The sequence below is a fragment of the Gorilla gorilla genome, chromosome 18 (genome assembly GCF_029281585.2).
Source record: "Gorilla gorilla gorilla isolate KB3781 chromosome 18, NHGRI_mGorGor1-v2.1_pri, whole genome shotgun sequence".
Lineage (NCBI taxonomy): Eukaryota > Metazoa > Chordata > Mammalia > Primates > Hominidae > Gorilla > Gorilla gorilla.
The window spans coordinates 104,046,731-104,118,819 of record NC_073242.2 but is presented as its reverse complement, the minus strand read 5'-3'; the positions used below and the strand labels follow the sequence as shown (position 1 = coordinate 104,118,819).

The 72,089-nt window shown below is 49.3% G+C and overlaps 1 long non-coding RNA gene across 2 annotated transcripts; it reads left to right on the top strand.

Annotated features, from left to right (window-relative positions):
- The first annotated feature begins 38,819 nt into the window (after positions 1-38,819).
- LOC129527730 (uncharacterized) lies at positions 38,820-63,498 on the top strand. Of its 2 annotated transcripts, XR_008672785.2 has the most exons (5): positions 38,820-38,937; positions 39,759-39,953; positions 54,014-54,155; positions 54,447-58,560; positions 63,186-63,498. It is a non-coding gene; the product is annotated as an uncharacterized lncRNA (long non-coding RNA). The 2 variants fall into 2 exon arrangements; XR_008672784.2 differs by lacking the exon at positions 38,820-38,937 and having other exon boundaries at positions 39,662-39,953.
- The last annotated feature ends 8,591 nt before the right edge of the window (positions 63,499-72,089 follow it).

Sequence of the window (72,089 nt, the reverse complement as noted above, 5' to 3'; positions counted from 1 at the left end):
TCTCTCTCTCTCTGTCTCTTTCTCTCGATCCCCCACCATAGAATGACACAGCAAGAAGGTTGCCGTCTGCAAGCCAGGAAGGGAGTCCTCACCAGGAGCTGAGATGTTGCCACTTTGATCTTGGACCTCCAGTCTTCATGTGTGTGAGAAATCAATGTCTGTTGTTTAAGCCCTGTGGTTTGTGGTACTTTGCTGTAGATTTTCTTTCTTTCTTTCTTTCTTTCTTTCTTTTTGAGACTGAGTCTCACTCTGTCGCCCAGGCTGGAGTGCAGTGGTGCGATCTTGGCTCACTGCAACCTCTGCCTTCTGGGTTCAAGTGATTCTCCTGCCTCAGCCTCCTGAGTAGCTGGGACTACAGGCACCTGCCACCACACCCGGCTGATTTTTTACTTTTAGTAGAGACGGGGTTTCACCATGTTGGCCAGGATGGTCTTGATCTCTTGACCTTGTGATCTGCCTGCCTCGGCCTGCCCAAGTGCTGGGATTATAGGCGTGAACCACCGCGCCCGGCAATTCTGTCTGTCTGTCTGTCTGTCTGTCTGTCTGTCTGTCTATCTATCTATCTATCTATCTATCTATCTATCTATCTATCTATCTCTCTATCTATCTATCCATCCATCCATCTAATCCATCCATCCATCTATCATCTATCTATCCATCTATCTTTTGGGTTTTTTTGAGACAGAGGAGCTGAAACATAGTGAGAGGTTTCTGTACCCAGAGAGCTCAACCTCTAGGGTGGAGAAGTTTAAACATTCACTAAACTGGCTTTCATTTAGTAATTGGTGCAGAGAAAAGAGAGACATTTGTGTATGTGTGTGTGTGTGTTTTCACATCACAATATATCATTCTCTTCTCTTCATTTTGTCTCATTTTTCAGAAGCAACAAAAAGGAGAAGAGAAGTTTATTTCCATGCAGAGAAGGAAGAGTTTGCTTTCTATTTTATTTTATTTTATTTTTCAGATAGTTTCACCCTTGTTGCCCAGGCTGGCATGCAATGGTGCAATCTCGGCTCACTGCAACCTCCACCTCTGGGGTTCAAGCGATTCTCCTGCCTCAGTCTCCCAAATAGCTGGGATTACAGACACCTGCCACCACACCCAGCTAATTTTTTTGTACTTTTAGTAGAGACGGGGTTTTACCAAGTTGGCCAGGCTGGTCTTGAACCCCTGACCTCAGGTGATCCTCCCGCCTTGGCCTCCCAAAATGCTGAGATTACAGGCATGAGCCACCGTGCTCGGCTGAGTTTGCTTTCTTTGGAGAGCAAACAGATAGCCCCACCAGAAATGTACTTATTTACTTAGTTGCTGGCATGTTTGGAGTGGATATTGGAGTTTTTCTCAGCCAGGGAGGTGAGAAAGTCTCCATCAAGTACTAATTAATTCATTTATTCATTCGTTCATTCAATTCAACTTTGAATTTAAAAGTGGAGAGTTCCCCTCCGTCTGACCACAAAGTGATGTGCAGAAGTAGCTTTATTTTAAACCTGCAGATAAGATGGATCGGTCTCTGATTTGTAATTAGAAGTGCAGCAGATAACGAGACAATCTGAATGTCCTACCAAGTCTTTGACCTGTTCTTTGGGAGGTGGCATAACCTTATCTTCAATCATCAAGGCTGCACGTGGAGAAGTTATTCAGGCAGCTGAAAATATCACCCCAGATCTTGCAGAGGAAGCAACCTAGGAGTCGGAGTGTCCCTGCAGATGCTCCACACACGGGTGGGATATAGAAGGAGTGGAGGTGGACGAGGTCTAAGGAGAACAAGGAAAAGGACGTGAGAGGATCAGAGAAGACCTCAATAGCTTAGCCAGGGAAGGAATTCATAGGAAAAACATTAGGAGAATTTATAGTCTTGACAGGGAACCCAAAGACGGAGACTCAGACAACAGGGCAGAACCCAAGGGAGGAAGGTGGTCGGGGAGGACTCTCCAAGCTGCCTCTGGGCTCTGGAGAGGTTGCTGTCGTCATGAGGAATTTCTGTCCTGCAGCTGATTTCCTTTATTCTCTCAAGGTTCCAAGTGCTGGGCAGAAAGTCCAGCTCCCTGGATGCCAGGATGGGGGGATAGAGAATGTAGGAGGCTCCAGGATGCCAAAGAGGGAGGTGACGCTGGTTCCCACTGAGACGTGTGAGGCAGGAATGACCCCAAGATGACAAGGCTCCGAGTCCCGGCACGATGATTCAGCTTCCCCATCTCACATGTTCATGGAAGGAGCATGAGGAACTCAGGCATCAGGAAGAAAGTGCCCTTGGTTTGGGGTGGAGCGAGCTTTGGGAACCTCAGGAAACGTTTCACGATGACCAACAGGATCAGCCAGTGGGAGAGGAAGAGGAGATTTGTTACAGCCATGAGGTGGGTTCACGGTGGACACAAATCAGAGGCAGGACAGCCAAAGAGAGGACCAACTATTGGCCACGTGTGGGTAAGAGGAAAGAATTGTGACTGGGTTCACAGTGCAGGGGGCATGGATTGAAAAGCAGGACACGTCTTTCTCTCTTCTGGTTTCATTGAGCCTTTGCTAAATAGAAGCTAGAATCTCATAGACCTGGTGGCGGCTGTCTTAGTTCCTTGGTGTTGCTATGGCAGAATGCCATAGACTGCATGGCTTAGAAACAGTAGACATTTACTGCTCACAGCTGTAGAGGCTGGGAAGTCTCAGATCAACGCGTGGTAGATTTGGTGTTTGGTGGGGAAAGTCCCGGATCAAAGCGTGGTAGATTTTGTGTTTGATGGGGACCTGTTTGCTCATTCATAGATGGCTCTGTCTGGCTGTGTTCTCATATGGTGAAAGGGGTGAGGGAGCTCTCTGAGGTCCCCCCTTTTTTTTGAGATGGAGTTATGCTCTTGTACCCCAGGCTGGAGTGCGATGGCACGATCTTGGCTCGCTGCAATCTCTGCCTCCTGGGTTCAACTGACTCTCTTGCCTCAGCCTCCCAAGTAGCTGGGATTATAGGTGTCCACCACCAAGCCTGGCTAATTTTTGTATTTTTAGTAGATATGGGGTTTCACCATGTTGGCCAAGCCGGTCTCGAACTTCTGACCTCAGGTGATCCTCCTGCCTTGGCCTCCCAAAGTGCTGGGATTACAGGCGTAAGCCACCGTGCCTGGCCTGGGGTCCCCCACTCCTTTTTTTTTTTTTTTTTTTCCTTTTTTAGATGGAATTTTGCTCTGTTGCCAGGCTGGAGTGCAGTGGTGCGATCTCAGCTCACTGCAACCTCTGCCACCCTCATTCAAGTGCTTCTCCTGCCTCAGCCTCCCAAGTAGCTGGGATTACAGGTGTCCACCACCATGCCTGGCTAATTTTTGTATTTTTAGGAGAGACAGGGTTTCACCATTGTTGGCCAGGATGGTCTCGATCTCTTGACTTTGTGATCTGCCCACCTCAGCCTCCCAAAGCGCTGGGATTACAGGTGTGAGCCACTGCTCCTGGCCAAAAATTATTTTTTATAGACCTGGGGTTTTGCTATGTTGCTCCGGGTGCTCTCCAATTGCTGGGCTCAAGCAATCCTTCCACCTCAGCTTCCCAAAGTGCTGGGGTTACAGACACGAACCGTAGCACCCGACCGGCCTCTTTATACTATTTTGCAGGAACATTAACTTGCTTTCAGTAAGTGCAGTTCCCACGAAAAAGCCGCGAGTATGGAGAAGTTTGCCTAGAAAACTTAGGCAGTTACTCCTTTTAGATAATTTAACCTCAAAGTTGAAACAGGGCATCGCAGAAAGGATCTGAATTTAGAGGTATGTTTTATTGAATCACTCAAGGCCTAGAAACAGAAATGATCAAAGGGTGTTCGCGAGTGTGCTTTCCAGCTTCCGCGGAGCTGAGCCCAGCTCACTAATGATGGTAATTGTGGTCATAGGTGACTCGCCCCCGAGCTGGGGGGGCTCTGAGCACCTCTGCCTTCCACCCTACTGGGGAGCAAGGCTGTGGGGCCGCCTCTAATGATTGGTTGTTATTGTCTGAGGATATCTAGAAATTCAAGAGAGATCTACTTTATACTCTGGAAATGAAAAGCCTTTTGTATTCAGCAAAGGGATTGGTATTGAGAGGGGGCTTCACGGGTGTACACCGTGGGGAGTATCCCTCCTGGGTTCCAAGCTCAGACAGGTGGCCCAAGACAAGATGTCTGGCTTTTTAAATTTTAATTTAATTTAATTTTAATTTTATTTAATTTAATTTTAATTTAATTTTAATTTTAATTTAAGTTAATTTTAATTAATTAATTAATTAATTTATTTATTTATTTATTTTCGAGACAGAGTCTCTCTCTGTTGCCCAAGCTGGGGTGCAGAGTGCAATGGTGCAATCTCGGCTCACTGCAACCTCCACCTCCCGGGTTCACGCCATTCTCCTGCCTCAGCCTCCGGAGTAGCTGGGACTACAGGCGCCCGCCACCATGCCCATCTAATCTTTTGTATTTTTAGTAGAGACTGGGTTTCACGGTGTTAGCCAGGATGGTCTCGATCTCCTGACTTCGTGATCCGCCTGCCTCAGCCTCCAGAGTAGCTGGGATTACAGGCGCCCGCCACCACACCCGGCTAATTTTTTGTATTTTTAGTAGTAGAGACGGGGTTTCACCGTGTTGGCCAGGATGGTCTCGATCTCCTGACCTTGTGATCCACCCACCTCGGCCTCCCAAAGTGCTGGGATGACAGGTGCGAGCCGCCGCGCCCGGCCCGTTATTTTTATTTTTAGTACAGATGAGGCTTTTCTCTGTTGCCCAGGCTGAAGTGCAGTGACGTGATCAGGGTCCTTGCATTTTTTGTTTTGAGACAGGGTCTTGCTCTGTCGCCCAGGCTGGACTGTAGGGATGTGATCCCAGCTCACTGCAGCCTCAGCCTCCTGGGCTCAAGCCATACTCCGGCCTCCGCCTCCTGAGTAGCTGGACTACAGGTGTGTGCCACTATGCCTGGCTGTTTTTTTCTAAATGATTTTTTTTTGGTAGAGATGGCATCTCACTATGTCTCCCAGGCTGAAGCTCTGTGGTGTGATCACAGCTCACTGCAGCCTCGAACTCCTGAGCTCAACTGATCCTCCCACCTCAGCCTCCTGATGTCCTGGGATTACGGGTGTGAGCCACTGCACTCAGCCAACAGATAAAGATGGGGTCTCGCTATGTCTCCCAGGCTGAAGCTCAGTGGTGTGATCAGAGCTCACTGCAGCCTCGAACTCCTGGGCTCAAGTGATCTTCCTGCCTCAGCCTCCTGAAGTGCTGGGATTAGGGGGGGTGAGCCACTGCACTCAGCCAACAGGTAGAGATGGGGTCTCGCTATGTCTCCCAGGCTGAAGCTCTGTGGTGTGATCAGAGCTCACTGCAGCCTCGAACTCCTGGGCTCAAGTGATCCTCCAACCTCAGCCTCCTGAAGTGCTGGGATTACGGGTGTGAGCCACTGCACTCAGCCAACACATCTGTAAATATGCCTAAGACATCTATACCGTAGTAGGTTTGCTACAAGGATCAAGCAAGATGGTGTTCTGGAAATACAAGCCTCACCCTTACAAAGCTGTTTCAGCAGGTGTAACAAATGGCCATTCACAGAATGGCTCAAAAAAACACACATTTGGCCAGGCATGGTGGCTCATGCCTGTAATCCTACCACTTTGGGGGGCTGAGGTTGGAGGATTGCTTGAGACCAGAAGTTTGAGACTATAGCCTGAGCAACAGAGTGATGTAGTGATACTTTGTTTCTAGAAAAATAAAAAATAAAATAATTAGCCGGGTGTAGGTGGGGGGGTCTGTAGTCCCAGCTACTCTGGAGGCTGAGGCAGGAGGATCGTTTGAGCCCAGGAGTCCGAGGCTGTACTGAGCTAGGATTGCACCACTGCACTCCAGCCTGGGCAACAGAGCAAGACCCTGTCTCAAAACGAAAACCAACACACAGACGGGTGCGGTGGCTCACGCCTGTAATCCCAGCACTTTGGGAGGCTGAGGCGGGTGGATCATTTGAGGTCAGGAGTGCGAGACCAGCCTGAGCAACATTGTGAAACCCTATCTCTACTACAAATACAAAAATTAGCCAGGTGTGTTGGTGCGCACCGGTGATCCCAGCTACTCCGGAGGCTGAGGCAGGAGAATGGCTTGAACCCGGGAGGTGGAGGTTGCAGTGAGCCCAGATCGCACCACTGCACTCCAGCCTGAGCGACACAGTGAGACCCTGTTTCAAAACAGAAACAACAAGAACAAGAAGTCCTGCCCATTCTTTTTTTTTTTTTTTTGAGACAGTTTTGCTCTTGTTGCCCAGGGTAGAGTGCAATGGCGTGATCTCGGCTCACTGCATTTTCTGCCTCCCAGGTTCAAGAGATTCTCCTGCCTCAGCCTCCTGAGTAGCTGCGATTACAGGCACCCACCACCACGCCCTGCTAAATTTTGTATTTTTAGTAGAGATGGGGTTTCACCATGTTGGCCAGGCTTGTCTCGAACTCCTGACTTCATGTGATCCACCTGCCTCGGCCTCCCAAAGTGCTGGGATGACAGGTGTGACCCACCCTGTCTGTCCCCTTTCCTTTATCTTTTACAACTCCAGGACTTTAGCATAAGCCTACAAGTCCTGCCCCTTCTTTTAAGATTTTTTTCCTCTTCAATTTCACTCAGCTGAGAGAAAGGGGAGATCTCCGCCCCCTCCTTTTCACCAAACACCTACTCATTTTCCCAAGTTGTACCCACCATACTCACAGCAAATTTCATTTAGGGTAGACGTTTTATTTTATTTATTTTTATTTTCATTTTTTTGAGACAGAGTCTCGCTGTGTCACCCAGGCTGGAGTACAGTGGCACGATCTCGGCTCACTACAACCTCCGCCTCCCGAGTTCAAGTGATTCTCCTGCCTCAGCCTCCGGAGTAGCTGGGATGACAGGTGCACGTCAACCACAGCCCACAAGGTGGCCCAAGGCACGTGGAGTTCACATTGCACACACCATGGGTCGAAGGTGGGCGTCTGATTCCTCCTGAAGGGTGGGGAGCTGTGATGTGAACAGGCCACTTCAATGGGACAGATGTGATCTCCATTTGGGACTAAATACAAGCCCACGGAGGGTCCACAAAGCACCAAGGAAAGCTGGCATTTCATGTCTGCCTCATTTGTCTAAACCACACCACACCACACACCACTCTGGGGTCTGTCTGACCACAGGGAATGTCAGCAGAGCTGAAGCTGACTGAGACACTGACTGAGGGACACTATCTATCTATCATCTGTCAATCAATCAATCAATCAATCAATCATCTGTCTATCCATTATCTATTTATCCACCTATCATCTATTATCTCTCTCTCTCTCATTCATCCATTCATCCATCCATCATCTATTCTATCTTCTATGTATCTATCCATCTATTCATCCATCTATCTATCTTGTATGTATTCATCCATCCTATCTATCTATCTATCTATCTATCTATCTATCTATCTATCTATCTATTTATCTGTCTATCAATCAATCTGTCATCTATGTATCTATCCATCTATTCATCCATCTATCCATCCTGTATGTATATATCTATCATCTATGTATCTATCCATCTATTCCTCCATCTATCTGTCCTGTATGTATTTGTCCATTCATCCATCCATCCATCCATCTATTCTATCATCTATGTATCTATCCATCTATTCATCCATCTGTCTATCCTGTATGTATTTATCTATCCATCCATCCATACATCCATCCATTCTATCATCTATGTATCTATCCATCTATTCTTCCATCTATCTATCCTGCATGTATTTATCTATCCATGCATCCATCCATCTATTCTATCATCTATCTATCTATCATCTATGTATCTATCCATCTATTCATCCATCTATCCTGTATGTATTTGTCCATCCATCCATCCATCCATCCATCCATCTATTCTATTATCTATCATCTATGTATCTATCCATCTATTCATCCATCTATCTATCCTGTATGTATTTATCTATCCATCCATCCATACATCCATCCATTCTATCATGTATGTATCTATCCATCTATTCATCCATCTATCCTTCATGTATTTATCTATCCATCCATCCATCCATCTATTCTATCATCTATCATCTATGTATCTATCCATCTATTCATCCATCTATCTCTCTTGTATGTATTTATCCATCCATCCATCCATCCATCCATCCATCCATCCATCATCTATCATGCATCTACTCATCCATCCATCCTCTATTTATCATCTCTATCATCTATAAGTCAGTCAGTTTATCCATCATCTATCAATCACCCATCCATCTATCTTTATCTATTATCTATCACCTATCTATTTATCTATCTATCCTGTATGTATTTATCCATCCATCCATCCCTCCATCCGTCCATTCCCTATCTATCTCTATCATATAGAGAAAAATGGCAGCAGAGTCCACACTGGCCTCAGAACTCTCTGGTGAGGTTGCACCAATGAAGCAACAGATTATGAGGATGTCACTTTTCTGGTTTTTTTTTTTTTCAAGATGGAATCTCACTCTGTCACCCAGGCTGGAGTGCAGTGGCACGATCTCAGCTCACTGCAACCTCCACCTCCTGGGTTCAAGTGATTCTCCTGCCTCAGCCTCTTGAGGAGCTGGGACTACAGGTGCCCACCACCACACCTGGCTAATTTTTGTATTTTTAGTAGAGGTGGGGTCTCACCGTGTTGGCCAGGCTGGTCCTGAACTAGTGACCACAGGTGATCTGCCCGCCTTGGCCTCCCAGCGTCCTGGGATTACAGGCGTTAGCCACCGTGCTCAGTGATGTCACTTTTCTTTGAATAGTTTAGATGAAACCGCACCAACTGTATGTGACTTTGTTATATCTTTTATTATATGTATAACAAAAATACATAGTTATATGTGTTGTATTTGGAAGTGCATCACTGAATGTGGTTCTGAGGACCTTGGGGAATTATTTAATTTAATTAAATTAATTTATTGTAGAGACGGGGTGTCATGAGGTTGCTCAGACTGATCTCAAACTTCTGGGCTCAAGAGATCCTCCCTTCTCGGCCTCCTAAAGTGCTGGGATTACAAGTGAGAGCCACTGTGCCTGGCAGGAGAATTATTTTAAATGCTTCCTAAGCACAATAAATAATGCATGAGACACTTACTGCATCTGCTCCTCAAATTCCTTCCAAAAGTGCTTTGGGGCCGGGTGCAGTGGCTCACGCCTGCAATCCCAGCACTTTGGGAGGCTGAGGTGGGAGGATCGCTGGAGCCAGGAGTTTGAGACCAGCCTGGGCAACATAGCAAGACCCCAACTCTATAAAAAAAAATCTTGGGAGGCCGAGGTGGGCAGATCATGAGGTCAGGAGATCGAGACCATCCTGGCTGACACGGTGAAACCCCATCTCTACTAAAAATACAAAAAATGAGCCTGTCATGGTGGCAGGCGCCTGTACTCCCAGCTACTCGGGAGGCTGAGGCAGGAGAATGGCGTGAACCCGGGAGGTGGAGCTTGCAGTGAGCTGAGATTGAGCCACTGCACTCCAGCCTGGGCGACAGAGCGAGACTCTGTCTCAAAAAAAAAAAAAAAATATCAGCTAGATGTGGTGGTTTCCACCTGTAGTCCCAGCTCCTGGGGAGGCTAAGGTGGGAGCATTCCTTGAGCCCAGGACATCGAGGCTGCAGCGAGCCAAGATCGTACCACAGCTCTCCAGTCTGGGCAATAGAGTTAGCCTATCATCTCTGCAAAAATAAAGATTAAAAAAAATACTCTCATTGTTCAACTCCCACTTAGGAGTAAGAACTTGCGGTGTTTGGTTTTCTGTTCCTGTGTGAGTTTGCTGAGAATGATGGTTTCCAGCTTCGTCCATGTCCCTGCAAACGACAGGAACTCACCCTTTTTCATGGCTGCATAGTATTCCATGGTGTCTGTGTGCCACATTTTCTTTATCCAGTCTCTCACTGATGGAGCATTTTTTTTTTTTCATCCTTGGGTTGCTGCCATTAGTACCAAACACATGCTTAACCAACAGGGTGTTCTGAGATGTACCCTCTGGGAATTCCCACGTTATCCATTTGGCCACTAGGACGAAGTTCACCCTTGCAGGTTGAGACACATGGAGCTCACATCGCTCCAATGAACACAAAGCCAGCCCAGCCATAATGAAAATGGGCCCCTGGTCTTTGGGCCCCTTGGGGCGTCCATGACATAAATAGTGGCATTGCCTCCTTCCCACAACACCCAGAGGCAGGCGCTATTTTCAGGTGCATTTTCCTGATGAGGAAATGAGGGGTTCGTTCAACTCCCACTTATGAGTGAGAACATGCGGTGTTTGGTTTTCTGTTCCTGTGTGAGTTTGCTGAGAATGATGGTTTCCAGCTTCGTCCATGTCCCTGCAAACAACAGGAACTCATCCTTTTTCACGGCTGCATAGTATTCCATGGTATATATGGGCCACATTTTCTTTATCCAGTCTATCATTGATGGGCATTTGGGTTGGTTCCAAGTCTTTTGCTATTCCCAGCAGGTTTTCAAAGCCCGTCGTCTTTGCTTAGCATGCACCATGATGTCAGCTCTCTGAATTCACCGTCTTTCTAGATGAGTCCCAGAGTTTTTCTTCATCACTCAGTGTTTGGCAACAGGGAAGTTTTTCTAAGCAGTCAACCCATCAATGATAGACTGGATAAAGAAAATGTGGCACATAGACACCATGGAATACTATGCAGCCATCAAAAAGGATGAGTTCATGTCATTTGCAGGGACATGGATGAAGCTGGAATCCATCATTCTCAGCAAACTCACACAGGAACAGAAAACCAAGCACCGCATGTTTTCACTCCTAAGTGGGAGTTGAACAATGAGAACACATGGACACAGGAAGGGGAACATCACACACCGGGGCCTGTCGAGGGATGGGGGGCTGCGGAAGGGATTGCATTAGGAGAAATTCTCACCATCTATGAATCCCTCATTTCCTCATCGGGAAAAATGTACCTGAAAATAGTGCCTGCCTCTGCGTGTTGTGGTAAGGAAGCAATGCCATTATTTATGTCTCATTTATGTCTCTCACACTGTGGCTTGAGCCTGTGTCTGTTTATGCTGCTCTGGTTTGTGGTGGAGGCTGCCGTCTGTCAGCCTCTGCACCTGCCATCTGTCAGCCTCTGCACCTGCTCTGAAGTTTTCCTCTGGGAATAAAAAGGCTCTTTTTGTGCTGAAAAATTGAGCCCAGGGGTTCATCCAGCAGAGGACTCTGTGGGTATAAATATGAATGGAGAGGATTCTAAATATATAGCAGAGCAGAAGTCAGATGTTTGTGGAGAGGTGAAACGGCCTGGCCAGGTTCTTGGAACTTTAGAAATGAGGATGGCTTCCGGGGGATTTGGGGAGCGACCGTTCTCAAGCGGGGATGAGCATGCACCCCGGCGGACACTTCGCACTGTCCGGGGCGTTTCTGGGTGTTGTAACTGGGAGGGGGTGCTCCTGGCACCTGGTTTGTGGAGCCCGGGGATGCTGCTCAGCACCTTACAGTGACCACAGAGAACCCTCCAGCCCCAAATGTCAGCAGAGGTGAGGCTGAGAGACACTATCTGAGGGATTCCATCTATCATCTGTCAATCAATCAATCAATCTCTCAATCTATTATGTATCTATCTATCTATCATCTATCTATTATCTATCTATCCACGTATCATCTATCTATAATCTCTCTCCCAACCATCCATCTATCCATCCATCCATCCATCTATCCATTATCTATCATGCATCTATCTATTCATCCATCATCTATCTATCATCTCTATCATCTATAAATCAATTTATCCATCATCTATCATTCATCCATCCATCACCCATCTTTATTATCTATCTATCATCTATCTATCTATCCATCATTCATCTATCATCTACCCATCCATTACCTATCTATCTCTGTCATATATAAATCAATCTATCATCCATCAATCTACCTATTTATCTATATCTATCTACCTTTATTATCTATCATCTATCATCAATCTTTATCTATTATCTGTCTATAATCTATCTATCTGTCATTCATCTATCATCTATCCATCCATTACCTATCTCTAGCATCTATAAATCTATCTATCATCCATCCATTATCTATCTGTCTATATTATCTATCTATTACCTATCATCTATCTACAGATCTATTTATTCACCCATTATCTATCTATCTATCTATTTATCTATCTATCTATCATCTATCTATGGATCTACTTATTAACCCATTATCTATCTATCATCTATCTATCTATCTATCTATCTAATCTGTGCTTTTCAGCTGCTGATGATTGTCTCCTCTGAGGACACTTTGTCAGTCTCTGGGGACACTTTTGGTTGTCTGGATTGTGGAGTGAGGGTGCTCCTGGACTGGGAGTGAGGGTGCTCCTGGTCGCTGGTGGGTGAAGCCCAGGGACGCTGCTCAACACCCTACAGTGCACAGATCAGCCCCACCAGAGAGAATCGTCCAGTGCCACGTGTCAGAAGTACCAGGACTGAAAGACACTGCCTGAGGCTGAGGCAATCTCTGTCTATCTATCGCCTATTAGTGATCTATCAGTCAATTATCTACCTATTAACTGTCTATATCAATTATCTGTCATACCTATCAATCAGCTATCAATCATTAATCATCTGTCTATATCAATTATCCATCATACCTATCAATCAACTATCATCAATCATCTATCTATACTAATTATCCATCATACATATCAATCAACTATCAATCATCAATCATCTATATCAATTATCCATCAAACCTATCAATCATATATCAATCATCAATCATCTATCTGTGTGAATTATCCATCATACCTATCAATCAACTATCTATCAATCCCCAACCATATATATCAATTATCCATCATACCTATCAATCAACCATCTATCAATCATCAATCATCTATATCAATTATCCATCATACTTATCATTCAACCATCTATCTATATGAATTATCCATCATATCAATCAACTACCTATCATCAATCTATATCAATTATCCGTCACACCTATCGATCAGCTATCTATCAATCATCAATCATCTATCTACATCAATTATCCATCACACCTATCAATCAACTATTTATCAATTATCAATCATCTATTTATATGAATTATGCATCATACCTTCAACTATCATCAATCATCTATCTATATCAATTATCCATCATACCTATCAATCAGCTATCATCAATCCTTGATCTATATCATTTATGCATCAATCATCAATCATCTATATCAATTATCAATCATCTATTTACCTATCAGTCAACAATCTATCATCTATCATCATATCAATTATCCATCAGTCAGTTATCTACCTGTCTATTCAATGGTTTGCAAACTGGATGATTTTCTTTTTTTGAGAAGAGGTCTCAAAACTTTGTTTTGGGCTGGGCACGGTGGCTCAAGCCTGTAATCCCAGCACTTTGGGAGGCCAAGGCGGACCGATCACCTGAGGTCTGGAGTTTGAGACCAGCCTGGCCAACATGGTGAAACCCTGTCTCTACTACAAATACAAAAACTAGCTGGGCGTGGTGGCAGGTGCCTGTAATCCCAGCTACTCGGGAGGCTGAGGTGGGAGAATTGCTTGAACCTGGGAGGCGGAAGTTGCAGTGAGCTGAGATTTTGCACTCCAGCCTCGGCAACAAGTGTGAAAATTCATCTCAAAAATTAAAAATAAAAAATAAAATCTTCATTTTGTCCTGAGTTGAAACTGAAGGGCCGGCATCGTGCTTCCCAAAGATGTCCTGTTTTATGCTGGAGGTGGCAGTTTCTTGTATTTGCAGATATGTGTGAAAAACCAGGCCTTGGCAATGACCTTGACAATAGGCGGTAAATAACTCCCAGATGCTTAGCGTTCCAATAATGGAACGCTAGGCATCGATAGGTTTAAGCCCCCTATGATTTTAGCACTGATATGGAAGTATGGGATTCCTTCATGGCGAAAATAAGACACTGGTTTTGCTTTCTGTTTTCTTTTCTTTCTTTTTTTTGAGAAGGAGTCTTGCTCTTGTACCCCCAGGCTGGAGTGCAATGGTACTATCTCGGCTCACTGCAACCTCCGCCTCCCGGGCTCAAGCGATTCTCACGCCTCAACCTCCAAAGTAGCTGGGGTTACAGGTGCACGCCATACCTGTGCACCATGCTGGCCAGGCTGGTCTCGAACTCCTGACTGCAGGTGATCTGCCTGAGCCACCACGCCTGGCCGCAAACACCCCATTTCAAATATACTGAGTCTTTCAGCTTGGAGGTCAGAAATGGCCAAGGGCGGCCGGGCCGGTGGCTCACGCCTGCAATCCTGCAGTCCTAGCATTTTGAGAGGCCAGGGTGGGAGGATTGCTTGACTCCGGGAGTTCAAGACCAGCCTGGGCAACATAGCAAGACCCCCATTTCTACACAAAGTAAAAAAAAAATTAGTCAGGCATGGTGGCTGACGTCTGTAGTCCCAGATACTGGGAAGTCCGAGGAGGGAGGATCTCCTGAGTCCAGGCGTCCGAGGCTGCGGTGAGCCATGATTGAGCTACTGCACTCCAGCCTGGGCAACAGAGCCAGACCCTGTCTTAAAAATAAGATAATAATAATAAAAAATAGGCCAGGCGCGTTGGCTCATGCCTGTAATCCCAGCACTTTGGGAGGCAGAGGTGGGCAGATCACCTGAGGTCGGGAGTTCGAGACCAGCCTGGCTAACACGGTGAAACCCCATCTCTACTAAAAATACTAAAATCAGCCGGGCGTGGTGGCAGGTTCCTGTAATCCCAGCTACTCGGGAGGCTGAGGCAGGAGAATGGCTTGAACCTGGGAGGCGGAGGTTTCAGTGAGCCGAGACTGTGCCATTGCACCCCAGCCTGGGCAACAAGAGCGAAACTCCGTCTCAAGAAAAGAAAAGAAAAAAAATGCTCAGGTACATTTTTGCTTTATTTCAGGATTTCTTTACGTTGCTGCGAAAACCTGGATGTTGGGGGCTCTGTCTGTGTATCGTAGACGGAGTTTTGAATTGCTCCAGTGAAACACAAGTATTTTTCCTTATGCTGTCAACCTGCTGGGGGAAGCCTGAAGACAGTTTAACCTTCTGGCTCCGGTAATCATCTTGTCGCAGAGACCTCGGAGAGCTCCCAGAGCCTGGCTGCCACGGTGGTTCTATATACCCCCCGGCCCTGGCCTGCCTTGGGACACCCCTCTCCGCCTGCCGGCCCCAGAATTTCCCCACACACGTGGTCATCACAGCCCAAGATGTTTAATGATGGCTTCATGCACCATGCCCTAAACATGGGTGACAGGCCAAACACCCACTGATTACCTAATTTAATTCAAGCCCACCTGGCCCCGTGGAAAGGCTGAGCTGGGGATGCACACAGGTGCCCCGTGGTTACCTCCGGATGTCAAATTGAAGTGAGGTTTTCCCGCGTGAGCCGGAGGAGCTGTTTCTACCCACCAAGATTTCCACGGTTTGCAGGAGAAACAGTTTTGTGTCTGCCCTCTGGATAGCCCTGTCAGTTTTATCGAGCGTGTCTGATTAAGGAATATTTAAAGGTATGTGTTCAGAAGCGTTTCTCCCCTTCTTTTGCGTGTGTGTGGCTATGTTTAAAAAAAAAAATGTAAAACCAGTTACAGGCAAAGTAGGCTAGTTTGGTGCTGAAATAACGCCGTCGTTCATGAGCCGGCTTAAATAATGCAGTTGTTAGAAACCAGCTCTCAAAGCTGTGGGTTGGCTGAGGAGTGTTTGTACGAGGTCCTGACCACAAACCTGTGTGTATCTGGAGCCGGCGGGAGACATTTGGCCTAGACTATGAGGCTGGCTAGATCTGGAAGGTCCTCAGTGTTAGAGGGGCTGTTTCGGGAAGGTTTTCTGGCAGCTGAGTCCCAATTCCAGGAGGAAGTAGGCACTGAGTAGATAATTTCAGCTCCCCCAGTGAAGGCGTCCAGCCTGCAGAGAAAGATAGCAGTGGCCCCCTGCCCTATCCCGGCAAAGCTGACCCTGAGAATGCCCGGGTCACAAGCCCACGTGGACAGTGTCTCCTTGTGCCTCGGAAGAGAATTCTGCATTAGGAAGGAATCCAACGGGAATGGGGAGAAAAGGCCCGAGATACATGAGCAGAGGTGAGCCGTGCCAGGGCTGAGCCACGCTTCAGGAGAGACCAGCTATGTCTCTCTCTGTGTTGGGAGCCGTTGGGTAAAGCGGGGACTTCTGGGTGAGCCAACATTACAGACTTATTTGGGGATTTAAGGCTCGGTTAAATATGCCCCTCAAAAAAGTTTCCTGACTTTTTTTGATACGCGAGTTTCATTATCAGGGGGCTCATCAGCCGGGGACTCGGTGCAGGATGGATGGAAGCCGTGGGCCGTGTCAACTCTACAGGGCTGTATTTTTTTTTTTTTCATGCTCATTACGATTCTTGGATGTGTGTAATTTACATCTAAATGCACTGACTAATTTTGATCCGATCATGTCAAAAATGATAGGTACTGTGTGGGAGGAGATGACAGCTGTACCAGCGCGGGTTGCCAGAGTGAGAGTCCCTCGGGGCAATGATTTAATGCCCCCAGTCAGCCAGGCCTGTCAGCATCGGAGGCCAAATTATGACACATCATGTCGACGATCGGTCCACACGGAGGCTGCGGTGGGGGGAGCCCTGGTTCACCCAGCACCGTCCCGGCCGACCCCCGCCCCCTCCGGCCCCGGCAGCCGCCCCGTGCCCCGTCACACACGCAAGATGCAGAGTGGGGAGAAATGATGCACTAACCCCCCTGTAAAAGAGTCATTTGCATCTGTATTTTTTACTCCAGCAACGGCACGTCAGGTGTTTGCAGGAAGGGCAGGCTGGACGGCCTCCATGCAGCGTGAGCGTGTCCGCGTGTGTGTGTGCACGTCTGTCCACATGTGTGTGTGGTGTCTGCGTGTGTCTCTGTGTGTGTCCGTGTGTGCGCACGTGCCCGTGTGTGTGCATCTGTGTGTGGTGTCAGCATGTGTCTCTATGCGTGTGTCCATGTGTGTATGTGTCTGCGTGCATACGCCTGTGTGTGTCTCTGCATGCATGTGACTGTGTGTGTCTGAGTGCATGATTGTGAGTGTATGTGTGTGAGTGTGGGCATATGCCTATGCACCTATGTGTGTGTGCGTGTTTTTGTGTGTCTGTGCATACGCCTGTATGTGTGTCTGTGTGCATGCATGTGAGTGTGTGTGTCTGTGTGAGTGTGGGTGTGCCTATGCACCTGTGTGTGTGCGTTTCTGTGTGTCCGTGCATGCATGCACCTGTATGTGTGTCTGAGTGCATGGTTGTGAGTGTGTGTGTGTCTGTGTGAGTGTGGGCGTGCCTATGCACCTATGTGTGTGTGCGTGTTTCTGTGTGTCTGCATACGCCTGTATGTGTGTGTGCATGCATGTGAGTGTGTGTGTCTGTGTGAGTGTGGGTGTGCCTATGCACGTGTGTGTGTGTGCATGTTTCTGTGTGTGCATATGCCCATATGTGTGTCTGTGTGCATGCATGTGAGTGTATGTGTATGTTAGTGTGAGGGTGGACGTGTGCCTATGCACCTATGTGTATGTGTCTCTGCATGCATGTGACTGTGTGTGTGTGTGTGTGGGTGTGCCTATGCATGTATGTGTGTACGTGTTTCTATGTGTCTGTGCATATGCCTATATGTCTGTGTGCATGTATGTGAGTGTGTGAATGTGGATGTGCCTGTGGACATATGTGTGTACATGTTTCTGCATGTCTGTGCATGCATATGCCTGTGTGTCTCTGTGTGTATGCATGTGAGTGGCATTCATGTGTGTGTATTTGCATGAGGTGGGCATGCCTATGCACGTATATGTGTACATGTTTCTGTGTGTCTGTGCATGCATATGCCTGTATATGTGTCTGTGTGCACATGTGTCCATATATGTGTGTCTGTGTGAATGTAGGTATGCCTACATATGTACGTGTGTACGTTTCTGTGTATCTGTGTATCTGTGCGTGCATTTGCCTGCCTGTATATGTGTGTGTGTGTGTGCACATGTGTCTGTATATGTGTGTCTGTGTGAGTGTAGGTATGCCTATGTACATATGTGTGTACGTTTCTGTGTGTCTGTGCATGCATATGCCTGTATATGTGTCTGTGTGTGCAAATGTGTATGTGTGTGTCTGAATGTGGGTGTGCCTTGTACGTAGGTGTGTACATGTTTGTGTATCTGTGTATCTGTGTGTGCATATGCCTGTATATGTGTCTGTATGCACATGTGTTCATATATGTGGGTCTGTGTGAGTGTACATATGCCTATGTACGTATGTGTGTACGTTTCTGTGTATCTGTGTGTCTGTGCGTGCATCTGCCTGTATATGTGTCTGTGTGTGTGCAAATGTGTCTGTATGTGTGTGTCTGTGTGAATGTGGGTGTGCCTTGTACGTATGTGTGTACATGTTTCTGTGTATCTGTGTATCTGTGTACCTGTGTGTGCATTCGCCTGCATGTCTGTGTGCATGCATGTCAGTGTACGTTGGCGGCCCCTCATCAGGGCCCCTCTTGCCTGAAGGAAGTGCCACCCCCAGACCCCCTTTGCTTTGTTTTGAGTCTCGGGAGTGACGTCACTGTCGGCTCCACTGGATCCTCCCATCCTTGTTCGTCCTGGGCTTGCGGGATGAGTCTGTCAGGAGCAGACATGCCGTGGTGGGCCGTGCACACGTTGCACCTGCTCTCAGAAGTCCTTTCCCCGAGGAGGAGGCTCTGTTGGAGAGAGAGACCCTTGGGCACCTGTGGGCCCTCACTGCTCTCGTTCTGAGACTGTGGTACCGGCCGTCTCCAGCCCTGGCCCTCGCCCGGTGACTTCCCCAGGGCACCCCAGGAGTGTGCCAAAGGAGGACTCACCGGGGAGGGTGGGTGAGGTGCATGCCCGCCGTGCCGAGACGCTCCTGAAGGCAGAGGCTGCTCAGGAAAGTCGGCTGCTTCCTAATCTCCGTCCGTGCTCACGCAAAGTCCTCGGTCGCTGTCTGCCACACGCTTATTTTATTTGGCAGAAGTTACAGCTCAGGCGATTTCGTTAGGAAACTTGTTGGCGTTTCTTGGTTCTATGCAGGATGCCTGGTGCTTTAGGAGGAGGTGGGGATTAGAAAGAGTCTTGAGGCCGGACGTGGTGGCTCATGCCTGCAATCCCAGCACTTTGGGAGGCCGAGGCGGGTGGATCACGAGGTCAGGAGTTCGAGACCAGCCTGGCCAACATAGTGAAACCCCATCTCTGCTAAAAATACAAAAATTAGCCGGGCGTGATGGTGCACACCTGTCATCCCGGCTACTCGGGAGGCTGAGGCAGGAGAATCGCTTGAACCCGGGAGGCGGAGGTTGCAGTGAGCCGAGATCGCACCACTGCACTCCAACCTGGGCGACAGAGGGAGATTCCGTCTCAAAACAAAAACAAAAGAATGTGGAAACCGCCATTGAAAACAGTTACAGTTTTTGAAGAACCACTTGGTGGTCAGAGTCTTGTAGCCGAAACCATAACTTCTAATCTTGCGGCTAATTTAAACAGCAGCTTGGCTGTTAGAAGCCAGATGAGGCTGTCAACATCAGACATTTGTCAGGGTCTGAGTTACAATTTTGCAATGGCGGTTTCGAGGATTTTTTTTTAGATGGAGTTTTGCTCTGTCGCCCAGGCAGAGGGTTCAGTAAGGCCGGACGTGGTGGCTCGCACCTGCCTTCTAACAGCCAAGCTGCCCTTATTCATTCCTGGGCAGGGGATGAGCTAACTTTGCAAGGAACTTATAGTGTTTAAAACCAAGACGACAACAGCCCTTTCCCACAACGGACCTCCTTCCTGCCTGGGGACATGATTCCCTTTACAGGACCAAGAAATTAGCCACAAGATTAGAAGTTATGGTTTCGGCTACAAGACTCTGAGCCTCCCTACATGGCTCCTAAGATCAGTGTTTGAGATATTTCTCAGACAGTGTGCTTGATGGATCAGCTGGCCCCACCCACTAGCTCATCTGATCCTGTGGTCCTCACCCAGGAAGAGGCTCAGTGTGAGAAGATTTCACCTCTGAACAATCGACACTCTTCCACTCAGTGGCCTCCCAACCACCCACCAAGTCGTTCTTCAAAAATCTGATCTGTGGGGGCCAGACGCGGTGGCTCACGCCTGTCATCCCAGCACTTTGGGAGGCCGAGGTGGGTGAATCACCTGAGGCTGGGAGTTAAAGACCAGCCTGACCAACATGGAGAAACCCCGTCTCTACTAAAAATCCAAAAAATTAGCTGGGTGTGGTGGTGCGTGCCTGTAATCCCAGCTACTCGGGAGGCTGAGGCAGGAGGATGGCGTGAACCCGGGAGGTGAAGGTTGCAGTGAGCCAAGATCGCACCACTGCACTCCAGCCTGGGTGACAGAGCGAGACCCCGTCTCAGGAAAAAAAAAAATCTGATCCCTGGGGTCCGGGCATGGTGGCTCAGCCCTGTCATCCCAGCACTTTGGGAGGCCGAGGTGAGTGGATGATCTGACGTCAGGAGTTCAGGACCAGCCTGGTCAACATGGCGAAACCCTGTCTCTATTAAAAATGCAAATACTAGCCGGGCATGGTGGTGCATGCCTGTAATCCCAGTATTTTGGGAGGCCGAGGTGGGTGGATGATCTGAGGTCAGGAGTTCGAGACCAGCCTGGCCAACGTGGTGAAACCCTGTCTCTATTAAAAATGCAAATACTAGCCAGTCCTGGTAGTTCACGCCTGTCATCCCAGCACTTTGGGAGGCTGAGGTGAGTGGATCATCTGAGGTCAGGAGTTCGAGACTAGCCTGACCAACATGGTGAAACCCCATCTCTACTAAAAATACAAAAAAATCAGCCAGGTGTGGTGGTGGGCACCTGTAGTTCCAGCTACTTGGGAGGCTGAGGCAGGAGAATCGCTTAAACCAGGGAGGTGGAGGTTGCAGTGAGCCGAGATCACACCAATGTACTCCAGCCTGGGTGACAGTGTGAGACTCCATCTCAAAAAAAAAAAAAATTAGCCAGGCGTGGTGGCAGATGCCTGTAATCCCAGCTGCTTGAGATGCTGAGGCAGGAGAATCACTTAAACCCGGGAGGTGGAGGTTGCAGTAAGCCAAGATCGTGCCATTGCACTGCAGCCTGGGTGACAAAAGTGAGACTACGGCTCAAAAAAAAAAAAAAATACAAATACTAGCCAAGTGTGGTGGTGAACACCTGGAACCCTGGCTACTTGGGAGGCTGAGGCGGGAGAATCATTTGAACCCGGGAGGCGGAGGTTGCAGCGAGCTGAGGTCGCGCCTGGAAGGTGGAGGTTGCAAGATTCTGTCTCAGAAAAAAAAAAAAGAAAATATCATCTATCTGTAACATTGAATACTACACAGCCATGAAAAAGAATGAAATCATGTCCTTTGCAGAAATACGGATGCAGCTGGAGGCCCTTATTCTTTTTTTTTTTCTTTTTTTAGACGGATTCTCACTCTGTCGCCCAGGCTGGAGTGCAGTGGCGCGGTCTCGGCTCACTGCAACCTCCACCTCCTGGGTTAAAGCGATTCTCCTGCCTCAGCCTCCCGAGTAGCTGGGATTACAGGCGCCCGCCACCACGCCCGGCTAATTTTTGTATTTTTAGTAGAGATGAGGTTTCACCATGTTGGCCAGGCTGGCCTTGAACTCCCAAGAAGCTAGGACTACATGTATGCACCACCATGCCTGGCTAATTTTTTGATCTTTTGTAGAGATCAGGCCTCACTATGTTGCCCAGGCTGGAGTGCAATGGTGTAATGACATAGCTCACTGCAGCCTCAACTTCTCAAGCAATCCTCCTGCCTCAGCCTCCCAAGAAGCTAGGGCTACATGTGTGCGCCATCAGGCCTGGCTAATTTTTTGATCTTTTGTAGAGATGAGACCTCCTTATGTTGCCCAGGCTGGAGTGCAACAGTGTAATCATAGCTCACTGCAGCTTCAACTTCCCAGGCTCAAGCGATCCTCCTGCCTCAGCCTCCCAAGTAGCTGGGACTGCATGTGTGTGCCATCACGCCCGGCTAAGTTTTTGATCTTTTGTAGAGATCAGGCCTCACTATGTTGCCCAGGCTGGAGTGCAGTGGTGTAATCATAGCTCACTGCAGCCTCAACTTCCCAGGCTCAAGCGATCCTCCCACCTCAGCCTTCTAAGTATCTGGGATTACAGACATGCACCATCATGCCCAGCTAAGTTTTTGATTTTTTTTTGTACATACAGGGTCTCACTATGTTGCCCAGGCTGGTCTTGAATTCCTGGGCTCAAGTGATCCTCACTCCTCAGCCTCCCAAAGTGCTGAGGTTACAGGCGTGAGCCACCGTGCCTGGCCTCTTTTTTGTTTTTGAGACAAGGTCTGAAATAACAACTATCTTAAAAAAAAAATATATATATATATATAGTTTTAATGTTATATATATAAGGTTTTAATGTTATATATAAATGTTTTATATTTATATATGACATATATAACATTTTAATGCTATATACATATGTTTCAGTGTTATATATACATACAAATATATAAATATATATATTTTTTTAAACAGGGTCTTGCTCTGTCACATGGGCTGGAGTGCCCTGGTGTGATCACAGCTCACGGTTGCTTCGACCTCCTGGTCTCCAGCGATCCTCCTGTCTCAGCCTCCCCAAAATGCTGGGATTACAGGTGTGAGCCGCCACTCCTGGCCAGCACCTTCTCTTATGCGGTACCTAGAAAGTCCTACATCATGCGAACGTCTCCACCAGGTACCTGGAGGTGGCATTTGGGGAATGAGGGGGACCAGGGCTCGGAGCATCCACAAAGCAGCTTCCTTGCCTCATAGAATCATCCCCTTAGCCCAGAGCTGGAGGTGAGTGGGGGCGTGAAAGAGGCATCTTCCCTTCCAGAGGGCGGCAGTGGGGTTGAATGGATAACTTTAATCCTGACACACGTATTTCAGAAGACCTACCGCCAACTTTCCAGCTACGGGCAGCAGGCGTGATGAACACACGGGCCCCGGTGAGGGTTGAATGGGCCCAGACGGCAGGGCAGAGAGGTTTGCATACATTATAATGTTCTCAGAAACTAGGATAAGCACTGGCAGCGGACGGAATGAGGAGAGCTGCATATTCGGTGAACTGTGTTGAAAGCACAGGGTTTTCACGGAAAATAAATAATGTCAAATGCAGCTAAAATACCGTGTGCCACCCGTAAGCCAGTGTTTATCCAGAGCTCCAAGTGTCTGTGAGATTTTAAGGAAAAGAAAGGAAGCTGGAAAAAAAAAAATAATCCAGATGAGTCACAGACCAATGATCCCTAAAAGGTTTGCTTTAATAATTTTTTTTTTGTGGCTGTGGAAGATGACTCGGATTCAAAAGAATGAGGATGTTTATGTCTGCAGTCTGTTCCTCTCTTGAAGATTCATTCTAAGTAATGCAGGTCTCCTAAATGCTAGCAAATAGTGTCATACACTCCTTTTCACAAAATAGCTTTGACTTTGGGGAAGGCAACTATCATTAACTGGGCACCGGCACCTTTAAGCAAAGGTTTCCTGGAATAACAGTCTGCTAAGGAAATATAATGAGAGCTATTTCTTGCCCTTACTGCTCGAACCCGTTGGCTGGAACTCAACCAGCCTGCCCCCCAGCTGAAGCACGTCTGGTTTAAATTCATACAGCATAGATTTACAATTTTTAAACGACTGGATATGTATTTTTTTTCTACGCTGTTTGCAGACCTGGTGGACACCTGTTGTTTCTGGTTAGGAAAGGAGGAGATAATTGGATACCAGAGAGCCTGACTTCTTGAGCCACCATTTAACCGGCTGATTTCAGCAATAAATTGGAGGGGGGCGGGGGTGGGGGAAAAAAACACCCAAGAAACATTCAGACAGATTTGCAACCACAAAGTCTGTCTCCTTTATTATTTTAATTTTATTATTATTATTATTCTTTTTTGCTTTGTTTAACATAAAAATGATCTAGGTGAGTCCTCCTGGGCTGATGTGTATGCGCTTTTTCCTGCCTGGCTATCCTGTGGCTTTATCTAAGGCAAATCGGAGAAAGTGTAAATAAATTAGTTCAACCATTGTGGAAGACAGTGTGGCGATTCCTCAAGGATCTAGAACTAGAAATACCGTTTGACCCAGCCATCCCGTTACTGGGTATATACCCAAAGGATTATAAATCGCTCTACCATAAAGACACATGCACACGTACGTTTATTGAGGCACTATTCACAACAGCAAAGACTTGGAACCAACCCAAATGCCCATCAACGATAGACTGGATAAAGAAAATGTGGCACATACACAGCATGGAATTCTATGCAGCCATGAAAAAGGATGAGTTCATGTCCTTTGCAGGGACATGGATGAAGCTGGAAACCATCATTCTCAGCAAACTCACACAGGAACAGAAAACCAAACACCGCATGTTCTCACTCATAAGTGGGAGTTGAACAATGAGAACACAGGGACACAGGGAGGGGAACATCACACACCGGGGCCTGTCAGTGGGTTGCGGGCCAAGCGGTGGGATTGCATTAGGATGCTATCCTAATGCTAACAAATATCTAATCCATCCTGGGCTTAACACCTAGATGACGGGTTAATGGGTGCAGCAAACCACCATGGCACATGCACACCTATGTAACAAGCCTGCACATTCCGCACGTGTATCCCAGAACTTAAAGTAAGATAAAACGTAAAAAAAAAAGTAAATTGTCTTAAACACACTTTTCCCTGTAGCATATTAAAATGCATCGGTTACTGCTTATTAAAAACATAGGATTTTGAGGATCATTTTTTTTCCTCAAGCACAGAGAGGGCGTTGCTATATTTTCTGATCCAAACTGGGGTATTTTTGAAGGTGAGGAGGAATATCTCACTACCCAGGTACGGAGCAAAGTGGCCGGGGCTCTGAGACGGCTTGGAGACCTGTTCCACAGACCTTTGTTTTGGGAGTGGCCTGTTTTCCACACTGCTGGGGTCGATGGACAAATGCCTCATGGTTCAGGGATTTTGGGGTGTGATGTGGAATGAAATGATGGCCGGGCGCGGTGGCTCAGGCCTGTAATCCCAGCACTTTGGGAGGCCGAGGCGGGTGGATCACCTGAGGTCAGGAGATCGAGACCAAGCTGACCAACATGCTGAAACCCCGTCTCTACTAAAAATACAAAAATTAGCTGGGTTTGTAGTGGTACCTGTAATTCCAGCTACTCAGGAGGCTGAGGCAGGAGAATCACTTGAGCCCAGGAGGCAGAGGTTGCAGTGAGCCGAGATCGTGCCACTGCACTCCAGCCTGGGCGACAGAGCGAGACTCCATCTCAAAAAAAAAATAATAACAATAATACAAATACAAATGCAAAAATTAGCCAGATGTGGTGGTGTGTGGCTGTAATCCCAGCTACTCAGGAGGCTGAGGCAGGAGAAACACTTGAGCCCAGGAGGCGGAGGTTGCAGTGAGCCGAGATCACACCACTGCACTCCAGCCTGGGCGACAGAGCGAGACTCCATCTAAAAAAAAATAATAATAAATAACAATAATACAAATACAAATACAAAAATTAGCCAGATGTGGTGGTGCGTGGCTGTCATTCCAGCTACTCAGGAGGCTGAGGCAGGAGAATTGCTTGAACCCAAGGGGCAGAGGTTGCAGTTAGCCGAGATCACGCCACTGCACTCCAGCCTGGGCAGCAACAGCGAGACTCTGTGTCAAAAAATAAATAAATAAATACAAATACAAATACAAAAATTAGCATGGTGGTGTGTGGCTGTCATCCCAGCTACTCAGGAGGCTGAGGCAGGAGAAACACTTGAGCCCAGGAGGCGGAGGTTGCAGTAAGCTGAGATCACACCACTGCACTCCAGCCTGGGTGACAGAGCGAGACTCTGTCTCAAAAAAAAAAAAAAAAAGACCGGAGAGATGAATTTGAGAGTCCCTTCCCATCTCCTTGTTTAGATGCCCTAGGACCATTTAACTCTTTCTCTGCTGCAAAGCCTGCTGTCTCGGCGTCTTGGTCTGCTACCGTGCAGTGGACATTGGAACCTCATGGTCTGGTAACAAGACTAACAGCTAGTATTTCTCACCCTGCCTGTGTCTTCTTGATTTTCCTGTTCCTCTGTTCTAAGTTTGACCTCCTCCCCCATTTGTGGAACAAATTTCACGTGTTGGGTACGTGTTGATGGTCTTCTCTTTTTTTTCTGCATTTCACTCGAGGTAAATTACAAGGAAAAGAATGACAATGCATGAGACAACCTCAGGTCTTACTGGGCTGGGGTTTACCAAGAGCTGCCTCGTGCAAGTCTCACAGATGACAGCAGGTTTATTAAAACAAAGACTGTCACCGGGCATGTTGGCTCATGCTTATAATCCCAGCACTTTGGGAGGCCAAGGTAGGAGGATTGCTTGAGGTCAGGCATTCAAGACCAGCCTGGGCAACATAGCAAGATACCATCTATACAAAAAAAATGTAGGCCAGGCATGGTGGCTCACGCCTATAATCCCAGCACTTGGGGAGGCTGAGGTGGGCGGATGATGAGGTCAGGAGATCCATCCTGGCCAACGTGATGAAACCCCATCTTTACTAAAAATACAAAAATTAGCTGGGTATGGTGGCGGGCGCCTGTAGTCCCAGCTACTCAGGCGGCTGAGGCAAGAGAATCTCTTGAACCCAGAAGGCAGAGATTGCTGTGAGCTGACATCATGCCACTGCACTCCAGGCTGGTGAAAAAGCAAGACTCCATCTCAACAAAAACAAAAAAAATTTAAAATGAGGTGGGTGAGGTGACTTGTGCTCATAGTCCTAGCTAGTTGGGAGCCTGACTGGAAGAATCTCTTGAACCTGGACAACATAGCAAGACCCCATCTCAGCAAAAAATACAAAATACAAAACATTATAATAAATAAAGCAAAGATGATGACTCTGAACAGGGTTTTTGAGTTCTCAGAGATTCGGGGTTCTCCCAGCTGGACTGCACCCCAGTGACCATTTTTAAGGCCCTGCCACGTGGACGAGGATCTGTATTCAGTTCTGCGTTTCATCCTGGACGGAGCTGTCAACATGTAAACATCCGTTTCACATTTCAGCCTTAACGACTCCTTTAAAACACGTACAAGTCATTTTGTGCAAAAATAAAATAAGTACTCGAAAATGTATTCAGTTATCCTTTTGTAAAATGAAATCGTGCCAGGGTTTTGACAAGTAAACAGATGGATCTTATTACACCGGTGATTACGGGTGGAGGTTATTTAGTATTCGTGTTTTATGGTGATGCTGGAGTCTGCAGAGGATTGGATGTCTTGTTGCTTCATTTCCAGCATCGATTCTTAGATAAGGGACCTCCTTTGAATAATTAATATACTCCTGGTGATAGATGATCCGCATGGTCTGGATATTAGGTTATCAGTCACGACCCACTTGTTTTAATGTAATCCTATTGAACACGTGTCAGGAGCTGTTTACCCAGAGGTGACGGCTACACAGCACCCCCGTTTCCAGCCAGAAAATCGTACCATTTCCTTTCCTTAATCTGCCACTTCCCGACCCTTTTCCCCGTTTCCAGCCAGAAAATCATACCATTTCCTTTCCTTAATCTGCCAGTTCCCGACCCTTTTCCCCGTTTCCAGCCAGAAAATCGTACCATTTCCTTTCCTTAATCTGCCAGTTCCTGACACTTTTCCCCCAGTGTTTTAGTACAGATGGAGTTTCACCATGTTGGCCAGGCTGGTCTTCAATGCGTGACTTCAAGTGATCCACCTGCTTCAGCCTCCCAAAGTGCTCGGATGACAGGCGTGAGCCACTGCGCCCGGCCTCCAGTGTTTTTCAAATTGTGGTAAAACGCACATAACACAAAGTCTAGAGTATTAACCATGTATTTTGTTTTAAGACAGAGTTTCACTCTTGTCGCCCAGGCTGGAGTGCAGTGGCACGATCTCGGCTCACTGCAAGCTCCGCCTCCCGGGTTCAAGCGATTCTCCTGCCTCAGTCTCCCGAGTAGCTGAGATTACAGGCGCCCGCCACCACGCCCGGCTAATTTTTTGTATTTTTAGTGGAGACCGGGTTTCCCCATGTTGGTGAGGCTGGTCTCGAACTCCTGACCTCAGGTGATCCACCCGCCTCAGCCTCCCAAAGTGCTGGGATGACAGGCGTGAGCCACCGCGCCCGGCCGGCATTCGCCGTGTGTAAATGTACAGCTCAGCAGTTTGATCTGCAGTTGGCTTCTGCAACCATCACCACCATCCGTATCTCCAGAAGTTTCTCATCTTCCCAAACAGAAACGCTGTTCCCCTTACACACTCACTCCCTTTCCCCGGCTGCCACCAACCTCCTCTCCATCTCCATGACTCTGAGGACTCCAGGGACCTCCTATAAATGGAATCCCACAGTGTGTATCTTTTTTTTTTCTTTTTTGAGACGGAGTCTCGCTCTGTCACCCAGGCTGGAGTGCAGTGGCACAATCTCAGCTCACTGCAAGCTCCGCCTCCTGGGTTAGGCCATTCTCCTGCCTCAGCCTCCTGAGTAGCTGGGACTACAGGCACCCATCACCACGTCTGGTTAATTTTTTTGTATTTTTAGTAGAGACGGGCTTTCACCGTGTTAGCCAGGATGGTCTCGATCTCCTGACCTCGTGATCCACCCGCCTTGGCCTCCCATAGTGCTGGGATGACAGGCGTGAGCCACTGCACCCGGCCCCACAGTGTTTATCTTTCTGTGTCTGGCTTCGTCACTGCTCCAAGACTCACGTTTGTTGTAGCAAGCACCAAATTTTCTTCCTTCTTTTGGCTGGCTTATGAGGATTTTAGGAGGGACTTCAGTCTCCCAGTTTGTTATTTATTTTCTACGTGCTTTCAACGTCATGTGTTTCCTGTGTTTCTGTCCTCTTGTGTGTTTCGTTGATTTTTATTTTTGTAGACACGAAGTCTTGCTCTGTCACCCAGGCTGGAGAGCAGTGCCATGATTATAGCAATCCTCCTGCCTCAGCCTCCCGAGTAGCTGGGAGCACAGGCATGCACCACCACGCCCAGCTAACTTTTCTGTTTTTGGTAGGGACAGACTCCTGGGGAAGAGGCGGAAGGAAAGGAGTGCTCTTGGGCCCTGTATTGTAGGAGTTTCTGGGGTTCTAACAACAGCAACATGTCTTCTCCCAGTCCTGGTGTCCAGGAGTCTGAGATCAAGGTGTAGGCAGGAACCACAGTCCCTCCAGAGGTTCTAGGGGAGGGTCCTTCCTGCCTCTCCCAGCTCCCGGGGGCTCCAGGCATCCTGGGCTTGTGGATGCATCACTCCAGTCTCTGCCTCCGTCTCCACGTGGCCTCCTCCTCTGTGTCTGTCTCCTCTTCTGTCTCTTAGAAGGACACTGGTCATAGGATTTAGGGCCAGTTGTAATCCAGGATGATCTCATCCTATAATCCTTCACTTATTAAATCTGCAAAGACCCTATTTCCAAATAACTCCCTGTTCTGAGGTTGCAGGTGGATGCATCTTTGGAGGAGGGTGTAGCACGGAGAGACCTCAATGGCACCTCACGGAGGGCAGAGTCATTCTGTGGACAATGGCCCCTATGAAGATTTTTTTTTTTCTTTTCTTCTTTTTTGAGACAGAGTCTCGCTCTTTCACCCAGGCTGGAGCCCAGTGGTGCGATCTCGGCTCACTGCAACCTCCGCCTCCTGGGTTCAAGCGATTCTCCTGCCTCAGCCTCCCGAGTAGCTGGGACTACAGGCGCCCGCCTCCACGCCTGGCTAATTTTTGTATTTTTAATAGAGACAGAGTTTCCCTATGTTGGTGAGGCTGGTCTCTAACTCCTGACCTCAGGTGATCCACCCACCTTGGCCTCCCTAAGTGCTGGGATGACAGGTGTGAGCCACTGCGCCCGGCCACCTGTGAAGGTTTCTAAGCAGCAGGAAGCAGGCTGGGCTGTCTTCGCCGTGGCCCCTCCTGTTCCCTGCTGGGCTGAGCTCCGAGGAGGCGTGAGTCTCATACAGTCCATGTCATTTGCTGCCTCCCATCTGGGCCTCCCCTGGCCTCGCGTGACGCACCCAGGAGCTCGCTGGGCCAAACCCCAAGACCGATTTCTTTCCTTAACTTTCTGAGGTCTTCACAGGACTCAACCCTGTAGAGTAGCCTCTGTCCGGACCCACAACCCTCCTGCCCTGACCTCCCAGCCTTGTTAACGTTAAGAGGCTCCACCCTCCCACCCTCACCTGCTGTGGCTCACTGGGGCCTCAGCGGCAGCCGCCTTTGCAAGCCCTTCCCGGGTGACTTCAACGACCGTCAATGTTCAATGCCCCCAAGTAGAATCTTCCATGTTCAGCGTTCAACGTTTATCTGTCAAAGACATCCAAGCGTGTAACTCCGACGGAAGCCCTCTCCCGAGACCCCGGTCGGCACAGACAGCTGCTCAGGGGGGTGTGTCTCCCCGCAGGTCCTCAAGCTCATCTTCTCCTCCTCATGGCCCCTCTCTGGGGGCTGCTTCTTCATGTACTGGCCTTGGGCAGAAACTGGGACCACACAGGAGCCACCCAGGTCTCCTTGTGAGAACGCTGCACCCCCTAGCCCTGTGCACCCCTCACCCCCACACCCACTGGTCCATGATCCATCATACTGCACCTGTGACCTCCCTCCCTCCCTATAAAAACACTGCTCCTCCCAGCTCTGTGCACCCCTTATCCCCACACAATGGTCCATGATCCATCATACTGCACCTGTGACCTCCCTCCCTCCCTATAAGAAACCTGCACCCCCCAGCTCTGTGCACCCCTCACCCCCACACCCACTGGTGCATAGTTCATCATGATTACACCTGCGACCTCCCTCCCTCCCTATAAGAACCCTGCACCTCCCAGATCTCTGTGCACCCCTCACCCCTACACCCACTGGTCCATGATCCATTATACTGCACCTGCGACCTCCCTCCCTCCCTATAAGAACCATGCACCCCTCACCTCTGTGCACCCCTCACCCTCACACCCATGGGTCCATAGTTCACCATGATTACACCTGTGACCTCCCTCCCTCCCTATAAGAACCCTGCACCCCCCAGCTCTGTGCACCCCTCACCCCCCCACACACACTGGTCCACAGTTCATCATACTGCACCTGTGACCTCCCTCCCTCCCTATAAAAACACTGCTCCTCCCAGCTCTGTGCACCCCTTATCCCCACACAATGGCCCATGATCCATCATACTGCACCTGTGACCTCCCTCCCTCCCTATAAGAAACCTGCAGCCCCAGCTCTGTGCACCCCTCACCCTCACACCCACTGGTCCATAGTTCATCATGATTACACCTGCGACCTCCCTCCCTCCCTATGAGAACCCTGCACCTCCCAGATCTCTGTGCACCCCTCACCCCTACACCCACTGGTCCATGATCCATTATACTGCACCTGTGACCTCCCTCCCTCCCTATAAGAACCCTGCACCCCCCAGCTCTGTGCACCCCTAACCCCCACACCCACTGGTTCATGCTCCATCATACTGCACCTGCGACCTCCCTCCCTCCCTATAAGAACCCTGCACCTCCCAGCTCTGTGCACCCCTCACCCCCACACCCACTGGTCCATAGTTCATCATGATTACACCTGTGACCTCCCTCCCTCCCTATAAGAACCATGCACCCCTCAGCTCTGTGCACCCCTCACCCTCACACCCATGGGTCCATAGTTCATCATGATTACACCTGCGACCTCCCTCCCTCCCTATAAGAACCCTGCACCCCCCAGATCTCTGTGCACCCCTCACCCCCACACCCACTGGTTCATGCTCCATCATGACTGCACCTGCGACTGCTCTCTACCCGTAACCACCCTCTATGGTGTTTCCTGTGAAACTCAAGCTTGCCACCCGCCTGGAGTCCCCTGCGGTACACCACTGGGCACAGGAGACCCTCTGAGCTTCCTTGCCTGGCCTGAGGGTTCTTCCCACAGCTGATCCCGTCTCCTCTTCCTGCTGCGGGGAGGCCGAGTCACCCCCATTCCTGAGGGCACTGCACAGCCCCCTCCCTCTCCCTGCCTTCTGTTCCAGCTTCCTTTGTCCTTGGAACCACAGAAGTACCAGCTCTGCTGAGACACCATTATTGGCCGGGGCTGGGGACCCTTTCCTGGGCATCTCGTGGATATTCTGGTCACGGTGTGCATCATGGATGTCCAGCACTTACCTGGAGATGTCAGCGTCCCTCTCGGCACAGACCATCTCCCAAGCAATTGTCCCTCTGGAAATGCTCCCAGGAGGTCCACGCTCATATACTGAATTCCTGCACTGCTGTCCCCCCTCCCCACGGCCACTGGGTGGGTGGATGGCCTGGAGTGTTTCCAGGACACAGCCCCTCCTGCCTGTGTCCTAAAGGGACATAAAATCATGCTGCATAATTGTCACGTGTGGTTCACGTTACATATGCCACATGTTCTGTCTCGATCAGAACTTTCTTATAAATTTGTTAAAGTTCCTTCTAGATGTTAGGTATTAGACTTTTTTTTTTTTTGGTGGACAGGAAGTAGGATTTATTGGTAAATGCCGAGACCAGCTCGGTCGGGGAGACCCTAACCCAGCAGTACTACAGGAATTAAAGACACACACACAGAAATATAGAGGTGTGAGGTGGGAAATCAGGGGGCTGACAGCCTTCAGAGCTGAGAGCCTCAAACAGAGATTTACCTACATATTTACTGACAGCAAGCCAGTGATAAGCATTGTTTCTATAGATTATAGATTATAGATTAACTAAAAGTATTCCTTGGCCGGGCGCGGTGGCTCACGCCTGTAATCCCAGCACTTTGAGAGGCCAAGGCAGGTGGATCACGAGGTCAGGGGATCGAGACCATCCTGGCTAACACGGTGAAACCCCGTCTCTACTAAAAATACTAAAAATTAGCTGGGCAGGGTGGTGGGTGCCTGTAGTCCCAGCTACTCGGGGAGGCTGAGGCAGGAGAAATGGCGTGAAGCCGGGAGGCGGAGGTTGCAGTGAGCCGAGATCGCGCCACTGCAGTCCGGCCTGGGTGACAGAGTGAGACTCCGTCCCAAAAAAAAAAAAAAAAGTATTCCTTATAGGAAATAAAGGGATGGGCCGAAATAAAGGGATGGGTCTGGCTAGTTATCTGCAGCAGGAGTATGTCTTTAAGGCATAGATCACTCATGCTATTGCTTGTGGATTAAGAACACCTTTAAGCGATTTTCTGCCCTGGGTGGGCCAGGTGTTCCTTGCCCTCATTCCGGTAAACCCACAACCTTCCAGTGTGGGCGCCACGGCCATCAAGAACATGTCAGAGTGCAGCAGAGATTTTGTTTATGGTCAGTTTTGGGGCCAGATTTTGGGGGGCCTGTTCCCAACAGGTAAGTATTAAGAGGGGGCTGGGGCTGGGCGCGGTGGCTCACACCTGTAATCCCAGCACTTTGGGAGGCTGAGGCAGGTGGATCACGAGGTCACGAGTTCGAGACCAGTCCCCTCTTAATACTCACCAATAAATCCTACTTCCTGTCTACCTTTAAAACAAAAAAGTCTGGCTGGGCACGGTGGCTCATGTCTGTAATCCCAGCACTTTGGGAGGATGAGGAGGGCGGATCACCTGAGGTCAGGAGCTCAAGACCAGCCTGACCAACATGGAGAAAACCTGTCTCTACTAAAAAAATACAAAAATTAGCCAGGCATGGCGGTGCATGCCTGTAATCCCACCTACTCCAGAGGTTAAGGCAGGAGAATCACCTGAGCCCAGGAGGCGGAGGTTGCAGTGAGCCAAGATCACACCATTGCACTCCAGCCTGAGTGAAAGAACCAGGCTCTGTCTCAAAAAAAAAGTGTTTTTTTTTTGTATTTTTAGTAGAGAGAGGGTTTTGCTGTGTTAGCCAGGCTGATCTCGAACTCCTGACCTCATGATCCACCCGCCTCAGCCTCCTAAAGTGCTGAGATTACAGGCGTGAGCCACCGCGCCTGGCCTCATTGTTTTCTGTTCAATTTAATTCCATTGCATTCTATTCCATTTTATTCCATTCATTGTTTTCTGTTCTATTCTATTCCATTCCATTTCACTTCATTCCATTCCACTCATTACTTTCTATTCTCTTCCACTTTATTCCATTAATTATTTCCTGTTCTATTCTATTCCATTCATTATTTTTCATTCTATTCCATTCCACTCATTCTTTTCTATTCCATTCAATTCTATTATTTTCTATTCCATTCCATTCCATTGCATTCCATTCCATTCTATTTTTTTCCATTCCTTCTTCTCTGTCCTATTTTACCTATGTTATCCAGCATTCTTATTGGCACACATCCATTCTGTTTTCTATTCAGTTCCCTCCCAACCACTGCATTTCATTCCATTCTATTATTTTCTATTCTGCTCTATTGCATTCATTATTTTCTGTTCTATTTCATTCCATTGCATTCTATTCCATTCATTATTTTCTATTCTATTTTATTCCGTTCAGTTCCATTCAATTCATTATTTTCTATTCTATTCTCTTCCATTCAATTCCATTCCATTCATTATTTTCTATTCTATTCTATTCCATTCCATTCATTATTTTCTATTCTATTCCATTCCATGCCATTCCATTCATTATTTTCTATTCTATTCTCTTCCATTCCATTCCATTTCACTTCATTCTATTCCATTCCATTCATTATTTTCTATTGTATTCTATTCCATTCGATTCCATTCCATTCATCATTTTCTATTCTCTTCCATTCCATTCATTATTTTCTATTCTATTCTATTCCATTCAGTTCCATTCCATTGATTATTTTCTATTCTATTCTATTCCATTCCTTTTCACTTCATTCCATTCCATTCCATTCATTATTTTCTATGCTCTTCCATTCCATTCCATTTCACTTCATTCCATACCATTCCATTCATCATTTTCTGTTCTATTCTTTTCCATTTGATTCCATTCCATTCATTATTTTCTATTCTATTCTATTCCATTCAATTCCGTTCCATTCATTATTTTCTATTCTATTCTATTCCATTCCTTTTCACTTCATTCAGTTCCATTCCATTCATTATTTTCTATTCTCTTCCATTCCATTCAATTCCATTCAATTTCATTGATTATTTTCTATTCCATCCCATTCCACTCATTATTTTCTATTACGTTGTATTCCATTGCATTGCATTGCATTGCATTCTATTCTATTTTTTCTTTTCTCTTCTTCTGTATCCTATTTTAGGTATGTTATCCAGCATTCGTATTGGTACACACCATCCAGGAGAAATATGAAACAGAGCAAAGGAGAAGACAGCAAGACACAACAGAAGCATGAGGAGTAAATGGCAGCCAGCAACGGCTAAGCCAGCCTTAAAGAAGGAGGTGCCTCCCCTTGGGTTTCATAGCATCTCATTTCCTCTTTTTCTTCTCTGGAGAGAGGCCACCTGAAGGGCATTCAAGGCTAGGATGGGTGGTGGGCACCTGAAACACGTAGGAAGCTGAGATACAGTCATGATGGGTTCAACGGTGCGCACAAATAAGGTACATCCATGTCCTGACCCTAGTGTGAATCTTCTAGGGCTGTCACGACAAAGTGCCACAGCCTGAGCGGCTTTCACAACAGACACTTATTCTACCAGGATCCTGGAGGCTGGAGGCCCAAGATCAAAGTGTGAGCAGGGCTAGTTCCTCCTCATACCTCTCTCCTGGGCTTGGAGACGCTGTCTTCTTCCTGTGTCCTCACAGGGTCATCCCTCTGTGTGTGCCTGTGTCCTCATCTCCTCTTCTTATGAAATGTCTTAGTCCATCTCAGGCTGCTATCACAGAATATCATAGACTGGGTGGCTTATAAACAGCAGACATTGACTGTCCCACAGTCCTGGAAGCTGGAAGTCCAAGACCAAGATGTGGGCAGGGCTGGTACCTCCTGAGGCCTCCCTCCTTGACTTATAGATGCCATCTTCTCCTGGCTTATAGACGCAATCTTCTCCCTCATAGGGTCATCCCTCTGTGTGTGTCTGTGTCCTCATCTCCTCTTCTTATGAGATGTGTTAGTCCATCTGGCTGCTATCACAGAATACCATAGACTTAGTGGCTTGTAAAAAATAGACATTGATTCTCCCACAGTCTTGGAGGCTGGAAGTCTGAGATCAAGGTGTGGGCAGGGCTGGTTCCTCCTGAGGCCTCTCTCCTGGGCGTGGAGTTGCCGTCTTCTCTGTATGTCCTCACACGGTCCTCCCTCTGTGTGTGTCTGTGTCCTCATCTCCTCCTCTTATGAGGTGTCTTAGTCCATTTCAGGCTGCTATCACAGAATACCATAGATTGGGTGGCTTATAAACAACAGACATTTATGGCACTGACTATCCCACAGTCCTGGAGGCTGGAAGTTCAAGATCGAGGTGTGGACAAGGCTGGTTCCTCCTGAGGCCTCCCTCCTGGGCTTGTAGACACTATCTTCTCCCTGTGTCCTCACAGGGTCAGTCCTCTGTGTGTGTCTGTGTCCTCATCTCCTCTTTTATGAGGTGTCTTAGTCCCTTTCATGCTGCTATCACAGAATACCATAGACTGGGTGGCTTGCAAACAACAGACATTGATTCTCCCACAGTCTTGGAGGCTGGAATTCTGAGATCAAGGTGTGGGCAGGGCTGGTTCCTCCTGAGGCCTCTCTCCTGGGCTTGGAGATGCTGTCTTCTCCCTGTGTCCTCACAGGGTCGTCTCTTTGTGTGTGTCTGTGTCCTTGTCTCCTCTTCTTATAACGACACCAGTCCTATAGGATCAGGGCCCACCCTAGTGACCTCATTTTACCTGAATCACCTCTTTAAAGACCACCCCATCTCCAAATACACATTCTGAGAAACTGGAAGTTAAGGTTACAATACATGAATGTTTGGGGGTGTGGGAGAGGAACACAGTTCAGCCTATATCAATCCACAATCTTTGAATAGGAGCTATTCTGGAAAAACGGTCTTTGCAGATGTAATTAAGAGATAAGTTATGATGAAATCATCCTGGATTAGGGTGGGCCCTACATCCAATGACGGGTGTCCTTCTAAGAGACAGAAGAGGAGACACAGACACAGAGGAGGAGGCCACGTGGAGACGGAGGCAGAGACTGGAGTGATGCGGCCACAGCTCAGGGACACCTGGAGCCCCAGGAGCTGGAAGAGGCAGGAAGCATCCTCACCTAGAACCTCCAGAGGGAACATGGCCCTGAGACAACTTCATCTCAGACTTCTGGGATGGGGCAAATGAGGACCACCGAAAGATATGTCCACCTCAGACCTGGAAGTGGGAGCATACTTGGAAACAGGTTCTTTGGAGATGTCATTAAATTAGGATGAGGTCATAGGAGATTAGGGTGGCCCTACCTCCAATGACGGGTGTCCTTCTGAAAGACAGAAGAGGAGACACGGACACAGAGGAGAAGGCCAAGTGTAGACAGAGGCAGAGACTGGAGTGATGTGGCCACAGGCCCAGGGATGCCTGGAGCCCCCGGGAGCTGGGAGAGGCAGGAAGGATCCTCCCCTAGAGCCTCCCAGAAAGAACCAAACACAACTGCAATGGGTTGGATGGTGACGTCCAAAAGATCTGTCCATGTCCTGACTCCCAGAACCTGTGAATGGGACCTCATTTGGAAAAAGATTCTTTGCAGATATAATTAAGGATCTGGAGATGAGATTATTTAGGAGTAGGGTGAGCTCTAAATGCAATGAGAAGTGTCTTTCTAAGCGACAGAAGAGGAGACAGAGACACAGAGGAGAAGGCCACGTGGAGACAGAGGCAGAGACTGGAGTGATGCAGCCACAAGCCCAGGGATGCCTGGAGCCCCCAGGAGCTGGGAGAGGCAGGAAGGACCCTCCCCTAGAGCCTCCAGGAGGAACAAAACACAATTGTAATGGCTTGGATCATGACCTCCAAAAGATATGTCCATGTTCTCATCCATAAACTTGTGAATAGAATCTCATTTAGAAATAAGGTCTTTGCAGATGTAATTAAGTTGAGGATCTTGAGGTGAGATCATCCTGGATGGTCTCCAAATGCAATGACAGGTGTCCTTCTAAGAGACAGAAGAGGAGACACCGACACAGAGGAGAAGGCCACGTGGAGACAGGAGCTGGAAGAGACCGTGGCTCTGAGACACCTGGACCTCAGACTCCTGCTGTCCATGAGTGGCAGAGGATGAATCTGTGAATTTTTAAGGCTCCTGGTTTGTGGCAGTTTGTCGTGGCCACCAGAGGAGACTCCTGGAGCAATGGTTTCACTGAAGGGGACGTTGGTGTCCAAAGCCCCTGATAGTTCTGGAATGTGAGTCCAAGGGCCGCATGTCAGCATCTGCTGGGTCTTCTGCCTCCCTCTGGGACCCTGGAGCCTGGACAGGTGAGAAGGGCTGGGACTAGGTCCGATGTGGCACTGCCACAGAGGTGTGTACCCACCGCCAGGGACTCCTGCTGTTTCTTGGAGGCTGGTTTGCTTGAATCACAAGATGTTCCGTTTCAGCCAGACGAGCACATCCCGACCCCCAGAGGTGCCCGTGTATCCTGGATGGGGACCCGCCGTGGCTCTTGCCTGCACAGATGGCTTCCTGCTTTCTGAGCTCTGACGGCTTCTGTGTCCCTCCCCTTGCAGCCTAACGTGGCTGTGGCTGTGATGGGCCACATCTCAATCTCGTAGGACACAAAGACCCCCGTGGGTCCTATCCAGGGCAGCCCTGGCGCAGGGCCCTGTGTCAAAGTCCAGCTGAGCCGTGGGTCTGTGGGGGTCACCGGGTTGGGTGGGGTGGGGCTTGTCATGTGCTCTCATCCTTGTTGATGTGCACTGAGGCCATCTCGGAGACCACCTGGGTGCAGACGGCTTCCTTTCACTCCAGAGAACCTCCCCTGAGCTCGTCTTTCAGCGTCGGCTTCGGCCACCAGTAGGTTCATCTGCACAGCTTCCTACGAATTGCTTCCAGCGACTTTTGCATGTGTGGGTGGCTTCACGGAGACAGCCCCTTTCTCTCCTGTTCCTTTTTATTTTTCCCTACCATGGAGGACGAGGACCTGTCATTGCATTTGGAGCCCACTCTAATCCAGGATGATCTCAGCTCAAGATCCTCAACTTAATTACATCTGCATGTGTGAGTGGCTTCCCGGAGACACCCCTTTAGTCTCCTGTTCCTTTTTCTTTTTCCCTGCCATGGAGGACGAGGACACGCACGCACGGGAACTCAAGTTTAACCCCATGAGTATTTTATGCATGGGGCATTTTCAGCCCAGGTGTACGAAAATGGTCTCACTAAGGGGACTGCTCGGATGACCCATCCAGTGAGGGTGGCATTGCCTGTGTGGCAGTTCAAAGAATCGGAGACAAGCTCTAGAGAGAGAGGACACACACAGGTGCACGCATCTCACACACACACACGTGCACACGCGGGCACGCACACACAGGTGCACACGGCCATCACACCGGCCGTGTGAGAGGTGTTGCTTATATTGAAACGGTCTTCAGCCCAGAAGGTCACTGGTGGCAATAATGGTCTCATTAGACACGCCATCCATCATTCAAATAATCACAATTTAGAGCCCGCGTTTCATGCCGGGCTGGTTTAATCATTAGCAGCAGTTTGTAAACGGCCTCATTCACCTGGGATTCGGGGATATTGCATGATTTAGCAGGTGACCCCTGACCTCTGCGGGGGGTGGGGGGCGGAGAGCCTGCCTTGGAGGCAAAAGTGGAACAATGAGGCTGACTCACTCAGGGACAATTATTATGCTTAACAGCCTCACTGTCATCTTAGAAGGAAAAGGAGCCAAAAAAGAAAAAAAAAAATCCATAGGATGCTGAGCATTCCTTCCAGATCCTTCAGCATTCCTTCCAGATCCCACTTTAGAAGAAGGCAGTGGGGTTGGTTTAAACGCACCCAGCGTGCTCCCGAAGATAATGTTTTTGTTTCCGTAGATGCGGTGGCAGCTTTCTGGCGATTTCTAGGCAATGTACAGGAGGAAAGAAAGAAGGAAGGGGAGGGCACGGAGAAGCTCCGGAAGGCTGGATGCTTGGGGAAGGAGGTCAGGAGGCAGGACCGGCCGGCCGCCCTCCAGACGTCCAGATGTCCAGACGTCCAGCCAGCCAGAGACCGGTCTGCACCTGTCACAGGTGAGCAGCATTTGTTAGTGACATCTGCACAGGCATCAGTTGGGTAAAGGATGTTCCCGTGTTGTACGTGAGCGAGTTAGAGAAAACGCCACACTTTGAGACGAATTAAGAGTCCGTTTATTTAGCTGGCAGCCAAGAGACGGCTAACGCTCAAAGTTCTCTCGGCCCCGAAGAAGGGGCTAGATTTTTTTTTATACTTTGGTTTAGAAAGGGGAGGGGGGTCTAGTGAAAACCATTTTACAGAAATAAAGTAGGCAAAAAAGTTAAAAGGATAAATGGTTACAGGAAAGTAAACAGTTCCAGATGCAGGGGCTTTAAGACTATTACAAGGTGAAAGACGTGGGGCTTTGGGCATTATCAATCAGACGAATTCCTGGGAACTGCGGATATAGCTTGCCACAGTATCTTATCGGTTAATTGCATTCTTGGATGTGCTGGGAGTCAGCTTGCACGAGTCAAGTCCTTGAGGAAGGGGCTGCCAGTGAAAGAGCCAAGATGGAGTCTGTCTGGTTCTCTTAGCTAAGGGTGAGTCCATTCAGGTGGAAACAAGGCTAGGTGATTGAAGGAAAAGGGAGAGTCTAAAAACAGGGTTAGTAAAAACGAGGTTGGGCATTACAGGTGAAACCCCGTCTGCCTGTGCTAACAAATGCTGCTCACCTGTGACAGGTGCAGACCGGTCTCCGGCTGGCTGGACGTCCGCAGGGCGGCCGGCCGGTCCTGCCTCCTGGCCTCCTTCCCGAAGCATCCAGCCTTCCAGAGCACAGGCAGACGGGTACAGGATGGTCCCCAGGCCCTCATTCACTTGGAGGCAACAGGAGAAAATCCTCTCCCATTTCTGCAGCCGTCCGCGTTTCTGCGCACAGAGACGGTTAAATGCTTGTCATTTAACTTGTCATTCTGTCCGTAACGCAGTGTTCTATTTTTATTTCCATCGGTGCAAAGCTCATCACTCTCCGTCCCCTCCTGCCTGGGATGCTTGCAGCCCCCTTCCTGAGACGGTGGCGATCCCCCAGTACCAGATTTTTGGTGATCCCAGGGGGGCCACGGGGTGTGCCTGGCATCTCTTTTTCTTGTGATCATTTAAAATTCATCCTCGCTCCAAAGAAGATTATCTGTGTAGCAGTGTTGCCTCCGTGAGCCGTCCTGATTTTTTTTTTCCGGTATTTCAAAGGGAGGTTAGGGGATCGGGTTATTTTTGGTGAGAACAGCGGGAAACCAAGCCCTGACTTCTGGAGTCCCTGTGGTGCAGGAGAGGGATCTCTGAGGACCATGGTGGGAAAATAACTCATCCCTCCTTTGGTCATCTTTGGAGATGAGCTGAAACCAGGAGGGGCTCTAGTCACTTATCTATCTGTTTCTTAAATTTTATTTTATTTATTTATTTTTTTTGAGACAGAGTCTTGCTCTGTCACCCAGGCTGGAGTGCAGTGGTGCGATCTCGGCTCACTGTAACCTCCGCCTCCCGGGTTCAAGCGATTCTCCTGCCTCAGCCTCCTGAGTAGCTGGGACTACAGGCACCCGCCACCATGCCTAGCTAATTTTTTGTATTTTTAGTAGAGACAGGGTTTCACCATGTTGGCCAGGCTGGTCTTGAACTCCTGACCTCATGATCTGCCTGCCTCGGCCTCCCAAAGTGCTGGGATAACAGGCGTGAGCCACTGCAGCCAGTTGATTGTGAATTTCTTTTTTGAGACGGACTCTCGCTCTGTCACCTAGGCTGGAGTGCAGTGGCGCGATCTCAGCTCACTGCAAGCTCCACCTCCCGGGTTCACGCCATTCTCCTGCCTCGGCCTCCCGAGTAGCTGGGACTACAGGTGCCCACCACCACGCCCGGCTAATTTTTTGTATTTGTATTTTTAGTAGAGATGGGGTTTCACCGTGTTAGCCAGCATGGTCTCTATCTCCTGACCTCAAGTGATCCACCTGCCTCAGCCTCCCAAAGTGCTGGGATTGTGAATTTTTTTTAATGTGAACTCTTGGCCGGGCACAGTGGCTCATGCCTATTAATCCCTGCACTTTGGGAGACCAAGGTGGGTGGATCACTTAAGGTCAGGAGTTCAAGACCAGCCTGACCAATACGGAGAAACCCGGTCTCTACTAAAAATACAAAAACTAGCTGGGCATGGTGGTGGGTACCTGTACTCCCAGCTACTTGGGAGGCTGAGGCAGGAGAATGGCGTTAACCCGGGAGGCGGAGGCTGCAGTGAGCCAAAATCGCACCACTGCACTCCAGCCTGGGTGACAGAGCAAGACTCCATCTCAAAACGAAAAACGAAAAATAAATAAAGTGAACTCTTGACAGAAGAATAAAATACACACAGAAAAGTATTCCAGTGATAACTGCAAAGCTCTGTGAATTTTTACAACCCCTCAAACCCACCCAGGTCAGGAAATTAAAGCTCATCAGCTCTTCTGGGCCACTCCCCTCCCGGGATCACTCAGCCTTCTATATTTTATTTTATTTTATTTATGTATTTATGTATTTATTTATTTAGAGACAGAGTCTCGGTCTGTCACCCAGTCTGGGCTGCAGTGGCGCAATCTTGGCTCACTGCAACCTCCGCCTCCCGGGTTCATGCCATTCTCCTGCCTCAGCCTCCCGCGTAGCTGGGACTACAGGCGTCCGCCACCACGCCTGGCTAACTTTTATATTTTTTTTCGTAGAGATAGGGTTTCACCATGTTGGTCAGGCTGGCCTCGAACTCCTGAACTTGTGATCCGCCCGCCTCAGTCTTCCAAAGTGCTGGGATGACAGGTGTGAGCCACCGCACCCGGCCTCACTCAGCCCTTTAACAGGTTAGGTGAGTTTGGCCTGTTGGAGAACTTCTAATAAACGTTAAGTACCCGTCTTTACAGGTAGCTTCTTTCTACGCGAAACATGTTTTGAGATTTGTTGGTGTGGTCGTAACATGTTCCTTCTCATGCATGTGGATTTCCATCTGTTTTTCATAGAGATGAGGTCTCACTGTATTTTCCAAACAGAAAAGAAAAAAAAGGCAATTTTAATGTGTATCCAACAGATGACCACCATTGATTTGTACCCTATATGAGTCTGCTGGGGCCTCCATAGCAAAGTCCCCCAGCCCGGGTGGCTTAGAAACAACAGACATTGATTCTCCCACAGTCCTGCAGGTTGGAAGTCTGAGATCCAGGTATGGGCAGGGCTAGTTCCTCCTGAGGCCGCTCTCCTGGGCTTGGAGACGCCGTCTTCTCCCTGTGTCCTCACAGGGTCGTCCCTCTGTGTGTGTCTGTGTCCTCACCTCCTCCTCTTATAAGGACCCCGGTCCTATTGGATCAGGGCCCACCGTAGTGACCTCATTTTACCTTAATCACGTCTTTAAAAGCGGTCTGTCTCCAACAATCCTATTTCCAAATAAGGTCACATTCTGAGGTCCTGGGGGTTTGGGCGTTCATGGACGAATTTGTGGGGAAAACTCCATTCAGTGTGTCCCATACCCCACTGTGCTCAGGGGTCCAGCTACATGAGGGTGCCTTCGATGAAATTCCTCTGAGGTCATTCCTGCTGCTTCTACTTGGAGGTTCCCTGAGGAGTGTAGGTTTTGGGAACAGCTTTGGGAACAGCTTCAGGCCAGTAGCAGCCTGAGGGGGTCACCCCGGGAGGGAGAAAGAATTCTGGGAGATAAAAGGGAAGGGGGAGCTGGGCGCGGTGGCTCACGCCTGTAATCCCAGCAATTTGGGAGGCCAAGGCGGGTGCATCACGAGGTCAGGAGATCAAGACCAGCCTGGCCAACATGGTGAAACCCCGTCTCTACTAAAAATACAAAAATTAGCCAGGCATGGTGGCAGGCGCCTGTAGTCCCAGCTACTTGGGAGGCTGAGGCGGGAGAATGGTGTGAACCCGGGAGGCGGAGGCTGCAGTGAGCCGAGATCGCGCCCCTGCACTCCAGCCTGGGCGACAGAGTGAGACTCCATCTAAAATAAAAAATAAAACTAAAAATAAAAAGTGGGGGGGGAAGGGGACAGGCACGTGGGTGTAAGAGTTAAAGAAAGAGGAAAGACACTTAAAATTCAGCTTAACAGTTAACGACAGATTTACTTTAGAGAAAATAAAGCTGAGATGGGCTTCTGACCGATTTTTCTCTTACAGACTAAGAATATATATTGGTTTTAGGGTGAGGCGGCTTATCCCAAGCTTGGAATGTTTCTGTGTGGGGGAGAAGTTTATGGCAGGGTTGGAATTGTCTGTGGGCAGAGGGCAGGTCATCTTGGTGCTGATATTTTTCCAGCCGGAGGGGGGTTATCTTGGGTCTGGCATCCTCCTGGCAGCGGGAGGGGGATTATCTTGGGTCTGGCATCATCCTGGCAGCCAGAGTGGGTTTATCTGGGTCTGGCATCGTCCTGGCAGCTGGAGAGGGTTTACCTTGGGGCTGGCCTGTCTTCTGGTCGGTGAGGAGTTTGGAATGTTTCTGGTCGGAGATGTTATTGGTGGTTTATGGTCTTGCTGACCTTTGCCATGAGGCCAACATCCTTTGAATTTAGGTGGTTTTTGATTAAGGTGAATTTTAATGTCAGTGGGGAGGAGATTCTTGGGGGAGGGAGGTGGGCAAAGGGTTCAACTTTAAAATCCGATGTGGGGAGGGTGTGGCTGAGCTTATTCGGCAGAGAAATTGTAACTCACGGGGTCTCGAAGGAGGAGGAATACGTCTTCAGTGGCACAGCAGCCCCATGCATCCAATCCAGGGGGCATCGGGAAGCCGTGGGGGCGGGGGTTCTGCCCCTGAAGGACCTTCCTAGGGCTCTGCTAGGGGGAGCTATGAGATCAGCCTGTGGAGGAGGATGTGTAGACACCTGCTGAGAATGGGGATTCAGTGTGAGGTTGGGGTCTGGCTCTCACTGACATGGAATTCACCTGTGAGCTTAACCGAACTCTTTTACAATAGATTAAGTAGAAAATAGAGGTAGCATTAAGTAGAATTAAATTCTGGAAATAGGATTAAACGGAATTAAATTCAAGGAAGAGCATTAAATAGAATTTAATTCTAGAAATAGCGTTAAATAGAAGCCAGTCTCCTTTAATACATTTATTTATTTTTATTAGAAATATGGGCTCTGTCGCCCAGGCTGGAGTACCGTGGTGCAGTCTTAGCTCACTGCAGCCTCGTACTCCTGGGCTCAACTGATCCTGCTGCCTCAGCCTCCCAAGTACCTGGGATCACAGGTGCACGCCACCACTCCTGACTAATTAAAACAAATTTTTTGTTTTTAGTAGAGATGAGGTCTTGCTATGTTGGCCAGGCTGGCCTTGAACATCTGGCCTCAAGTGATCTTCCCACCTCAGTTTCCTAAAGTTCTAGGATTACCAGCGTGAACCTCTTCACCAACCCAGAAAGCCACTCTGGAAAGGTAGAAAACAAAGAAAATTGGGCAAGTCATGGTGGTTCACGCCTGTAATCGCAGCACTTTGGGAGGCCGAGGCAGGTGGATTGCCTGAGGTCAGGAGTTCGACACCAGCCTGGCCAACATGGCGAAACCCCGTCTCTTCTAAAAATACAAAAAATTAGCCAGGTGTGGTGATGGGCGCCTGTCATCCTGAGGGAACAGAGAGACCCTCTCATATTGTTTTATTTTGTTTTATACTCAGTACCTGTTTTAAGAAGAAACAACAAGGAAGTAAAACCAAAGACGGGCACCCCGGTGCCAGGCCCGAAACCAAGCCTGGGCCTGCCTGGCCTAAACCCAGTAGTTAAAAATCAATTCATAACTTGGAAACCGATGTTATTCATAGATTCCAGACGTTGTATAGAAGAACACCGTGAAACTCCCTGCCCTGTTCTGTTTCTTTCTGACCACAGGTGCATGCAGCCCGTCACATACCCCCTTGCCTGCTCAAATCAATCATGACCCTTTCATGTGAAATCTTTAGTGTAGTGAACCCTTACAGGGGACAGAAATTGTGCATTCGGAGAGCTCAGATTTTAAGGCAGTAGCTTGCTGATGCTCCCAGCTGAATAAAGCCCTTCCTTCTACAACTCGGTGTCTGAGAGGTTTTGTCTGTGTCTTGTCCTGCTACAATCCCAGCTACTCAAGAGGCTGAGGTGGGAGAATCACTTCAACCTGAGAGGTGGAGGTTGCAGTGAGCCGAGACGGCACCGTTGCACTCCAGCCTGGGTGACAAGAGAAAAATGCTGTCTCAAAAAAGGCGGGACAATTAGAAGTGGGCAGGGGGCTTCCAGGTCATAGGTAGGTACAACATAAATAGTTGCATTCTTTTGAGTTCCTTTTTTATTTTGTTTTGAGACGGAGTCTTGCTTTGTCACCCAGGCTGGAGAGCAGTGGCGTGATCTCGGCTCACTGCAAGCTCCACCTCCCGGGTTCAAGCGATTCTCCTGCCTCAGCCTCCTGAGTAGCTGGGATTACAGGCACCTGCCACCACACCCGGCTAATTTTTGTATTTTTAGTAGAGACGGGGTTTCGCCATATTGGCCAGGCTGGTCTCGAACTCCTGACCTCAGGTGACCCTCCCACCTCACCCTGTCAAAGTGCTGGGATTACAGGTGTGAGCCACTGCACCTGACGATGTTTTGAGTTTGTGACAAGCCTTTTCCAAACGAGACAATCAGATATACATTTATCTCGGTGAGCACAGGGATGCCTTTCAGTGCTGTGTGTCCTTCGTCCATACGGAAATTCCTTCTGAGGGAGGTATGTAGCTTGTTTTCTCTCTTTCTTTCTTTTTTTTTTTTTTTTTTTTCCAATCTTAGGAGCTATCTTTTCTAGGAATAGGATGGAAGGCAGGGAAAAGTCAAGCTTTGGCTTACTCACTTATACGTTGTATTATTATTATTATTATTTGAGAGAGTCTTGCTCTCTGTCGCCCAGGCTGGACTGCAGTGGCGCGATCTCAGCTCACTGCAACCTCCACTTCCCGTGTTCAAGCGATTCTCCTGCCTCAGCCTCTTGAGTAGCTGAGATTACAGGAGCTCACCGCCACAGCCAGCTAATTTTTTGTATTTAGTAAAGATGGGGTTTTGCCATGTTGGCCAGGCTGGTCTCGAACTCCTGACCTCAGATGATCCACCCGCCTCGGCCTCCCAAAGGGCTGGGATTACAGGCGTGAGCCACCATGCCCCGCCCCAGTTTTATTATTTAAATCTTATGAAACCAAAAAGAGATGCACATTACAGCTGAGCCAGGAAGAGGTGCAAAGAGAGCGAGAATGTCGCCTTTTTGGGGAGTTGAACACACAAAAAAACCCTGTCCCATTCATGTTCTCAAGACAAATATAACTAATTTCTCATGTGTTGGGGACTGGACGTGAATTTGCAAAAATGACTGAGGTCTGACCCTGATCCTTCCTAGAAACTGGGAGGTGAAGCATTCTTTTCTTTCTTCTCTTTGAAGATCACATTTCAAAGAGGTGGTTCCCAGGTCCTGGAGGAGACATTCCGGCCGCCCGACAGGCAAAAGGCTCATTCATCCATTTAAGACACTTACATGCATTTGAAAAGAATGGAAAAAGGAACTCTGCAAGACAAGGAGGGCTGGGGGAAATCTCTTCCCTCTTCCTTTATTTCCAGCGGGGAAGGAGCAAGCATCTGACTGTCAGGGTGTGTTTGTCCTCAGGGAAGCAGCCGTCGGAATGTCAGGATCTGGGTTTCAGCCCACAGGTTGATTCCTTTTCTGTGCGGTTTCATTTGTAGCCAGGACACCGACGTGCTTCTGTTACAGGACAGGAGTCCCGATCCAGACCCCAAGAGACGGTTCTTGGATCTCACGCAAGAGAATTCAGCGCGAGTCCACGGTGCAAAGTGAGAGCAAGTTTATTAAGAAAGTAGAGAAGCCGGGCGCAGTGACTCACTCCTGTCATCCCGGCGCTTTGGGAGGCCGAGGCGGACGGATCACTGGAGGTCAGGAGTTCGAGACCAGCCTGGCCAACACGGTGAAACCCCGTCTCTATTAAAAATACAAACATTAGCCGGGCGTGGTGGTGGGCACCTGTAATCCCAGCTACTCGGGGGGCTGAGGAAGGAGAATCACTTGAACCCAGGAGGCGGAGGTTGCAGTGAGCTGAGATCGCGCCACTGCACTCCAGCCTGGTGACAGAGCGAGACTCCGTCTCAAAAAAAAAAAAAAAAAAAAAAAAGAAAGAAAGAAACAGAAAGTAGACGAATAAAAGAATGCCTACTCCATAGACAGAGCAGCCGGGAGGCCTGCTGATTGCCCATTTTTATGGTTATTTCTTGATGAAATGCTAAACAAGGGGTGGATCATTCATACCTCCTGTTTTTGTTGGTTGGTTGTTTTTTTGAGACAGAGTCTTGCTCTGTCCCCCAGGCTGGAGTGCAGTGGCGCGATCTCGGCTCACCGCAACCTCTGCCTCCCGGGTTCAAGCGATTCTCCTGCCTCAGCCTCCTGAGTAGCTGGGACTACAGGTGCCCGCCACCATGCCTGGCTAAATTTTTGTATTTTTAGTAGAGACGGGGTTTCACCGTGTTAGCCAGGCTGCTCTCAATCTCCTGACCGCGTGATCTGCCCGCCTCGGCCTCCCAAAGTGCTGGGATGACAGGCGTGAGCCACCGTGCCCAGCCCAAAGATGCCTTTTAAGAAACAAGATATTTGGGAGGCTGAAGAGGGTGGATGGCCTGAGGTCAGGAGTTCGAGACCAGCCAAAGATGCCTTTTAGACAAGCTATTTGGGAGGCTGAAGAGGGTGGATGACCTGAGGTCAGGAGTTCGAGACCAGCCTGGGATGACAGGCATGAGCCACGGCACCCGGCCCAAAGATGCCTTTTAAGAAACAAGATATTTGGGAGGCTGAAGAGGGTGGATGGCCTGAGGTCAGGAGTTCGAGACCAGCCAAAGATGCCTTTTAAACAAGATATTTGGGAGGCTGAAGAGGGTGGATGACCTGAGGTCAGGAGTTCGAGACCAGCCTGGGATGACAGGCGTGAACCACCGTGCCCGGCCCAAAGATGCCTTTTAAGAAACAAGATATTTGGGAGGCTGAAGAGGGTGGATGGCCCGAGGTCAGGAGTTCGAGACCAGCCAAAGATGCCTTTTAAGAAACAAGGTATTTGGGAGGCTGAAGAGGGTGGATGACCTGAGGTCAGGAGTTCGAGACCAGCCTGGGATGATAGGCGTGAGCCACTGCGCCCGGCCTCATGCCTCCTGTTTTTAGGACATACAGGGTAACTTCCTGCGTGGCTATGACATCTGTAAACGGTCCTGGTGCTGGTGGGAGTGTCTTTTAGCAGCAAATGAATTACAATTAGTGTAAGGTACAATTAGTGCGGTGAGGACAACCTGAGGTCACTTTCGTTACCATCTTGGTTTTGGCGGGATTTGGCCGGCTTCTTCACTGCAAGCTGTTTTATCAGCAACTCTTTATGACCTGTGTCTTGTGCCAACCTCCTCTCTCATCCTGTAGGTTAGAATGCCTTAACCTGGGGAGGCCGAGGCAGGTGGATCACCTGAGGTTGGGAGTTCGAGATCAGCCTGACCAACATGGCGAAACCCCGTCTGTACTAAAAATACAAAATTAGCAGGACGTGGTGGCTCATGCCTGTAATCCCAGCACTTTCGGAGGCCAAGGCGGGTGGATCACCTGAGGTCGGGAGTTCGAGACCAGCCTGACCAACATGGAGAAACCCCGTCTCTACTAAAAATACAAAATTAGCCAGGCGTGGTGGCGCATGCCTGTAATCGCAGAACTTTCGGAGGCCAAGGCGGGCAGATCACCTGAGGTCGGGAGTTCGAGACCAGCCTGACCAACATGGAGAAACCCCGTCTGTACTAAAAATACAAAATTAGCGGGACGTGGTGGCACCTGCCTGTCATCCCAGCACTTTGGGAGGCCAAAGCAGGTGGATCACCTGAGGTCGGGAGTTCGAGACCAGCCTGGCCAACATAGAGAAACCCCGTCTCTACTAAAAATACAAAATTAGCCAGGCGTGGAGGTGCACGCCTGTAATCCCAGAACTTTGGGAGGCAAAGGTGGGTGGATCACGAGGTCAGGAGTTCAAGACCAGCCTGACCAACATGGAGAAACCCCGTCTCTACTAAAAATACAAAATTAGCCAGGCATGGAGGCGCATGCCTGTAATCCCAGAACTTTGGGAGGCCAAGGTGGGTGGATCACGAGGTCAGGAGTTCAAGACCAGCCTGACCAACATGGAGAAACCCCGTCTCTACTAAAAATACAAAATTAGCCAGGCGTGGAGGTGCATGCCTGTAATCCCAGAACTTTGGGAGGCCAAGGTGGGTGGATCACGAGGTCAGGAGTTCGAGACCAGCCTGGCCAGCATGGTGAAACCCCGTCTGTAATAAAAATACAAAAATTAGCCAGGCGTGGTGGCACGTGCCTGTCATCCCAGCTACTCAGGAGGCCGAGGCAGGAGAATTGCTTGAACCCGGGAGGTGGAGGCTGCAGTGGAGCCGAGATTGCACCACTGCACTCCAGCCTGGGTGATAGAGCGAGACTCTGTCTTAAAAAAAAGAAAAAAAAAACCCCTTAACCTTCTGAGAATGCAGCCCAGAAGGTCTCAGCCTCATTTTACCCAGCCCCTGTTGAAAGTGGAGTTGCTTTATTTCCAACACCTCTGACACTGCTGTCTGGGAATCTTCCGAATGATTAGAGAGTTACAGAAAGTGAAGGCGCCTTGATCGGGAGAAGCTGGTGCCCTCTCTCTCACGGCGTCTGTGGGACAATTGTCCGGGAAGAGGGCGGCTCTGGGCACTCCGGGGGGCTGGAGGTGGGAGCTTCGCATCCTGGAGGTGGCTGTGTGTTTTGGAGACTCATTGTACCACATAAAACACCCTTAAATATCCTTGCCTTCCCCTGCTATTTTGTATAATAATAATATAATTATATTTTATAATTAATAAAATATTATTTTATAATTAATAAAATATTATTTTATAATTAATAAAATATTATTTTATAATTAATAAAATATTGTTTTATAATTAATAAAATATTGTTTTATAATAATTAATAAAAATATTGTTTTATAATAATTAATAAAATATTTTAATAAGTAATAAAATATTATTTTAATAATAAAATATTGTTTTAATAATTGATAAAATATTATTTTTAATAATTAATAAAATAATTCTATAAATGTGACGTATAACAAAATATTCTATAATAATAAAATAATTATATAATATAATTAATAAAATAATTTTATGATAAATTTTATACATAAATTTTATAATAAATAAATAATTTTATAATAAATATAATTTGTAACAAAAATTCCATAATAATTAATAAAATAATTATATAATAATATAATTAATAAAATAATTTTATAATAAATATAATTTGTAATAAAATTCTATAATTAATAAAATAATTATATAATATATTATGTGATATTACTACAATCATAATTATATTAATATATAATTATGTATATACATGTTTTTTGAGACGGAGTTTCGCTCTTGTTGCCCAGGTTGGAGTGCAGGGAAGCGATCTCAGCTCACCACAACCTCTGCTTCCCGGGTTCAAGCGATTCTCCTGCCTCAGCCTCTGGAGTAGCTGGGATGACAGGCATGCGCCATCACTCCCGGCTAATTTTGTATTTTTAGTAGAGATGGGGTTTCTCCATGTTGGTCAGGCTGGTCTCAAACTCCTGACCTCAGGTGATCCCCCTGCCTCAGCCTCCCAAAGTGCTGAGATTACAGGCGTGAGCCACTGCCTTTGGCCAATAGATAATAATAATAATCGCATATTATTAATTAATATATTATAATTAATATATACATAATATAATTACATAATTTACTATGTTAATATATAATAGAAAAGATTATATGATTAATATATAATTATATTATTAATATATTATATTAATATATTTATTATATTTTATATAACATTTACATTATATTATTATATAACATTTATGTATTATAATATAGTATTTAATATATAATGATGATATATAATATTTAATACATAATAATATATATTTATATATTATAATATATATTATACATTATAATATGGTATATATTTTATAATATAGTAGTAATAATATATTCCCTGCGAAGTATAATAATAATTATTATTATTATTAAGAGACAGGGTCTTGCTCTATTGCCCAGGCTGGAGTGCAGTGGCAGGATCATAGCTCACTGCAGCCTCAACCTCTCGGGCTCAAGCAATCCTCCCATTTTAGCCTCCTGAGTCACTGGGACTACCGGTGTACACCACCATGCCCAGCTAATTTTTTAATTTTTTGCATAGAAGGCGAGTCTCACTATGTTGCCCAGCCGGTCGGGAACCCCTAGGCTCAAGCACCCTTCCCAGCTTCCAAAGTGCTGTGGTGACAGGTGTGAGCCACCATGCCCGGCCAGGTTGGACAAGTACTAACATACTGTTCATAACATAAGCTGTATGCCGGATGCATACAGCCGGCCTATAGTTTCTGCAAATCCAGAAAAGCTTACTGCAACTGCAGAAAGAAAAAAAAAAGAGAGAAAGAGAGAGAGAGGGAGGGAGGGAGGGAGGGAGGGAGGAAGGAAGGAAGGAAGGAAGGAAAGAAGGAAGGAAGGAAGGAGAGGGAGGGAGGAAGGAAGGAAGGAGAGGGAGGAAGGAAGGAGAGGGAGGGAAGGAAGGAAGGAGGGAAGGGAGGAAGGAAGGAAGGAAGGAAGGGAGGAAGTAAGGAAGGGAGGAAGGAAGGAAGGAGAGGGAGGGAGGAAGGAAGGAAAGGGAGGAAGGAAGGAAGGAGAGGGAGGGAGGAAGGAAGGAAAGGGAGGAAGGAAGGAAGGAGAGGGAGGGAGGAAGGAAGGAAGGAGAGGGAGGGAGGAAGGAAGGAAGGAGAGGGAGGGAGGAAGGAAGGAGAGGGAGGAAGGAAGGAGAGGGAGGAAAGAAGGAGAGGGAGGGAGGAAGGAAGGAAGGAGACGGAGGGAGGAAGGAAGGAGACGGAGGAAGGAAGGAGAGGGAGGGAAGGAAGGAAGGAGGGAAGGGAGGGAGGAAGGAAGGAGACGGAGGAAGGAAGGAGAGGGAGGGACGGAAGGAAGGAGGGAAGGGAGGAAGGAAGGAAGAAAGGGAGGAAGGAAAGAAAGAAGGAAGGAAGATTCTAATTCAAATCAGTTGCTTAAGAGGGAGAGATCAGGAAATTCCCAACTAAAGTGCTGGGGTGACAGGTGTGAGCCACCATGCCCGACCAGGTTCCCCAGCTGTTTGGACAAGTAGTAACAAGCAGCTAACTGCAAATGCAAAAAGAAAGAAGAAGGAAAGAAAGAAAGAGAGAAAGAAGGAAGAAAGGAAAGAAAGAAGAAAAGAAAAAACCAATTCTAATTCAAATCAGTTGCTTAAGAGGAGAGATCAGGAAGAAAGAAAGAAGAACAGAAGGAAAGAGAAAGAAAAAGAAAAGAGAGAAGAAAGACACAGAAGAAAGAGAGAAGGAAGGAAGGGAAAGAAGGAAAGAAGGAAGGAAAAAGAAAGGGAAAAAGAAAGAAAAGAAAAACTAATTCAAATCAGTTGCTTAAGAGGGAGAGATCAGGAAGAAAGAAAGAAGGAAAGAGAAAGAAAGAAAAAGAAGAAAGAAAGAAAGAAAAACAAATCCTAACTCAAATCAGTTGCTTAAGAGGGAGAAATAAGGCAATTTCCCACCAGGAGGATGCCATCTAGATCGGACGGCGTTGTTGGTCCATCCCTGACTCTGAAGTCACTAACAAAACTCCCAGGCTTTGTGCAAAGGAGAACCTCTAAGCCCCTGGGAATGGCGTTCTCTCGCTCTCCACCATGAGTCTGGCTGGCTCGCCTCCTTGTAGAATGAGGTGGCCGCAAGTTTGGCGGCCTCTGGAGAAACGGCGGTGCATTTCTTGACGTAAGAAGTAATGTAGAGGGTGGGGGAGTGTCTGTTCCATGATAATTTCTGAATAGTGCTTTTCTCCGGAGCCATACATCATTGTCAAGTCAGAAGATTACACGTACCGTTTCCTTTGTGAACCAGGGACTCGGGGTGGGTGCAGATGTCCCCAAATGCAAATCCGCCTGGTAGATAGAGTGAGATAGATATGAATGTAGAAACCACGGGTCTCCTTCCCCCACAACCCACCTTTGTTGTTTGTTTGTTTTAGGTGATTCAGGGACAAAACTTTCCTGAAACAACAAGGCTCAAATTATATCATAATTACAGACATCCGTCGGCAAGCCCGCGTTTTATTTCAAGGCCGGGAGCTGAAATGATCGTGTTCAGTCACGCACACCATCTATGATAAGGTAGGTCTGGGTGGGAAGGGAGGTGCAAAATACATGCGATCATTCATTGAGATGAAAATAAAGTCAGTTGAGCTCTCTCCCCCAGGAGGGAACAGGAAGGCAAACGTTTATCTGGCTGAAAACACAGGCAAAAAAATTTAGACAATGTATATAGCTGCAACCAGATTTGGAGACAGAGGCCAAGCACCTGAATCGTTGCCCCAACTTTCCAGTTTTAACCTGATACTCGGTATGTCATGTTATTTTGTTTTACTATTATTTTATTTTATGTTTTTAATTTATTTTTTTCAGACGGAGTCTCGCTCTGTCACCCAGGCCGGAGTGCAATGGCGCGATCTCAGCTCACTGCAACCTCCACCTCCCGGGTTCAAGCGATTCTCCTGCCTCAGCCTCCCGAGCAGCTGGGACTACAGGTTCCCCCCACCACGCCTGGCTAATGTTTGTATTTTTAGTAGAGACGGGATTTCACCCCGTTGGCCAGGATGGTCTCGAACTCCTGACCTCGTGATCCACCCACTTCAGCCTCCCAAAGTGCTGGGATGACAGGCGTGAGCCACCGCGCCCAGCCCTATTTTTTTCTTTTTTGAGACGGAGTCTCGCTCTGTCGCCCAGGCTGGAGTGCAGTGGCACGATCTCGGCTCACTGCAAGCTCCGCCTCCCAGGTTCACGCCATTCTCCTGCCTCAGCCTCCCGAGTAGCTGGGACTACAGACGCCCGCCAGCACGCCCGGCTAATTTTTTTTTTTTTGTATTTTTAGTAGAGAAGGGGTTTCACCGTGTTACCCAGGATGGTATTGATCTCCCGACCTCGTGATCCACCCGCCTCGGCCTCCCAAAGTGCTGGGATGACAGGCGTGAGCCACCGCGCCCAGCCCTATTTTTTTCTTTTTTGAGACAGTCTCGCTTTGTCGTACAGGCTGGAGTGCAGGGGTGCAATCAGGGTTCACTGCAGCCTCGAACTCCCAGGCTCAAGCGATCTTCCTGCCTCAGCCTCCCAAGTAGCTGGAACCACAGGTCCGCACCACCACGCCCCGCTATTTTTTGTGTTTTTTGTAGGGACGGGGTTGCACCATGTTGCTCAGGCTGGTCTCGAATTCCTGTGCTCAAGCGATCCGCCATCCTGGGCCTCCCAAAGTGCTGGGGTTACAGGCATGCGGCCCCACGCCGGCCCAGTCTTTCCCTCTCCCACTGCTTCCCAGGGCTTCGCCTGTCTGATCCCTGCCTGGGCACTGGCGCAAGGTCGCCTGCGAGCGCCAGGCCTTCCTGCCCGGTGGGAGACCGGAGGGCCCGCTCTCCGGCTCGATCTGGTTCCCGGGTCAGCCAGCAGCCGCGCCTCTTCCTCCCGGACCCGGGACCCGCCCCTTGGCCGGGGCCGCGGCCGCAGCGCCCCCGGAGGGGCCGCCCTGCGCATGCTCGCGGGAGGTGGGTGACCCGGGCGCGCGCTGCCCGAGGCCGGGGGGCGGTGGGGACAGCACAGGCGGGGCGGCTGAGCCGAGACCTTCCCACCCCGCCCCACGCCTGGTTGGGGACCTGACGCACCGTCGTGAGTGCGGCGGGTGCAGGTGTCCCTGGGGGCCGGGGGCAGACACTGGTGCGGGACGACCTGCTCTCGAGGGGGTCCGCAGGCCACACCCACAGAAACTGGGGCGCCTCCAGTCACCGCCGCGGTCCGCCCCGCCCGAGGCTTTGACCCCCTGAATCAGCGTCGGGGCAGGGATCCGCGTGGGGTGGAAGAGGCTGGGAAACTGGGGAGTCCCGGGCCTCCTCTGGAGCCGCCCGCCCTTGGCTGGCTGGTCCTTCTCTTCCTCCGCTCCCGCCGGGCTGGGCCCTGGGCCGCCCTCACTCCCTGCCCTCTGCAGCCTCCCTTGCGTTTGTCATTCACTCTGCCAGGCTCTCCTTCTGCCTCCGCATGCCCAACGATCCGGAGAAAAACACGGACCATGACATCAAAAGGCCTTGGCAAAGGAAACGTGATTATTGTGATACAAGATTCTGCACCTCAAAGGGGATCCCTGTAGTGAGTTTTGGAAAACGTACAAAGCCTGGCTTACAGTATGCCTGTTATCTGTGGCGTTTCATCTGGGGAACTTACTTTTCCTTGATAGGGTAAACTATTCTCATCCAGAGTATGTCCCTCAGTCTGTAAAAGTCCATGGTGCCCTACATCTATTAGGGGAGTGAGGAAGGGCAGTGGGCATTGGATCTGCTTCTTTGAAAGCCCCCACCTGTGTTTAGCTTCTCTGTTAGAGGCCTTTGAACCAGAGCAACTCCATTTTGAGTAGGCGCTTGGTACAATGAGGCTGAGACCTACTGGGCTGTGTTCCCAGGCGGTTGAGGCATTCTAAGTCACAGGATGAGATGAGAGGTCGGCACAAGCAGTAAAGAAGCCGCGGCCAAAACCCACCAAAACCAAGATGGGGATGCGAATGACCTCTGGTCGTCCTCACTGCTACACTCCCACCAGCGCCAAGACAGCTTACAAATGCCGTGGCAACGCCAGAATGTTACCCTATATGGTCTAAAAAGGGGAGGCATGAATAATCCACCCCTTCTTTAGCATATAATCAATAAATAACCATAAAAATGAGCAACCAGCAGCCCTCGGGGCTGCTCTATGGAGTAGCCGTTGTTTTATTTCTTTACTTTTTTTTTTTTTTGAGAGGGAGTCTTGCTCTTGCTCAGGCTGGAGTGCAGTGGCGTGATCTCGGCTCACTGCAATCTCCTTCTCCTGGGTTCAAGCGATTCTCCTGCCTCAGCTTTCGAGTGGCTGGGACTTCAGGTGCCCACCACCATGCCGGCTTTTTTTTTTTGTACTTTTAATAGAGACGGGGTTTCACCACGATGGCCAGGGTGGTCTCGAACTCCTGTCCTCAGATGATCTGCCCGCCTTGGCCTCCCAAAGTGCTGGGATTATAGGCGTGAGCCACCGTGCCCAGCCCTATTCCTTTACTTTTTTTTTTTTGAGGTGGATTCTCACACCTGACCTCCAATATGTTTATTCATATTGCTGAGGCAGGGGATTGCTTGAGCCCAAGAGTTTGAGGTTGCAGTGAACCATGATCATAAGCTGTATTTCAGCGTGAGTGAGAGATTGAGAACTTGTCTCACAAAATAAAAGTTAAAAAGTCCTTATCTGGAGGTGAGAAAGCCAAATACAAAGGTCTTCTCAGTTGGTTCCCAGTCTTCCCAGTCCAGCAGCCTCAGCATCACCAGGGAGCTGGTTAGGCAAATTCTCGGCGGCCCCAACCTACTGAATTGGAGACCCTGAAGATGGGGCTATCTGAATTTTAACAAGGCCTCCAGGTTTGCATGCTCAAGACTGAGAACCACTGGCAAAAGCAAACAATTTGAATCTGAAGTCAGCCCACCTGCATTTGAATACAGGCCCTGCCGCTTAATAACTGTGATTTAGAGCAAGTTAGTTACTTAACAGCTAGGTTGACCAATTGTCCGAGTTTGCCTGGCACTGTCCTGATTTCAGCATTGAAAGTACTACATTATCGCTGTGGCTCACGCCTGTAATCCCAGCTTCTCAAGCTGTCCCTGTGGAATCCTCCATATCGGTACATTCATCCCTATCTAGCATCCCCTTCCTCCCTCGCCCGTCCTGCACCCTCAGAATTCATTCTCAGATCAGCTTCCCGGATTTTTGCCAATATCAATTAAAAAATTTTTTTAGCCAACCATGTACTGTGAGTAAGCCAATATCAATTAGCAAAATCTTTAGTTTCTTTTGGTGATTCAGTATCTTCCCCCTGGAGTTTTTTGATGATTCAGTACCCTCCTAGATTTGGCCCCTGGGGCCTGCGGGGTTGTGACTTGTCATTTAATTCTGGAGAAAATGAGGGGTAGGGCTTATAAGGAGACTCCTTCGGGGCAGGGTCATTACAGGGTGTGTTACATAGGGAAATGCTAGCTGCTGGCTAGCTCTCGCTCTTGAAAGGCTCTTCCTCCCTCAACTGAAATGGGGAAGGGGGAACCCCGGCCGACTGAGGTCCTGACATCTTTAGCACATGGCTTCTTAGGTCACCCAGGGCATCCAGGTTACCAGCTTGGGAAACAGGAGATGTAGGTTGGAGGAAGAGGCTACAGCCCATCCTGGAAATAACTGCCATCCGTCCCACCCATATGGTTAGGCTTTGTGTCCCCACCCAGATCTCATCTCGAATTACAATCCCCACGGGTTGAGGGATGGACCAGGTGGAGGTACTTGCATCATGGGGGCAGTTTCCCCCATGCTGTGCTCGTGAGAGTGAGTGAGTTCTCACGAGATCTGATGGTTTTAAAGCGTGGCAGTTCCTCTTTCTCATGCTTACGTCCTCGTAACTGTCCTGTGGAGAAGGTGTCTGCTTTCCCCTACCTGCATGGTTGTAAGTTTCCTGAAGCCTCCCCAGCCGTGTGGAACTGTGAGTCAATTAAACTTCTTTATAAGTTACCCAGTCTCGGTGTTTGTTTTTTTGAGATGGAGATTTGCTCTTGTTGCCCAGGTTGGAGTGCAATGGCGTGATCTCGGCTCTTTGCAACCTCTGCCTCTCGGGTTGAAGCTATTCTCCTGCCTCAGCCTCCCAAGTAGCTGGGATTACAGGCGTGAACCACCACACCCAGCTAGTTTTGTATTTTTAGTAGAGAGGGGGTTTCATTATGTTGGTCAGGCTGGTCTTGTGCTCCAAGCCTCAGGTGATCCGCCCACCTCGACCTCCCAAAGTGCTGGGATTACAGGCATGAGCCACCGCACCCAACCTTGGATGTTTCTTTATAGCAGTGTAGAAACAGACTCACCCGTCGCTGCAGGCCATACCTCAGCTGCATAGAACACCTAACTGCCCGCAAGGGAGTTCCTGCTACTAGGATCTTCAGGGTGACAAAGAGGAAGCTTTGGCTGGCAAGGGTGGTGGGGAGGGGAGGGGCTAGGTACCTAAGGCTTCCCTATCTTTCCACACAGCCTAATTTTCATAGCCTCTGGTCTCCACATTTCACTCTTTCCCAAATAAAGACCTTTTAAGGTGTGGGTCCCCTTGGTCATTCTGTAACCATTGGATCAAGTTTTCAGTTTTTTCTGCTCTCTCAGCTGCAAAATAACACATTTGAGTTTTGGTGTTTTTTTTTGTTTTGTTTTGTTTTTTTTTTGAGACAAAGTCTCACTCTGTCGCCCAGGCTGGAGTGCAGTGGTGTGATCTCAGCTCACTGTAACCTCTGCCTCCTGGATATAAGCGATTCTCCTGCCTCAGCCTCCCAAGTACCTGGGATTACAGGCACCCGCCACCACACCTGGCTAATTTCTGTATTTTTAGTAGAGACGGGGTTTTGCTATTTTGGCCAGGCACACTCGGGTTTTCTAACCATACCTTGAGCCAAGAATTTGGATTCTGAGCTTGTCTTTTCATTTAAGCTATGTGGCACTGTTAACATGACCGCCCTGCCCAGCAGATCTTGACTTCAGTGTAATCTTTATTCTCTTCTATGGCAGGAGCCATTAGGTCCCCCAAAGCCTTGCCTTTGATGGGTACTTTGTTCCCGGGGAGAATGGGATTAGCTGTCTTGTGAGGGCATGCCATGGGGCTGCTGGTGTCCTGTCCCTTAATACCGGCTGGATTTTCACTGTCCTCTGGCCACTTTCCAGCCTTCAAATTGCTCCCGTTTCCTTTGGGGCTTCTTGCTCTGTCCAGTGCTGGTCCTATTTTTGTGAGAATCAAGGTTCTTAGTTTTAACCAACAGAAACTAATTCTGGCAACTTGAAGCAGAAAGGGACTTTGTCAGAGGTACTGGCTAGTTCCTAGGAGCTCTGAAAGGGTCAGAAAATCAAATTGGGAAGAGGCCATGGGGCAAAGCTGGCCAGGTGAAGACCCCACAGCCTCTGCTGGCACAGAAGCTACAATTGGCACCACCGAAGTGGGACAGAAACTGCCACCTGTGCAAGCTATATGTAGTGGCTGTCGCTGTCACCATCAATTTTTGAGATGATGCTTCTTCCTGCCTGCCACTTTAATTCAAAGCGAAGGGCAGGTGCAGTGGCTCATGCCTGTAATGCCAGCACTTTGGGAGGCCAAGGCAAGAGGATCGCTTGAGGACAGGAGTTTGAGATCAGCCTGGGCAACAGGGTGAGACCCCGTCTAGCCAAAAAATACGAAAAAAATAGCTGGGCAGAAAGAAAATGGCTCATGTCTGTAATCCCAGCACTTCAGGAGGCCGAGGCGGGTGGATCACCTGAGGTCAGAAGTTTGAGATTAGCCTGGCCAACACGGTGAAACACTGTCTCTACTAAAAATACAAAAAATTAGGTGTGGTGGCACACGCCTGTAATCCCAGCTACTCAGGAGACTGAGGTAGGAGAATCGCTTGAACCCGGGAGGTGGAGGTTGTAGTGAGCTGAGATCTCACCATTGCACTCCCCGCTGGGTGACAGACCAAGACTAGTCTCAAAAAAAAAAAAAAAAAAAAAAAAATAGGGGCCACGTAGATGGAAGGACAAGAATAAAGAAACTGAGGCCGGGTATGGTGGCTCACGCCTGTAATTCCAGCACTTTGGGAGTCCGAGGTGGGTGGATCACCTGAGGTCGGGAGTTCGAGACCAGCCTGACCAACACGGAGAAACCCTGTCTCAACTAAAAATACAAAAATTAGCCAGGCATGGTTTTAACATAAACCATGTTACATCAAACATAACATATGTTTGATTTTAACATAAAAAAAAAGGGCTGCCTTCTGCTTGCAAAAGAAATGCACACAGGCTGCTGGCAGAGAGTTCTGGAAGATGATAAAGGAAAAAAATAAATTAATTCGAGAAAACTTTGAGACACCTAACAGCACAAATACCCTCAGTCTTTAGAGAACAGCTGGGGATACACATTCTAGCTCATTTCCCCATGGAATTTTTATTTTTATTTTTTGAGATGAGTCTCTCTCTGTTGCCGAGGCTGGAGTGCAATGGTGTGATCTCAGCTCACTGCAACCTCCGTCTCCCGGGTTCAAGCGATTCTCCTGCCTCAGCCTCCCAATAGCTGAGATTACAGGCATCTGCCACCAAGCCCCGCTAATTTTTGTATATTTACTAGAGACGGGGTTTCACCGTGTTGGCCAGGCTGGTCTCAAGCTCCTGACCTCAGGTGATCCGCCCGCCTCAGCCTCCCAAAGTGCTGGGATTATGGGTGTGAGCCACCGCGCCCGGCCTCTCTGTTCTTTTTATAAGCCGCTATGACCGGCCCTGAGAAGAGAGACCACACTCACAGGTTTAATAAATTGGGAATCCCAATTTATTCACACAATGTGCTTCTCTAGATAGAATTTTGTCCACTTAAATTGTGGCACAGGCATTTCTCTTGCCAGGAAAACTCTTTGGAAACAGCCCTTCTTCTTTCCTTCCTTCCTTCCTTCCCTTCCCTCCCTTCCTTCCCTCCCTCCCTTCCCTCCCTTCCTTCCTTCTCTCCCTCCCTTCCCTCCCTTCCTTCCTTCCTTCTCTTCCTTCCTTTCCTTTGTTCCTTTCCTTCCTTCCTTCCTTTCCTTCCTTCCTTCTCTTCCTTCCTTCCCTTCCTTCCCTCCCTCCCTTCCCTCCCTTCCTTCCTTTCCCTCCCTTCCCTCCCTTCCTTCCTTCCTTCTCTTCCTTCCTTTCCTTTGTTCCTTTCCTCCCTTCCTTCCCTCCCTTCCCTCCCTTCCTTCCTTCCTTCCCTTCTTTCCTTCTCTTCCTTCCTTTCCTTCCTTCCTTCTCTTCTTTCCTTCCCTCCCTTCCCTCCCCTGCCTCCCTTTCTTCCTTCCCTTTCTTTCCTTCCTTCCTTCCCTTTCTTTCCTTCCTTCCTTCTTTCTTTTTCCTTTTCCTTTTCTTTTTGAGATGTAGTCTCACTCTGTCAGCCAGGCTGGACTGCAGTGGCACGATCTCGGCTCACTGCAACCTCCACCTCCCAGGTTCAAGCGATTCTCCTGCCTCAGCCTCCTGAGTAGCTGGGACTACAGACGCCTGCCACCACACCTGGCTAATTTTTGTGTTTTTTTAGGTAGACATGAGGTTTCACCACATCGGCCAGGCTGGTCTCAAGCTCCTGACCTCAAGTGATCCGCCCGCCTCCACCTCCCAAAGTGCTGGGATGACAGGCGTGAGCCACCGCGCTTGTCCTGCTCTGTAAATTTTGTTTTGGGCCAGGCGTGGTGGCTCACACCTGCAATCCCAGCACTATGGGAGGCCGAGGCACAGGGGTCGCTGGAGGCCAGGAGTTTGAGTCCCCCAGCTTGGGTAACATAACGAGACCGTGTCTCTAAAAATGATAAAAGACAAATTAGTGGGCGTAGTGACACGGGTGCCTGTCGCCCCGGCTCCTGAAGAGGCTGAGGTGGGAGGATCACTTTAGCCCAGGAGTTGGAGGCTGTGGCGAGCTGTGATCTCACCACCGTGCTCCAGCCTGGGCGACAGAGCAAGATGCCATCTCAAAAATAATAAAAACAAGGCCGGGCGCGGTGGCTCACGCCTGTCATCCCAGCACTTTGGGGGGCCGAGGCTGGCGGATCGCTTGAGGTCAGGAGCTCGAGACCATCCTGGCTAACACGGTGAAACCCCATCTCTACTAAAAATACAAACTTAGCTGGGCATGGTGGTGCACGCCTGTCATCCCAGCCCTTTGGGAGGCCGAGGTGGGTGGATCATGAGGTCAGGAGCTCGAGACCAGCCTGACCAACATGGAGAAAGCCTGTCTCTACTAAAAATACAAACTTAGCTGGGCATGGTGGCTCACGCCTGTCATCCCAGCCGTTTGGGAGGCCGAGGTGGGTGGATCATGAGGTCAGGAGCTCGAGACCAGCCTGACCAACATGGAGAAACCCTGTCTCTACTAAAAATACAAAATTAGCTGGGTGTGGTGGTGGCAGGTGCCTGCAATCCCAGCTACTCGGGAGGCTGAGGCAGGAGAATCGCTTGAACCCGGGAGGCGGAGGTTGCAGTGAGCCGAGATCGCACCATTGCACTCCAGGCTGGGCAACAGAGCAAAAACTCTGTCTCAAAAATAATATAATAATAATAATAATAAAAACAACTGTTTTCATGCTGCAGACCCAGCACACAGGCCAGGACGTCAGGGTGTCGTGAGGGGCCGTCGGAGAACATCTAAGGGACGTCCCTGCATTCCTGGCTGGAGGTCCTGCACCAGCAGCCTCCGTGTGAGAAAACTTTCACTCTGCAAACTCTCAGAGCCCCCACCTGCTCCCGCCTCCCGTCTGTCCTGGTTCTTGGGACCCCGGAGCCTTCTCTGTCCAGACCTCCCAGGTCCTGACGGGAATCCGGATAAACTCGTTGGGGCGAAGGTGTTAACGGCAGGCCCCTGTCTAATGTATTTCGCCACCCAGATAAAATGAGTGTTTTCACAGCTGCCGTTAATTTCTTACCCTGAGGAAGAAAGGAAGGACTTTGAGGCACCTGCGGCCGGGTTGGGGTGCGGCAGGGGGATTTCTGGACGCGGACGGTGTGTGGGGAGTTCCTGGGGTCCCTAGAGCCACACCATGTAGGTGGCAGCCGGCTCCGTCCTGCAAAGCCCCGGCTTCGGTGAAAGATTTATCACCTGCTCAGCCTCGGAGACGGGGAAGAAAAACAGCCTGGAAGTGGTCCTGGCTGATGGACGGGCCCCTGGGGAGCTGTCCCCAAATGCGCGTCTTCTTTCTCCTTTCTGTCACAGCCTCCCGGCCCTGCCCTGGCTGAGTGGGGCTTTCAGTGAATGCTTGTTGAGTGTCCACGGAGCTGTGAATGCTGTTCCAGGTGCTGGGTACGTGGTGGGGTGTGTGAGGTTCCCTCCTCTCTACTGCAGAGATCAGCAGCGAGTAGACAAAGAAAATAGCATCTAACTGCTGCTTGTGATGAGTTTTTTTTTTTTTTTTTTTTTTTTTTGAGACAGAGTCTCGCTCTTGTTACCTAGGCTGGAGTGCAATGGCGTGTGATCTTGGCTCACGGCAACCTCTGCTTCCGGGTTCAAGGCATCCTCCTGCCTCAGTCTCCCGAGTAGCTGGGACTACAGGCACCTGCCACCACGCCTGGGTAATTTTGTATTTTTAGTAGAGACGGGGTTTCACTATCTTAGTTAGGCTGGTCTTGAACTCCCGACCTCATGATCCACCCGCCTCAGCCTCCCAAAGTGCTGGGATGACAGGCGTGAGCCACCATGTCTGGCCTTTTTTTTTTTTTTTTTTGAGATGGTCTTGCTCTCATTGCCCAGGCTGGAGTGCAATGGTGCAATCTTGGCTCACTGCAACTTCTGCTGCCGGGTTCAAGCGATCCTTCTGCCTCAGCCTCCCGAGTAGCTGGGATTACACGTGTGCACCACCACGCCCGGCTAATTTTGTATTTTTAGTAGAGACGGGGTTTCACTATCTTAGTTAGGCTGGTCTTGAACTCCTGACCTCATGATCTGCCCGCCTCAGCCTCCCAAAGTGCTGGGATGACAGGCATGAGCTACCGCACCTGGCCTATTTTTTTTTTTTTTTTTTGAGACAGAGTCTTGCTCTTACTGTCTAGGCTGGAGTGCAGTGGGCGAACTCGGCTCACTGCAACCTCTGCTCCCGGGTTGAAGCAATCCTCCTGCCTCAGCCTCCCGAGTAGCTGGGATTACAGGCATGTGCCACCACGCCTGGGTAATTTTGTATTTTTAGTAGAGACCGGGTTTCACTATCTTAGTCAGGCTGGTCTCGAGCTTCTGACCTCAGGTGATCCATCCGTCTCAGCCTCTTAAAGTGCTGGGATGACAGGCGTGAGCCAGCGCATCTGGCCTTGCCTTTTTTTTTTTTTTTTTGAGATGGAGTCTTGCTCTTATTGCCCAGGCTAGAGTGCAGTGGGTGAACTTGGCTCACTGCAACCTCTGCCTCCCGGGTTCAAGTGATCCTCCTGCCTCAGCCTCCGGAGTAGCTGGAATTACAGGCACCCGCCACCACGCCTGGCTAATTTTGTATTTTTAGTAGAGATGGGGTTTCACTATGTTAGTCAGGCTGGTCTCGAACTCCTGACCTCAGGTGATCCACCTGCCTCGGCCTCCCAAAGTGCTGGGATTCCAGGCGTGAGCCACCATACCTGGCCCCTTCAGTATTTTTAAAATATCATTACCCCTTCAAAGACAGCTCCAGGAGCAGCCAAAGTTGGTACCCGTGTTTTCCCCCATCTCAACACGCTGTGAGTTCATTTCTCCAAAAGAACTCATCACAAGCAGGCCACGTGCGGTGGCTCACACCAGTCATCCCAGCACTTTGGGAGGCCAAGGCGGGTGGATCATCTGAGGTCAAGAGTTCGAGACCAGCCTGGCCAACAAGGTGCAACCCGCCTCTCTGCTAAAAATACAAAAAATTAGCTGGGCCTGGTGGCGGGCGCCTGTAGTCCCAGCTACTCGGGAGGCGGAGACGGGAGAATGGCATGAACCCGGGAGGCGGAGCTTGCAGTGAGCCGAGATCGCGCCACTGCACTCCAGCCTGGGCGACAGAGCGAGACTCCGTCTCCAAAAAAAAAAAAAGTGCTGAAAAGAAGCAAGAAGGAGGAGCTGGCTGTGCGCAGGGAAAAGCAATGCAGGAAGAAGGATCAGCGTGTGCAAAGACTCTGAGCTGGGAAAAACCTCTGTGTATTCCGAGAACCAAGACAGGGAGGCAGGCTTAGGGTGGAGAGGAGGATGGCAAGGTGGAGGGTTGAAGGGTTGCCCAGCAGCCTGCAGGGCTGATTGGGAGCTCAGATATTCCATGACAAGGACAAAGGGAAGGGGTCTGTATGCAGCTGTGTCTCCGCTCTCTTTCTTGCTCAGAGCATGGAGACCTCGAGTCCAGCTTCCTTTGCATGCTTAGGGGCCTCTCTGGGTGATGGAGCCCTCCTGAGTGGTAGGTTGGGAGAACCACAGAATTAACCGCACCCTCCAGAGTCTCTCTCAACCAAGAGCTGTCGACGGTGGGTGCATAAATACCTGGGAGGGGCCGGGTGCGGTGGTTCACGCCTGTCATCCCAGCACTTTGGGAGGACAAGGCGGGTGGATCACCTGAGGTCAAGAGTTCGAGACCAGCCTGGCCAACATGGTGCAACCCTCTCTCTGCTAAAAATACAAAAAATTAGCTGGGTGTGGTGGTGGGAGCCTGTAATCCCAGCTACTCGAGAGGCTGAGGCAGGAGAATCGCTTGAACCCGGGAGGCGGAGGTTGCAGTGAGCCGAGATCGTGCCATTGCACTCCAGCCTGGGTGAGAGAAAGAAACTGTCTAAAATAAATGAATAAAGGAATAAATAAATAAATAAATAAATAAATAAATAAATGAAAGAAAATAAAAGAAAAAGATTAAAAAATAGAAGACATTCTAGAATCAAACCCCCTAAGTTCTAGATCTTGCCACCAAATGATCATGAGCTCCAGAAAACAGGGAAAACACCTCTGGGGCTTATGTCTTTCCCGCGTGCATCCGATGAGCCTTAGGTGACCGCTGGGGACGGTACTGAGGGTTCCGGGCAGATGAAAGCCACATCTGCATGCAGAGAAAACTCCAGTGGGGTCAGAGGTGGTGCCGCTAGCAGGTGCACCCTCTCAGAGGCTGCAGCATCGTGTTTAGAAGCCACGCGGGGGGCGGGGGGGCAGGTGTGTCTCATCGCACACGTGTGAACGGAGTGCCGGGGGCCCCTCTTCTCCTGAGCCCCCAAAGGCACGAGCCGGTGGGTCTCGGGAGTTGTGGGGCGATTCCTGGAGGGGGCTCTGTGCAAAGTGTTGTCATATCAGCCAGGAAAACACCCCCTTGCCACAGCCTCAAGTCAACCCAATCTCGTCTGAAAGGCTTGGATGGAGGTGGCGGGGGTCTCTGGCTTCCAACGCTGGAGCGGTGGCCGCAGGGCTGGTCTTCACTGTCATCATGATGTCACCATCGTCCTCACGTTGGGTGTCTCCCTGGATTCTCAGCTCTCCAGGAAGGCGGTGACGGCCCATCCCACCAGGTGCCCACGGAGGCAGGGTCCCCGGGATGCAGGCTTGACCTCAGAGGGAAACCCACCTGAGCCACTCTAGGGGGAGGGGACACAAGGACCCCCCAAAGGCCTGGTCGGCTGAGGTCATGGTTTATCCCGGGGTTGGGGGAGGGGACACCAGGACCCCCCAAAGGCCTGGTTGGCTGAGGTCATGGTTTATCCCGGGGTTGGGGGAGGGGACACCAGGACCCCCCAAAGGGCGGTCGGCTGAGGTCATGGTTTATCCCGGGGTTGGGGGAGGGGACACCAGGACCCCCCAAAGGCCTGGTTGGCTGAGGTCATGGTTTATCCCGGGGTTGGAGCAGAACGGGCCGTGGAGGATGGAGAACGGGCCGTGGAGGATGGGCTCAGGGAGTGTTTGTTCACGGCGTGAATTCACACGGAATCTTCCTCCTTCCCTTCCTTCCTTCTGTCCCTCCTTCCTTCCTTCCCCCTCCCCACCGCCCTCCCTCCCTCTGTCCCTCTCTTCCTCCCTCCTTCCTTCCTTCTTTCCTCCCTCCTTCTTTCTTTCCTTGTTTCCTTCCTTTATTCCTTCCTTCCTCCCTCCTTCCTTCTTTCCTTCCTCACTTCCTCCCTCCCTCCTTCCTTCCTTCTTTCATCCCTCCCTTCTTCCCTTCCTTCCTTTCCTCCTTCTCTCCCTCCCTCCCTCCCTTCTTTCCCTCCTTCCTTTCTTCATTCCTCCCTCACTCCCTTCCTCCTTCCCTTCTTCCCTTCCTTTCTTCCTTCTTTCCTCCCTCCCTCCCTCCCTCCTTTCCTTCCCTCCTTCCTTCCAATTTCCTCTCTCCCTCCCTCCCTCCCTCCCTCCCTGCCTTTCTTCCTTCCTTTCTTCCTGGACAGCCTGGCATCTGCACCGTGTCCTGGCTGAGCCTCCTGCCAGCTCTGTGGCCTCGTTGGGGGGGGGCGTGTCTCACCATCTTTGCACCTCAGCTTCCCCATCTGTGAGGCAGGGATGACAGCAGGCATCCCTCGAGGTCACCCCTCCAGCATTTGTTTACAGCTTTCTCACATGAACTTAGATCCATGGAAAAGCGTCACCCTGACTCGTCAACCTGCAAAAACGGCCCAGGACAGAGAGGGGGGCCCTTGGGATGGTGGCAGCCGGGACCCGAGGCTGTTGTCCGGTCGTAGAGCCTTAGAGGCTGTTGGCGGTGTAGACGCAGGTCCCAGGCTGCAAGCTGCCTCTCTCCTCTGCCTCATGCTCTTCTTTTCTATTTATTTATTTTTAAGACAGGGTCTCACTCTGTCACCCAGGCTGGAGTGCAGTGGTGCGATCTTGGCCCACCGCAGCCTCCAACTCTTGGGCTCAAGCCGTCCTCCCGCCTCAGCCTCCCGAGCAGCGGAGACCACAGGCATGTGCCCGGCTAATTTTCTAATGTTTTGTAGAGATGACGTCTTTGCTACCTTGCCCAGGCTGGTGTTGAACTCCTGGGCTCAAGGCCTCCTCTCGCCCTGGTCTCCCAAAGTGCTGGGATTAGAGGTGTGAGCCACCGCGTCTGGCCAACATGTCTTTTGGGGGGGACATAATTCTCAACCAAATTGCCTCTGTCTCTCCTTGTCACTCTCTCTCTCTCCACACACACACACACACACACACACACACAGCTTGTATGTATATATGCATTTATATAGGTGTAGAGGTATTTGTGCATATAGAGATATATATGATCTAGATGTATATTTAACCCATTAGAAGATGATTTTCATGGCTGATATTTCACTGAATATCTCTCCTTCTCTCTCTGTCTCTCCACAGACACCTTGTATGTATATACGCATTTATGCAGGTGTGGAGGTGTTTGTGCATATATAGCTATATATGATATATACGTATATTTAAACCATTAGAACATGATTTCCATTGCTAATATTTCAGTGAATATCTCTTTTCTATCTCTCTCTCACTCCACACACACACACACAGACACACACACACCTTGTATGTATATATGCATTTATATAGCTGTAGAGGTATTTGTGCATATAGAGATATATATGATCTAGATGTATATTTAAACCATTAGAGGATGATTTTCATGACTGGCATTTCACTGAATATCTCTCCTTCTCTATCTCTCCACAGACACCTTGTATGTATATATGCATTTATACAGGTGTGGAGGTGTTTGTGCTTATATAGCTATATATGATATATACGTATATGTAAACAATTAGAAGATGATTTTCATTGCTAATATTTCAGTGAATATCTCTTTTCTCTCTCCCTATCTCTCGCTCTCTACACACACACACACACACACACACAGCTTGTATGTATATATGCATTTATATAGGTGTAGAGGTATTTGTGCATATATAGATATATGATAAATATGTATATTTAAACCATCAGAAAATGATTTTGATGGCTGATATTTCAGTAAATATTTCTCCTCTTGCCCTCTGTCCACACACACACAGCTTGTATGTATATATGCATTTATATAGGTGTAGAGGTATTTGTGCATATAGAAATATGTATGATCTAGATGTATATCTAAACCATTAGAAGATGATTTTCATGGCTGATATTTCAGTAAATATTTCTCCTTTCTCCCTCTGTCCACACACACATACCTTGAATGTATATACGCATTTATATAGGTGTAGAGGTATTTGTGCATATAGAAATATATATGATCTAGATGTCTGTTTAAACCATTAGAAGATGGTTTTCATGCTGATAGTACTTCAGTGAATATCTCTTAAAAATAATGATCGCACACTTCCCTCATGAAAAGCAATGGTTCCCTAAACACAGACTGTCTGGTCCATCTCGGAGTTTCCACAGTCGTGACTCACATGCAAACAACGTACAACTATCGCAGGGGTGGGGTCCTTCCCTCCCAGACAGGCTCACGAGGAGGCCGTGCAAAGCCTTAGAGCACTGGAACCAGGACGGCCACTCCAGTGACATAAAAGGCACACGGGTGACAGTACGGCCACCGCAGTGACAGGACGGCCACCCCAGAGACAGCACGGAGACCCCAGAGACCGGACAAAGACTCCAGAGACAGGACGGACACCCCAGAGACAGGACGGAGACTACAGAGACAGGACGGACACCCCAGAGACAGGACGGAGACTCCAGACACAGGACGGACACTCCAGAGACAGGACGGACACCCCAGAGACAGGACGGACACCCCAGAGACAGCACGGTCACCCCAGAGACAGGACGGACACCCCAGAGACAGCACGGACACCCCAGAGACAGTATGGCCACCGCAGAGACAGGACGGACACCCCAGAGACAGCACGCACACCCCAGAGACAGGACGGACATCCCAGAGACAGGACGGATACCTCAGAGACAGCAAGGACACCCCAGAGACAAGACGGACACCCCAGAGACAGCACGGACACCCCAGAGACAGGACGGACACACCAGAGACAGGATGGACACCCCAGAGACAGCACGGACACCCCAGAGACAGGACGGAGACTCCAGAGACAGGACAGACACCCCAGAGACAGCACGCACACCCCAGAGACAGGACGGACATCCCAGAGACAGGACGGACACCCCAGAGACAGGACGGACACCCCAGAGACAGCACGGTCACCCCAGAGACAGGACGGACACCCCAGAGACAGCATGAAGACCCCAGAGACAGTATGGCCACCGCAGAGACAGGACGGACACCCCAGAGACAGCACGCACACCCCAGAGACAGGACGGACATCCCAGAGACAGGACGGACACCCCAGAGACAGCACGAAGACCCCAGAGACAGGACGGACACCCCAGAGACAGGATGGAGACTCCAGAGACAGGCAGACACCCCAGAGACAGCATGCACACCCCAGAGACAGGACGGACACCCCAGAGACAGGACGGAGACTCCAGAGACAGGACAGACACCCCAGAGACAGCACGCACACCCCAGAGACAGGACGGACATCCCAGAGACAGGACGGACACCTCAGAGACAGGACGGACACCCCAGAGACAGCACGCACACCCCAGAGACAGGACGGACATCCCAGAGACAGGACGGACACCTCAGAGACAGGACGGACACCCCAGAGACAGCATGAAGACCCCAGAGACAGGACGGACACCCCAGAGACAGCACGAAGACCCCAGAGACAGGACGGACACCCCAGAGACAGGATGGAGACTCCAGAGACAGGACGGACACCCCAGAGACAGCATGCACACCCCAGAGACAGGACGGACACCCCAGAGACAGGACGGAGACTCCAGAGACAGGACGGACACCCCAGAGACAGCACGCACACCCCAGAGACAGGACGGACATCCCAGAGACAGGACGGACACCTCAGAGACAGGACGGACACCCCAGAGACAGCACGCACACCCCAGAGACCGGACGGACATCCCAGAGACAGGACGGACACCTCAGAGACAGGACGGACACCCCAGAGACAGCATGAAGACCCCAGAGACAGGACGGACACTCCAGAGATAGGACGGAGACCCCGGAGACAGGACGGACACCTCAGAGACAGCACAGACACCCCAGATACAGGACGGACACCCCAGAGACAGGACGGAGACCCCAGAGACAGGACGGAGACTCCAGAGACAGCACGGACACCCCGGAGACAGGACGGACACCCCGGAGACAGGATGGACACCCCGGAGACAGGACGGACACACCGGAGACAGGACGCACAGCCCAGAGACAGGACAGAGATCCCCAGAGACAGGACGGACACCCCAGAGACAGGACGGAGACCCCAGAGACAGCACGGACACCCCAGAGACAGGATGGACACCCCAGAGACAGGACGGACACCCCAGAGACAGCACGGACACCCCAGAGACAGGACGGAGACCCCAGAGACAGGACGGAGGCCCCAGAGACAGCACGGACGCCCCAGAGACAGGACGGAGACCCCAGAGACAGGACGGAGATCCCAGAGACAGGACGGACACCTCAGAGACAGGACGGACACCCCAGAGACAGCACGGACAGCCCAGAGACAGGACGGAGACCCCCAGAGACAGGACGGACACCCCAGAGACAG